Below are 51297 nucleotides of genomic sequence, written 5' to 3'. Positions count from 1 at the left end.
GTGGCGCAGGCCCCTATCTCTGCAGTTGCGTCAATGGCCTTTAAAAATGGCGCCGGTCAGGCACAGACACAGGCAAAGAAGGACTGGAAATAGAGTGAAACACGGGAGAAAGATGAGAACAGGACCATTCGGCCCCGACGCTGCCCCGTTTTGCTGGCGATGATTTGTGACACGCTTAGGTTCTGTGAAAGCTGAAGCAAGCAGTCATTGCGAAAGCAAAATGAAATATCTGCTGATCCAAGCTGTTACCAGTCAAGTGCGTTGCCTCTCCATCTGCCCTGACAGGGGGAATGTGGAGGGGGGTGGAGGGGCTTGACAGGATATGTTCGGAGATGCACTTTTAGTTGACGGAAGCTAGCAGCTGCCTTACTATTTTACCATCTGACGTTTTAGTGGGTAGAGGCAGTGCACAAGGCTGCCAGAGGAATGTGTTTCGGCAGACTTTGCTGCCGTGGGAGTGTGTCTCTGTATTTGCTATAATATTAACTTGGTACATAAGAAATCATATTTTTATAAGTCGCACTCACCAGTCTTATTCCATTCCCCAGCCTTATCTAACTTCTCCTTTTGGGACATGCTTGTGCGTGGGCCGTTTCAAGTGCATTTGTTTTGTGTATTTGTTAGTAACTGTTCGTTTTTTCATGTGTTTTTTCCTTTGTTTATCCTTATGTATTACAAATTATTAAGAGAGCGTTTTATTTATTTAAGCCTAGTCCATGCATTTCTCAAACTTTTTTAAGATCCTTTAAATCCAAAAGGAATTTCCCTAACGCCTATGCTACACAAAGCAGTTCTCATTTGAAAGAAATTGAAATGTTTAATTCCAGTTATTTCTACATTGTCAAATTTGAGAGTAATGTATATGAAATTGAAGCATCTTAGCAGTATACAAACACAGATTGTGCATTAATTTGACTAACCAGCTTGTTTTTTTTTACTAATCAGCTATTGGCTGGCTACATGTAACACAAATGTATGAGATTACATAGTTAATCAACACTGGTTTGTGATTGAAAAAAAATTGACATTTATTTTCTGATTAAGGGCTAACTGGTGATATGGAATAACTTTCCTCCTGATTCAACTTGTATGTATCTTTAACCAGCCACTGATGCGGTTTGTTAACATAGCTAGTCATTGACAGTGTTCTTTCTGCACACTGACCCTATATTGTATCAAATTAGTTGTTTGTAATTTGATTGATTTTAACATAAAAAGCAAAAGGCCTGTAGTTTTGGAAGTGGGTTGCACTTCGTTAGATATTTTTATTTTTTCATTGTGCAATCAAGGATCAATGTCCCCAAAAAATAGTGGTCTAAATTGTTTTGTGAGATTAAGGCTTAATGGTTAATTTTGCAACTGTACTTGTCAAATGGAGGCATAATGACTTGCCAACTTGATTTCTTCTTCTTTTGTTCAAATTTGTAGCAAATATGGCGTCCGACATTGATTTATTGCCACATGGATATGACATATACAGTAGATTGGCGCATGAAGAGAATACATTAGAATAACGTGATTAGTTTGGTTTGATTTTAAATTGAAAATATGCAATTGTGTCTTGTAGAATATTGTTGAGGAGTTGTTTGATTTAGTCATATATGAGTAAACTATTTGTGCATGGGTTGGTTGGTTGATGAAAGTCACACTTTTTGCTTAATATTTGAGTCTTTAAATTTGGCCGAGCCAACACCCCACCTAGTCCACCAACACTGGACCTCATACTAACTAACTAACTTGCACCGTTGTGAAAGCAGTCCAATGCTCAGAGCCCCTCTCTGCAAGTACACCTTGTTATGTGTGTTGAATACATTCAGATAGAGTAAATGGTTGGCTAAATGTTTAGATGAGCATCTGTCAGGACTGTTAGAACATTAGAATGTTCCAGTTTACTTTGGGGTAGACAGAGGAGAGGGAGTGCATTGGTCTTAAATATGAAAGTCTAATTACTGTATTTTGTCATCAATATATTATTAATATTATTTTGTGCCTAGTTAGCTAAGCATGGAGATTTATTTTTTATTTTTGGAATAATAAATGTTATTTTTTCTCAGTTAAAGTTGAATAAATAGAATGAAATGTATTATATTTATAAAAGCGTACATTTTGGTTAACTGTTGACAGGTGTATGAGATGCATTTTCACTGGTTATGGTAACATTTTCATTGCAACAATGCTAAGAGTATGGTATGAGGAGTTGAAGGATGTGTTAGTTGGATGTCAGGGCAGTAACATTGCGATGTTTTACAGAGGTTTGGTCATAGACTGCCACAGAGAGTATGTGAGATGGGAAGAAGAAAGCATCAGAAGGGAAAATGCCTCCAGATATGTTTATCACTACTTCTCTGAATGTAAAGTAATAAAGAACATGTAGAGCATAGCGTTAAAGAGCACAGGCAAAGTTCAAAATTCAAAGTACCACGATGAATGATCAATAATGTATTTTTCTTGTCTAAACTGTATTTGCACACAGCTATGTATAAGGCTATTTTCTACTAATTGTACCTGATGCTCCATACATTTTTTTGCCCAAAATGACGAGCTGTTACTTTTTAAAGGCAAAGTAAGTATTTTTCGGTGTGATTGTATTTTTCTAAAATGTGTTATGGAAAACTAGCCTGTAAACTTTTGGAAAAATGTAACTTACCATTTGATAGATATTTTTAATTAGTGATTTTAATATCAATTCAATATTTATGAACTGTTGCCAGGCTTACATAGAATATCACTGAATACAAAAACAGCATGAAGCTATATTGGATAACGAGTTTTGATATTTATGATCTTCTGACTACAATGATTTTAATGGATTTTGGGGCAGTTGTTCCCCCCATTAAGAATTAAAAGAAAGTTTACATCATTTTTTTGTGTCTGTCCAATTGTGTGGGGGGCAGCTTTCTTTTGTCCATCAGAAGTTGGATCAGTGAAGGCAAGGAGGCTATCTGAAAAGAGACATCATTTGACCATAGATATACAGGTGTTAGTGTTCAATCAGCAACGATGTCCAACTCAGTTGCATGTTAACGTTGTATGTTTTATAATTGTAGTCTAAATAGTTTTGAGATAAAGGCTTACATTTTGCAACTGTACATTGTCAAATGGAGGCATGACTTGCCAACTTGATTTTTTATTTTGTTCAAATTTGTAGCAAATATGGCGTCCGACATTGATTTATTGTCACATGAATATAACATATACAGTAGATTGGCGCATGAAGAGAATACATTAGAATAACGTGATTAGTTTGGTTTCATTTTAATTTGAAAATATGCAATTGTGTCTTGTAGAATATGCAATTGTGTCTTGTAGAAAATCGTTGAGGAGTTATTTGATTTAGTCATATAGGAGTAAACTATTTGTGCATGGGTTGGTTGATGAATGTCACATTTGTTGCTTAATATTTGAGTCTTTAATTTGGCTGAGCCAACACCCCACCAACACTGGACCTCATACTAACTAATTGCACCGTTGTGAAAGCAGTCCAATGCTCAAAGCCCCTCTCTGCAAGTACACCTTGTTATGTGTGTTGAATACATTCAGATAGAGTAAATGGTTGGCCAAATGTCTAGATGAGCATCTGTCAGGACTGTTAGAACATTGGAATGTTCCAACTTACTTTGGGGTAGACAGAGAGGGTCTTACATATGAAAGTCTAATTACTGTATTTTGTCGTCAATATATTATTACTTTGTGCCTAGTTAGCTAAGCATGAAGATTTATTTTTATTTTTGAATAATAAATATGTTCTGTTTTCTCAGCTAAAGTTGAATAAATAGAATGAAATGTATCATATTTATAAAAGCGTACATTTTGGTTAACTGTTGCCAGGTGTATGAGATGCATTTTCACTGGTTATGGTAACATTTTCATTGCAACAATGCTAAGAGTATGGTATGAGGAGTTGAAGGATGTGTTAGTTGGATGTCAGGGCAGTAACATTGGGAAGTTTTACAGAGGTTTGGTCATAGACTGCCACAGAGAGTATGTGAGATGGGAAGAAGAAAGCATCAGAAGGGAAAATGCCTCCAGATATGTTTATCACTACTTCTCTGAATGTAAAGTAATAAAGAACATGTAGAGCATAGCGTTAAAGAGCACAGGCAAAGTTCAAAATTCAAAGTACCACGATGAATGATCAATAATGTATTTTTCTTGTCTAAACTGTATTTGCACACAGCTATGTATAAGGCTATTTTCTACTAATTGTACCTGATGCTCCATAAAAAATGTTACCCAAAATGACGAGCTGTTACTTTTTAAAGGCAAAGTAAGTATTTTTCGGTGTGATTGTATTTTTCTAAAATGTGTTTTGGAAAACTAGTCTGTAAACCTTTGGAAAAAGTAACTTACCATTTGATAGATATTTTTAATTGGTGATTTTAAAATCAATTCAATATTTATGAACTTTTGCCAGGCTTACAAAGAACATCACTGAATACAAAAACAGCATGAAGCTATATTGGATAACGAGTTTTGAAATTTATGATCTTCTGACTACAATGCTTTTAATGGATTTTGGGGCAGTTGTTCCCCCCATTAAGAATTAAAAGAAAGTTTACATCATTTTTTTTGTGTCTGTCCAATTGTGTGTGGGGGGCAGCTTTCTTTTGTCCTTCATCAGAAGTTGGATCAGTGAAGGCAAGGAGGCTATCTGAAAAGAGACATCATTTGACCATAGATATACAGGTGCTAGTGATATCCCACTCAGTTTCATGTTAACGTTGTATGTTTTATTGTTCTCACTCCAAAACCCTGGATGTAGCGCTTTGAATTACGGTCCATTGTTTTTACTCAAGCATACTGATGTAATACTTCAAATTATTTAACTTCTTATTAATGTTGGTGGTGAGAGGATAGGGGGGAATTCCCCTTTGCTTAAGCTGGTCTGCCATAGCAGAAGGGGTACTATTTTATTAGGAGCAGTGTAACACCCCCCCCCCCTGGTCTAAGGGATTGCTGCGGTTATCCTGAGACTAAAATAGTGTACAACAGCTGCTGCTGGGAGAGTGTCACATTTGAAGGCAATGGAAGAGGTTGTGGATTTCTTTCTGTATGTACTCTGCTCGCAGTGTGTATCAGCGAATGGAAGGAAGGTCACTGACAAACTGTTTTTGTTACATTCTCTTTGTGTTTCCAGACAACCACTGTAAGTGACAGCGGTTCAGTGGAAACAGACCCAAATAATGAATGCATTGCAGCCATGGCAACTCCTTATACTGTTCCTCTAGGGGAGAAAGCCTCCTGAGAGTCCAGAAGCTTTGAAGCACTATAACGTTTCACACTGAGTGTTCTATTTTTCTGTCCCCATTGTCCTCAATTTTCTCAACAGTCATTACTCCACGCATAAGCCTGACCGACCATACTGAAATCACAACAGGACATGTCTTTAACAAATCCTGCATGCATGTACACTCCATTCCCTTGCTACACAAGGAACATGTGATGTGAAAAGTATACATGGCAACTGGAAAGAAGCAGCAGGACTCTAGATGATTCTGGCATTGCATCTTTTAACTTATGCCAGAAACATAATTGCACTGACACAGTTGGGACACCTGTTTCAGACAATCCTACGCAGGTGTTATTTTATTTCCAAATGCCCTCCCATCCAACAATCTCTTAACTAATCTACTCCAAGTACTGTCCTTATCTGATCTTTGGTCTCGGCTCAAGTCTCGAACAAAAAGAAAGGGTTCGTAAGCATAGTCTGTGTGCAATTTCAGAGATGTTTTTGTGGGAATAGCCAAGGTCAAACAGCGTAAGTTACAGGCGTATTGCTGGCATGTGAACAGGAGACAGTGACAAACCCCAAACATCTCCAACTATATACACACACACACACACACACACACACAAACACACACACACTTCATCACTTCTTGTGTGGGATACCAGACACATTTACTTTTCACCAAGTCAACGGTGTCAATTCTCATTGTGCTCAAAGTTTAAAGCATTTGTTTATTTATTCAAGGTATAGATACAATAACATCATATTAAAAGTATATCAAATAATAACACACATTTCACATGTATTTATTAGTTGAAGGTGTTGAAAGTCACATCACATTTAAAACTCAACTTCATAAAAAACATCCTCGGGAAAAGTTGCTTCTCCACCCTGGTCAAAATGGCAGCCGTTACAGCTGGTAATACATTCTGGGGGCCTGAGGAGGCTCCTTAATTAACCCTGCCCACTCCAGCCCATTCACCCCCCAACTCGCATGCTTGTTCTGCTCCATTAAACTTCAACCCCCCCTTTTCTCCAATAGAGCGAGATTGATAGGCCCTGGGGGTCAAAACTCTGAGGTCATCCCGTCTGCACAGTGGCACCTGCTCTTCCCTGTCAGGAGCGCAACATTGCACCCACCCACCGGCTGCCTGCGGGGCTGCTAGCTACCACTTCAAATCCACTGTCAAGTTCCTCACAGCCAAGGCACGCTTTATATATAGTACCAGTCAAAAGATTGGACACACTTACTCATTCAAGGGTTTTTATTTTTTACATTGTAGAATAGTAGTGAATACATCAAAAACTATGAAATAACACATATTACTACTTTTGTAGTAATCAAAAGTGTTAAGATTTGAGATTTTTCAAAGTAGCCACCCTTCGCCTTGATGACAGCTTTGCACACTCTTGGCATTCTCTCAACCAGCTTCACCTGGAATGCTTTTCCAACAGTCTTGAAGAGTTCCAACTATGCTGAACACTTGTTGGCTGCTTTTCCTTCACTCTGCGGTCCGACTCATCCCAAACCATCTCAATTGGTTTGGGACTGGCCACCCCTCATAGCCTGGTTCCTCTCTAGGTTTCTTCCTAGGTTTTGGCCTTTCTAGGGAGTTTTTCCTAGCCACCGTGCTTCTACACCTGCATTGCTTGCTGTTTGGGGTTTTAGGCTGGGTTTCTGTACAGCACTTTGAGATATCAGCTGATGTAAGAAGGGCTATATAAACACATTTGATTTGATTTGATTAATTGGGTTGAGGTCGGGTGATTGTGGAGGCCAGGTCATCTGACGCAGCACTCCATCACTCTCCTTATTGGTCAACTAGCCCTTACACAGCCTGGAGGTGTGGTGTTGGGTCATTGTCCTGCTGAAAAATAAATGATAGTCCCACAAAGGAAAAAAACAGATGGGATGGTGTATCGCTACAGAATGCTGTGGTGGCCATGCTGGTTAAGTGTGCCTTGAATTCTAAATTAATCACCAACAGTGTCACCAGCAAAGCACACCCACACCATCACACCTCCACGCTTCAAGGTGGGAACTACACATGTGGAGATCCTCCATTCACCTACTCTGCATCTCACAAAGACATGGCGGTTGAAACCAAAAATCTCAGATTTGGACTCATCAGACCAAAGGACAGATTTACACTGCTCTAATGTCCATTGCTTGTGTTTCTTGGCCCAAGCAAGTCTCAAAGGCCTGATTCACGTAGTCTCCTCTGAACAGTTGATGTTGAGATGTGTCTGTTACTTGAACTCTGAAGCATTTATTTGGGCTGCAATTTCTGAGGCTGGTAACTCTAATGAACGTATCCTCTACAGCAGAGGTAACTGTAAGTCTTCCTTTGCTGTGGCGGTCCTCATGAGAGCCAGTTTCATCATAGTGCTTGATGGTTTTAGCGACTGCACTTGAAGAAACATTCAAAGTTCTTGACATTTTCCGTAATTGACTGACCTTCATGTCTTAAAGTAATGGACTGTTGTTTCTCTTTCCTTATTTGAGCTGTTCTTGCCATAATATGGATTTGGTCTCAAACGCATTAAGAAGGAAAGCAATTCCACAAATTAACAAGGCACACCTGTTAATTGAAATGCATCCCAGGTGACTACCTCATGAAGCTGGTTGAGAGAACACCAAGAGTGTGCATCGTTGTCATCAAGGCAAAGGGTGGCTACTTTGAAGAAACGGAACATTTAAATCGATTTTTTAAACACTTTTTTGGTTACTACATGATTCCATATGTGTTATTTCATAGTTGTGATGTCTTCACTATTATTCCACAATGTTGAAAATAGTAAAATAAAGAAAAACCCTTGAATGAGTAGGTGTCCAAACTTTTGACTGGTACTGTATATATAAACCACATTGTAGGATTGCCCCAACCAAGTTTAACATTTAGTTACATATGTATTCACCTGCCAGGCCAAGGCTCTAGCCCTCCAAAGTAAACTAAACAGAGGCTGAATATCATTATCATTTGTACTAACAAAGGAGCTGTAGCTACTGCTTAGTAAATCATGTCATAACACAAGAGCAGAGATATATTAGCTCTTAAAACAGAAAGGTCACAAACAGTGTGTGCTGGAGTTATATATCTAAGTATTGCTCCTCCTTTGTTTGGTTAGAGCAGCGCATACAGAAATCAAATCTGTATCAGATCAGTTCCTCAATGAATGACACTACTCAGCAGCTGATAATGTGCATCCCCATGAGTCACAGTGGAGGACCAAAATGGCCGGCTGACGGGCTGGGAGTCAGGGAGGGGATAGTGGCTTTCCTTTCTGGCTGATCCACACAGGCTGAACATATTTCCATGTGTTCCTGCCAGTGCCTTCAACTGGCATCATGAAAAGTCCCTTTTGTGGTATTTATTGATTTGTCCAAATAGAAAAATATATTTTTTTAAGGAACAAGATAACATTTTCTGAATGACTTATTCCATAGCTACATACAAGATATGTTGTTTGTTTCATGATTGTGGAATACCACACTGGCTTGTTCCTCTTTTTACTTGACTTACAGTGCACCCTAGTGGATGTAGTCATCACATCCTTTACAGTACATTAGTGACTCAATATCCTGACTTGAATATAGCGTTCGTTGGCATGAAGGAGCTTTCAGAGCTTGAGTTACTTAGTTGTCTTGCATTTGTATTTATTATGGATTCCCATTAGCCAAGGCAGCAGCTACTTTTCCTGGTATCCAGCAACATAAGACAATTACATACAGTTTAAAATACTACAAGACATTACATCTCATAACTTACCTGACACATTCAGTGTGTTCCCTCAGGCCACTACTCCGCTACATATTTACAATACAACATCCATGTGCACGTGTGTGTAGTGTGTCTTATCTTGTCTCTGGCACATCAGGATTAACATTCCATACATTGCAATAAACTAGTACTTGAACAACTTTGCTGGAAGCAAACTATACCTATTTTACATTACGCTACAGTTTGTAACAGTAACACCAATACCTGCAAATCATGAGAATGTCATGCTCCACTCACATGCGTTTCCCCCCATTTCACTTCAGTTGTAACGTTGACGTTCAATTTTTCCAGTTTGGCTGTCGTCTGAGTTCCACAGTTTCGACGAAGACCTCATAATTCCCCTGTAATCAGGCAAATAAAATATACAACACATTATTAAAACTCACATTCTTAATAATAACATATCTCAAAGCCCTTCACATGGAGGTGTACAATGTGAGGGTAAACTAACCATGGAGGCAAAGCCGTGTGTCTTTAAAATATGTATATTTTTAGAAGACATAGAATCTGGTTTTCAACAGTAAGACTTGTACTCACTTTTGGCAACACATCATAGGCCCTGAGATAAAAGAGAACAGTACCATGTAGAGATTCTGCAAAGAGGATGACCATCTGTTAGTCACACCACCCACCAGAAGTGAAATTTAACAACATACCATTTCTGACAGTTGGAATGGTGGGTGAATATGAGTATTTCTGATACATTCCTCCTTTGAGAATGTTACATATTTTCAGATCCGGGCAAAAGCAATCTTTCTGGGATAACTTGTTCTATTTACTTCCAATTGTTATACCAGACACATACCTCGAAACCATTGTGGCTCTATTGAAACACTAAGTTAAAATAAAGCATATTGTGTGTTAGCTATTGGTTTGGTCCTAAACCGTTTTAACTGTCAAGAATGCAACACAACTAAAGAAAGGTGTTTAGCAAAAAACATTAAAAAATTGAAATAGCAACTGAAATTCTCTCTTATCACTGAGGAGTTAACTGTAAATACTGTCATTCCATTGTTTCAGGGTGACATTGACACAGACAAATCCTACATTGCCCCTGCTAAAAGAGTACCAGAGGAAATAAAAGTAATGACATCTCCAGACATCTAGTAGTTCTGGTACTTCATATGTAGTCACAGCGATATACTAGACAGTTATCTAAAACGTTCTGATTAAATTCTGTATAGAAGTTTTACATTCTTCTCTATATGATCACTAGATAAAGTAAATAGAAAGGTCTTACCATGCCAAGTATACCAGGTTTCGACACTCTCTGAACAGCAAAGTTAACTTTTCTGTCCAGAAGCAGCCAAAACACAACAAAATAGTACCCAGAATTTGAAACATCATGGTTAAGTTGATACTCTGCAATGGTTTGACTTACTGCCGGTCTCCTGTTTTCATGCAATTAACACTGTTTGATAGTGCCCAAGCTTTCTCAAAACATCAGAAGTAGCAACTTCTCATTTTGCCCACAGAATACTGGTAGTGTTTTTCTGAAGAGAGGCATGTTTGAAGCAGAAGGAAGGGAAGTTACAATTGCAATCACAGTCATGTGAAAGGTGAATTTAGTGATGAAATGAATCCATAAGCTTTGTTTAAACAAATTTTATTCATATACTCCATGTCTATACATTACCTCTTACTAGTGAAAGGAAGAAACCAACATCTCTCAAAGGTTCTCTTTGATATCATATAATTTATACCCTACATTAACAACTAAGACGTACACACACACACACGTTCCATTCAACAGTTCAGACTGCCATTGGCATTATCTGTAGAAATCCGTTAACTCTTATTTGGTTTACCATTCAAGTCTTCCGTATCAAATGAAAAGGGCTGGTCGTAACCCATGAGGTGGTTATAGTCATGAGGAAGTGGGAACAGCATCGGATTCACAAGCATCGACTTCTTGTCGGCATAGAACGTAGTGAACATTTTGCTGACACCCGGTATCTTGACCTCACTCTGACGGAACACAGTCTTTTTCTCCATCAGAAGGATGTTGTAGGTGACAGCTGTGTACGTGTCAGTGTCATGGTTGTGGTACAGGCGAACCACATAGCCTTTGGTGATGATGTGGAGGAGGATGGGAGTCAGGAATGTAAAAAAACCAATGACACCACAGAAGGCCCCCTTCAGGACAAGACTCTGAACGCTGATGCCAGTCTTCAGAAGAATGTAGGGCATCATACACAGGCTGGCCCCGCTACTGGTGTAAGAGAACATCTTCACACCTGCAACAGACAAAAAATACAATTCATGTTTAGGCCTAGTTATTCAATGATGATAACAATGTTGATGAGAAGACGATCATGAGAGATTGTTTATGGTGATTAAAGTAATACCTCGGACAGCATTGCCGAGGTTCCCTGAATAGATGAGCGTCCCCTCAGAGTGGTTCGTGGAAGATGTAGAGAAGCAGCAGACCATCCGTAGTACAGAGGCTGGCTGTACCTGGGCAGAGACAGACAAATGAGAAACTAGGCCATTTCTTTCCATACAATGCCTTTAACTGCTACAAATAGACCAGAACAAATAATATATCAGTTTAAAAAGAACTTCGTCCAATTCTTAATTACCTTTCAGATGAGATCTTACAAAGTGTGATCAAATATGTCATAATGCGATGTGCCATGGGGGTTGTAGAGATTAATTGAATCTAACGCACTTTCAAAAGTTAATGCACTTGCACAACCAGGCCAGTGCAGATCATGCCTGACCACACCGCTCGCATAATGATTTTGTCCACCCACACCAGACGCGGTCAGGACACGCTGGTTGAAATATCAAAATGAACTCTGAAGCAACTATATTAATTTGGGGACAGGTTGAAAAGCATTAAACATTTATGGCAATTTAGCTAGCTAGCTTGCTGTTGCTAGCTAATTTGTCCTGGGATAGAAACATTGGGTTGTTATTTTACCTGAAATGCACAAGGTCCTCTACTCCCGACAATTCATCCTAATTAAACTAAAAGGGTAAACCTAGTTCATTTCTAGGAATCTCAACTCCTTCAGGATTCTTCTGACTTTATATGGCGGTTGGCAACAAACTTTAAGGTGCATCACCACCACCAACTGGCCTGGAGTGTGGACTTCAGTTCGTCTTTCAATCACCCACGTATATGCTCCTAAAAAACAATGAGGAGATGGGAGAGGCCAGACTTGCAGTTCAGCATCACAAATAGAACCAATGATTGAATAAAATGCTGACCACACCGCTCGCGTCACGTGCGCGTTGCAAAATAAATGTACACATACATGCTATTCAATCATTGCGTGCACACGACAGCGAGCGTCTGCATGGCCAGGTGCTAAAATAAAAATAGGTTCTATTTGGGATGCTAAACTGCAAGTCCGGCCTCTCCCAACTCCTCATTGGTTTTTATGAGCTAATACCCACGTGGGTGATTGAAAGATGAACTGACGTCTACACTCCAGCCAGTTATTGTAAAGCACCTTAAAGTTGGTTGCCAACCGCCATATAAAGTCCAAAGTAAAAATAGAAGCCTGAGGAAGGAGGAGAGATGACGATAAAGGAATTCAGTTGGGTGGGTATAATTTGTGGAACGTTCCAACAGGAATCTATTCCAAAAACTTCGTAAAGCACAAGGTTTCTAACAAACAATGCATACAAAGTAACATGATCAAGTCACCTAGCTAACTAGCTGCCGAATAGGCATCAACTCAACCCGTAGCTTATTATTAATGTTTGTCCATATGCTACCAGAGACATTTTTCAGAATAAACGTGGTGAGTGAAAACTTTATGAAATAGCCCACTCCCTACCCGCTATCTTATTCGGCCGCTATACAACTTTGTATGCGTTGTTTGTTGGCAACCTTGTTATTTACGAAGTTTTTGGAACATATTCCTGTTGGAACGTTCCGCAAATTATACCCACCCATTCAGTTTACCGTTTTATCTGTGGAATAATTGTCAGAGTAGAGGACCTTGTGCATTTCAGGTAAAATAACAACCCAATGTTTATATCCCAGGACAAATTAGCTAGCAAGCTAAATTGCCATCAAAGTTGAATGTTTTTCTACCTGTCCCCAAATTAATATAATTGGTTCAGAGTTTGGTTTGATATTTCAACATGCATGTCCTGATCGTGTCTGGTGTGGGTGTACAAAATCAACATGCGCGCGTCCGGTTGTCAGGAGCATGTAAATCATACATAGTTCTGCACTCGATACATTAGCTATCGAACGCAGAGCCACTAGGCTAGCTAGTTAGCTAACATAGCTTCTTTCAGCTCAAAAAAACCTACGTAACTAGCATAATAGGGCATATATCCCAGGATTGGAAGTAGAACTATCTACCAGACAAGTGAGGACAAAATAAAGCCAAATAACGTTACCTTTTTAGCCGCATCATTGAGAAACGACCTTTTGACAGCGTGATACAAATACTCTTCGGTCTTCATTGGCAGCCTTCTACACGCGTGAGTAGCAGGCCTCCCATTTCGGAGGGCAGCAAATTGTATACTAAACGTTTGAGAAATAGCAGTACGTAATCCACGTGCAAAGTAATGCTGAAACATTATACAATCATAAAGTTAAGCCACTTTAGTAGCTTCTTTGCTAACTGCATGCACAACAGCACTGTTATTAAACCCCGCCCCTTTCTTCTTCTGTGGCAGTGGTACGTACAGGATTCTTCTTTGAGGTTTATTGGCAGACTGCACTCATACGGTGTATTGCTGCCACCTACTGTACGGGTTAGACAAAATACTGCAAAAACAAAATATGTTTTGGATGAACAAATTCATGCTAATTACCAAAAAAAAGAAAACTAAACAAATTCACAATACTACCCTGAATTTAAAAAAAAAAGGTACTATTCAGATCCCTACACAGACTCAACAACCTGGGAGGGGGGAACCTCTTCATTCAGTACTCCCTGTTACGTTTCGCCTGTAAAGTTCTGGAGATCCAGAAATCGATTTGTTGCCTTCACAATGATGTCTAGCTTCTTTGATGTTTTCTAAGTTTAACTAGTGCAATTTATCACTAGCGCTATAAACACAACAAAGTCCACCTTCTTCACTATTAGTGTGTCGGGATCCTTCTCCTGCATGGCATTCACTGCAGACTGTGGGACATCCACTACCATCTCCTCTCTACTCACTCCAGCTATTTTCACTGCCTCCACATAGAAGACCTGCTGGTTGGCCCTGATCCTAGCTACTGCGACCTCCTTCATCCGTACAGGGAACTCCGGGAACTCGGGAATGTGATTCCCATCACAATTACAACAACATGCTTCATCTGACTCTTCAACTACTACATATTTTTTCCTTCGACAAACACTTTCCACATGTCCAAACTTTTTACAATTTTAACACTGCAGCGGCTTCTGTACATACGGTCTCACCGCATAAATCAAATCAAATCAAATTGTATTTGTCACATGCGCCAAATTCAACAGGTGTAGTAGACCTTACAGTGAAATGCTTACTTACAAGCCCTTAACCAACAATGCAGCTTTAAGAAAAATACCTTAAAAAAATAAGAAATAAAAGTAACAAATAATTGAAGAGTAGCAGTAAAATATCAACATCGAGGCTAAATACAGGGGTACTGGTACAGAGTCAATGTGTGGGGGCACCGGTTAGTCGAGGTAATTGAGGTAATATGTACATGTAGGTAGAGCTATTAAAGTGACTATGCATAGATAATAACAGAGAGTAGCAGCAGTGTAAAATAGGGGGGGGGGGGGGGGGGGGGGGCAATGCAAATAATCTGGGTAGCTATTTTATTAGATGTTCAGGAGTCTTATGGCTTGGGGGTAGAAGCTGTTTAGAAGCCTCTTGGACCTAGACTTGGCGCTCCGCTACTGCTTGCCGTGCGGTAGCAGAGAGAACAGTCTATGACTGGGGTGGCTGGAGTCTTTGACAATTATTAAGGCCTTCCTCTGACACCGCCTGGTATAGAGGTCCTGGATGGAAGGAAGCTTGGCCCCAGTGATGTACTGGGCCGTACGTACTACCCTCTGTAGTGCCTTGTGGTCGTAGGCAGAGCAGTTGCCGCAGTTTCCATACCAGGCAGTGATGTAACCCGTCAGGATGCTCTCGATGTTGCAGCTGTAGAACCGTTTGATGATCTGAGGACCCATGCCAAATCATTTCAGTCTCCTGAGGGGGAATAGGTTTTGTCGTGCCCGCCCTCTTCACGACTGTCATGGTGTGCTTGGACCATGTTAGTTTGTTGGTGATGTGGACGCCAAGGAACTTGAAGCTCTCAACCTGCACCACTACAGCCCGTCGAAGAGAATGGTGGCGTGCTCGGTCCTCCTTTTCCTGTAGTCCACAATCATCTCCTTTGTCTTGATCACATTGAGGGAGAGGTTGTTGTTCTTGCACCACACAGTCAGGTCTCTGACCTCCTCCCTATAGGCTGTCTCATCGTTGTCAGTGATCAGGCCTACCACTGTTGTGTCATCGGCAAACTTAATGATGGTGTTGGAATCGTACCTGGCCATTCAGTCATGAGTGAACAGGGAGTACAGGAAGGGACTGAGCACGCACCCCTGAGGGGCCCCCGTGTTGAGGATCAGCATGGCGGATGTGTTGTTACCTACCCTTACCAACTGGGGGTGGCACGTCAGGAAGTACAGGATCCAGTTGCAGAGGGAGGTGTTTAGTCCCAGGCTCCTTAGCTTAGTGATGAGCTTTGAGGGCACTATGGTGTTGAGCGCTGAGCTGTAGTCAATGAATAGCATTCTCACGTTGGTGTTCCTTTTGTCCAGGTGTGAAAGGGCAGTGTGGAGTGCAATAGAGATTGCATCATTTGTGGATCTGTTGGGACGGTATGCGAATTGGAGTGGGTCTAGGGTTTCTGGGATGATGGTGTTGATGTGAGCCATGACCAGCCTTTCAAAGCACTTCATGGCCTCAGACGTGAGTGCTACGGTGCGGTAGTCATTTAGGCAGGTTACCTTCGCTTCCTTTGGCTCAGGGACTATGGTGGTCTGCTTGAAACATGTTGGTATTACAGACTCAATCAGGGACATGTTGAAAATGTCAGTGAAGACACCTGCCAGTTGGTCAGCACATGCCCGGAGCACACGTCCTGGTAATCCGTCTGGCCCCGCAGCCTTGTGTATGTTGACCGGTTTAAAGGTCTTACTCACGACTCAGACAGGGAGAGGTTGAAAATGTCAGTGAAGACACTTGCCAGTTGGTCAGCACATCCATTATCTTTTGTCTCTCTGTGTTTTATAAATTTCCTCTAATTCGCTAGAGCCTGTCAGGAATAAGCATCCGAGCGAGCGAAACAGCGCCCATCTGTCTCTACATGTAGGCCATCTATCTGATGCTGTCTGGTCCCAACGAGTATGACATTGTTGCCGCCTGTAGCATTGAAGGCAAGGGAAGCCAGCGAGCATCTGGCCTCCCTTGACAAAAAAAAAAAAATCGGTGCCAATCAGCGTTGAGCTAAACTGAGCGAGCTCAACTGTGAATGGTCCTGGCGTACCAAAAAATGTGTCAAGGGAAGCCAGCTTGGATTTGGCATCACTCCTATCAAATCCCATTGAGTGCATAAGTCATTGACAGAAAAACTTTAATTGTTGCATCTCATTGTGTCGTTGTCCTCCGGTGGCTAGCTAGCCAGCTTGCTAAAATTGTCCCTTTCCTAAATTAGCCATGGATGGAGATAGGGATTTGGGCTTGTGGTTTTACTTAATTCTCCGTACTGGCCAATGATTATAACGGCGATGCTGATCCAACCATTAATTCATACATTGTTGTGCCCCTGGTCTGAGAGGATGTACGTTTAATATGTAGCTAGATGTAGAAGGCTATTGTTAACTCGCTAACGTTGTTCATGAATGGAGGTTAGGCTAGCGAGCAAGCATTTTAGCCAGGTAGCCTAGGACCACAAAAAATAAAAGCTTGTACTGTATGACAGAGTGATAGACCGTTTCATCAACATGAAAGAGATGAGGATGGCATTGGCGTTTCTCTACAAGTAGAGTGAGTCAACATGTTTTTCAACCTGCACGCACGCACGCAAACACACACACCCACACAAATCAGAACCATGTACAGCCACATCATAGTTATCTTATGTTCATTGGACTAAATTGTTTTGGTGATCTTTTAGTTGTCACTGTATTAGACTAAGCAGAGGTGACTTCATGATGTTGACATTTTGAAGTTGAAATGGTGCTGGAATAGTGGAGGCAGCTCCTGTTTTCTTTGCAACTTTCGGTAACTCTCTGTGATTCTAAATCAATAGTTGTATAGTGGTCCGAAAATGTTGGAAACATTAACTTGCTTGACCATGCTGTAGGTCATGTAACTGTCTCTTACTGTACATGCAATATGCTTTGTGGACTTCACTGGACAATGGAAGCTATCCGGTTTTGTGATGAAAGAAAGGTGTGGTTGATTTTATTCTGCCACTGTGTCTTCTTATTGTCTCGGCCTTTAGGCCGACATATCACGGTCTCAAGACATATGAATTAACTGGTTAGAGAACAAACAACTCAATTATCACAACAAATAGGTTGTAATATGGGGGGGGGGGGGGCTTGGCTTTATTCCTAAACCACACAGCCTTTATGTCCAGCGAGACACCGGAGATGACACCTTTAACTGGTGCCCTACTTTGAAAATCATAGCTTTCCACATCATACGTCAACATCTTGTTGAGGTACAGAGCTTTCTCCTTTTGCACTTTTGACACACACAAAAGCAACCTCATACTGCTCCTGGTCACTCTAACCAATTCCACTTTACCCAATTCCTCCTTCACCATCTTCTTCGAGACCGCAAATGGGTCACCCAAAAAAACATCCTTGCTTATGCACAGGATTTCCTGTATGAAGCAGCAATGTCAGAGATACTGGATATAATGACGAGATGCTTATGACTCCGCCCTAACAATATTCTTCTTCTTTGTGTGCTTTTCCCAACAGACTAGATGATTTGTTGCGTATAGCAAACTGTTCGGGTGACTCTGTACTGGCCTACTACCAACGGGATCCTCTCAGGCTCCCTCACCCTTTTCACACCATCCTCAACTTTCCTCACTGCCTCAGCATATGACACTTTGCTCACTGCTTTCACCCTGTTAACTTCAACCTGTCTCACTCACACAGGACATTTCTGATCCCCAGCAACAAGGGCACCCCCACAATTGAAACACTCCACTTCTTCCACCGAAACTATACACTTCTTTGTCCCATGCCCTCCTGCACACTTCTAACACAACAGAATCTCCCACCTACATACTTCTGCAACATGACGATAAACTTGGCATCTGAAACACGGTAGTGGGTTCGGAAAAAAAGCTCTCATGGGATAACTTATATACCCTAGCATGACTTTATCCCGCAAAACTCAGAAGGACAGACAGGGTCTCCTTAGTCTCCTATGCATCACAGACACCCGGGGATCCTAAACTTCAGTCGATCCACCTCAACTCAACGCCACCCCAGTTATCACTCCTTTCAGTGGCGCTCTGCTCCGGAGAGCAAAGCAGGACATCGCTCTCGGTCCGAGTCGCGAAATGCGTAGTGCCTTCTCCCTCTGGGCAGAAGTCCACTTATGGATACTTTGACAGTAGAACATTCACAGTAGAACAAAGGAACTTCTTCTACATCTTAGAACTTGAGAACTGAACAATGTCCATGTTTTGGAGAAGGCGTAAACGGTCGGTGGAGAATCCAGCTACGACCAGTCCATTTTGTTTTATGATTGTGACCTCAGGAAAGACAATACAGCCACATAACCATAACTCTGTTTATACAGGAGCCTCCGTTCTGAGGCTTGCATCTAATTATTGTATAAAATGAATGAGTAAAGATGAAACTATTTGTGAAATTGTGTAATGTGATTTTAAACCGTTGATGTGAGAGAATTGTATTTCTGTTTAAAGTTTCACTAAGTCATTGGGCCGCCCCCATGAGCACAGACATCGGTCTGGCGTCATGGGACAGCCTTTTCTGCTGTTCTGAATAAAACCCCCACCTAGAGAAGCCCACTTCAGACCATGTGTACCTCGATTACCGAGAGGGCTAAGGTTTGAGTAGAGACCATGCATTCCTCGGTCATCTGAGGGAGCTAAGGTTGTAACGATTGTTGAACCACGTGGAGCATTGGCTACACTGGTGGAAATTGTTCAACTCTGAGATTATCGATACCGACAGAATAAGAGCAAATCTTTGATACTAATTACTAGTCTGCAGCTAGAATTTATGTCGACCTGGAATGCGAAGACCGACAACCGCCGAAACATCTATTCTACAAGAACTTTTCTGAATGGGACTCTGAAGTATCCATTCTAACCACGAAAGACTCCAGGGACGTAAAGAAAAGTTCAGATGAACTTTTCAACAGAAAGATTGATGATTCCAACAGAGATCACGAGGACACACTGAGCGTAAGTATATATATTGATTGCAATTATTCCCAAATGAGTGAGCGTTCATGTGCAAAGGATTAGCATTTCAATTAATATAATTATCAACTGTGTAGTGTCTTTTGTCTTTCGCGCCCTTCTCAGTCCCTTTGTCTACCAAGCCGTCATACCGGTTTAGCCCACTAGGGCACATCCCCTATCATCCCCTACCTTGTAACCATATCTACTTTGTTTGTTTGTTTGTTTGTTATGCATTTCTGTGATTATTTAGTTAGTTAGTAAATAAATGATTAAGACAATTGATGTATGGATGATTTATAGTAAAGACTGGGTTCGTGCAGATAACCAATGATTTACAAAGTTCGGAATGAGACTAACATGAGGTAAAGAATGATTAATTAATTAGAAGACTAATTGATCAGATATGAAAATATCTGAAAAGTTATATTAGGAAAATTCTAACTTTGTAATCTGAAGAATTTCCTTGGTGCCCCGACTTCCTAGTTAATTACATTTACATGATTAGTTTAATCACATAATAATAGTTACAGAGAATTGATTTGATAAAATAAGTCTTCACTTTAATGACGCCAAAGACACGACAACTGGTACTGTATAGTAGTAAAGGCCAAATTCAATATTTTATCCCCAAAAATATGTATTTATTTTTTTATACCTAAAGGGCTGTAATATTCATCATGAAATAGCTAAATTATCCATGGTATGACAATCCATATGTTAGCTTGGTACCATTTATGCAGCAAGACAATGATCCAAAACACACAATCAAGTCTACTGTACATGAAAATGGTTAAAAAGCAACACATTTTAAGTTTTGGAATGGCCTAGTCAAAGTCTAGACCTAATCCTAATTGAGATGTTGTGGCAGGACTTGAAACGAGCAGTTAATGCTCAAAAACCCACAAATGTCGCTGAGTTAAAACAGTTCTACATGCAAGAGTGTTAACATTCAGTATCAAAAATATACAAAAATAGAGAAAATCTGAAAGTGGACAAATACTTTAATACGGCACTGTATGTCACCAATACCTATTCAAAAATTCTTTATTCGTAAAAAAATAAAAATAATCATATCTTTCACCTAATGGTGGTGCTCAAAACATGCGCAAATTCCCATAGGAACCCAGCCCTAAAAGCGCAGGGCTTGTGCAACGTGCCATGCCTTTTATTTTTTTCTTACAGGAATGATATACGTATGAGGAGAAAGCTGAAGCAACTTTTTCACTGATATAATCACATCTCATGTCTGATTCCCAGCGTGTCCACTAGGTAGTACCTCACTGTGCGAAAATGGCTAAACTGATTTTTAATTACTGAAATCTTAACTCGAAAGCTAGGGTCATTTTATTACGTTTTTTGTTTGCCGGGGCATTCTTATGACATCGCCAGCAGTAAGATTTGAGCTCGATTCTCATCATATGTCACTTTCTATTTTCTGACTGAAATTGACGGAGTGGGTACAAGTAAAGCTCTGCGGGCCTGGGCCCAAAACAACCGATCAGAGTTTAATATAAACATAATTACCACTTTTGGGAAGGAAAATTATTTCACTCACATTGTAATTATTTATAGGTCATATTTCATAGAAATTTGCAAACACTGGACAGTTACTTTAAAGGCTGACTTTGGTCAAAATGCTAAAATAATTTAAACTGATCAATGCAACATCATACCAGGTAGTTGGTAGTTTAACCTTGTAGTGTTTTCAGTAGTTACAAACTTTTTACCATGTAGCGGTGTAACTAACTACTAGAACTACACACTTCTTTGCGGAAATAAAATATGGGTGAAGCAGGCATTTTCAGATCTGCCCAATTCTCACTTGAAACATAATTTTTGTGTTTAAAGGTGCTACATGTAGAATGTTTCACCCATGTGGAAGCTAGGTGAATTGCAACAACACTTAAAGCCGATTTATGGTAATTCTGGCGTCTGCATTGGCCATACAGCTTTTAGATGCGGCCTCTGCAGAAGTCAGGGCATTCATACTTGCGCTTCGTGGAGCTGTTGTAAATGAAGTTGTCAAGGAAGTGAGTTTGTGTTTATACAGGACGTACAGCCCCCACCTACCATCAACCAATCATGTAAATGCGGAGCTATACGGAGCTATAAAGAGCCCCTCCGCATTGTTACAACATTTATGAGGTACACAGCGATGTGGTACAGAGTTCAATATAGCCTCTGAAGGCTCCGCTATTGCATTACACCCTCCGTACGGAGCCCCCGGAAACACTGTGGAGAGGTTAGTGCTATTCGACGTCCCAAGGTTTCCAGATAGCATGGACTAATGGTGGTTACGTCCCAAGGATCCCGGAAATCATGGTGGAGACTATTTTACTTTCAGTTTCATCCACCAACTTCAAACAGCTGGAAAAATGATATTTCTTTCACAGTAATTTAGATAGTACAATGATACCTTACACTATTCACCGGTCTGGCTTTTGTTGTCAAATAGAAAGGATGCATTTTAGACTGCGGTTTTGTATTGGCCCAAAATACATTTTCTGTGAAAAAATATTGTGAACCAGTATCATTCCATTATTACTGCAGATATGTTATGGACATTTTCTGCAAATACAGTGCACAATTTCTAAATGTAGCTCCTTTAATAAGCTAAATTAGACATTCTGTTAACATATGACCCCAAAGTGATCTGTTCTTGCAATTTGTAGCCTAGGACATTTCAGATTTACATATGATAATTTTTCACAAAGTAGTTTGGATGTAGTTACTTTTTCAAAGTAACTTTAGTTAAGTAAACTATATTTTTCTTAAGGGTAGTTTAGTTTAGCTTAACTTCTCCCAATGTGAAGTAATTGGTAGCTTGGTAAACTATATTTTCTGTTCACTATTCAATCATCACCAAAGGATCTCCCCTTAAACATATCCTTGGTTCATTGCTGTTTTATTGAAGTGAATTTGATAACAGCCAGTGGTTGATTGATTATCACTGAATTGAGCGCTCCCCATGATGAACTTGGTTGTACAGTTCCTAGTTAGAGCCTACTACACAGTATCATTCAATAGGGAATGTAACACATTTTCCCCCAAAAAAATGTTTTCTGTCCTCTCATACTGTATATGTCTAGTTTATTCACCTTATTATTGAAAATGTCCATGACATGTAAAGAGAGAATCTTGAGGACCACTCTGCAAGCAGACACATTACAAAGGGTCACATGAACAAATTTTATTTGTCTTGCATATGGTAATAAACTTATTGTAAAACAATAAGTTACTATTCATTCACTATCAAGTTATGTTGACTAACAATTAAAGATGACTATGGTCACATACCGTTAAAACAACCAAAGTATATTGGGATGGAGGGAACATCAAAAAAAGCAGGCAGAAGAAAAATAACTGAGGAATTGACCCTAGAGTTACCTACAGTATATTGTGGTTGTAAGTATTGATTTGAGGATGTGAGTATGATCAAGCTAACTGTACAAAAGAATGTAAGATAATTACAACAAAAATACAAATCGTTTTACAGACGACTTGGTGGATAAGAGGTGGTGTCATACCAGCGTGTGTCAGTGCAGTAACTTTTCCTGTTTTTCCTGACATCTCAATTATGATCTAACATAAGCCTACTGCACCGTACTGTAGTGTACTGTACATTACTGACAGCAAATGGTACTTTGAAAGGAGGAAGTAAGCCATGATATGACAAAGCTTTCAAGTTATACAAAACCCGAGAACTTGGTACAATAGCTATTTGCTTATCATCCCCTCATATGTATCCCTACTAGAAATACATTATTTATAGATCTCTATGAACCAGCCAAATTATGTAGGTTTTTCGCCTTCTCATAAATGTCTATTTATGAAAAGGCACACAATTCAAAAATGTACCAGGACATATTACAATCCTGATCTATTTTATCTCAGAAAAATAGAATCAATCATACGAGTGAACCAACAAAACATAATATGGTAGCATAATCTACTTTAAATATAATATAAGCACAGTAGTTGATATAGTTAATACACTGTAGTATTTCGATTGTCCGCAGTAACCCTCCTGATTCAGTTCAGACTTGTCAGCATAATTTTTTAAAAGCTGTAACAGTTGAGATGTCTACCATTTACTGAGTAGGTCAGCCATGCAAAACTTAAAATGCACAATGAATCAATAAAGATGTTACTTTGTTCAATATTAAGAGGAATTCCAACTAGAGATATGCATGAATTCTTGGATTAGTGCCTTAAAATCCTACGTCTGTAGAGGGCAGTGTTATACTTTCTACCTGAGTACTGTACTGTATTGAACCTAGCAATCATCCCCATACAATATAAATTCAACTTGACACATCAAACATCACATAAACAGTATTTGTTCCAACTAGCATACATACATACCCAACACATTTTCTGCACTTCTCTAAGGCAGCATTATAACAACATAAATACAGTGTGGAATGTAACAACAGATTTCCTTTGATCAGAATGGATCTGGTACTCAGCAATAATGCATGTCCATTTTAGTGAAGAACTTGAATAACCATTCAGTTGATATGATCTGTATCTAAGTGAATGAAGTGCTTCTGTATGATACTTTCTTCCCTTAAGTATAATGGTTGTCATTATCTAATCACTTTTGCCATAGTGTAAATCCTTGAGGTTGCCTTGAGGATGAAGGGTTGCACAACAACAGAGCTAAACACAGAAATTAGGGACGTAAGCTCATTCACGAACAGAATATAAAATAGTAGAATAGAAAGTATTAGAAAGCAATCATAGATAGTCATGTATAGGCTATTATTAAAACTGTCTTATTGGTCTATTTCCATATAGAATTGCTATATAATATGCTGCACTTTATTTTTGCTTCCCTGAACTAAGAGACTGTTGCTTGTTCCATATACAGTATATCTCTTGGTTGACTTGATTGAGAACAATGCAAAATCTAAACAGACACAATAACATGAGAAGTAAATTAAACTTAGCAAATGAATGCAAGTCATATCAAGTAACAGAATATGATATGACATTGATACTGTTCCACAAATGATGAGCCCTTATATAAAAATCCCAAAGCCTTTCCTCATTTCTCTCTTCAGATGATGTCCTTGTCCCAACACACTAGCAAGCTAAAACAAAGAAACTTGCAATGGATAACTTTCTACGTAAAAAGTCCTGGACCATAATGTACAATTTGTTCATAAATGTCCTCAGTCATACTAGGTTGTTTTTTTGCTCACATTGGAGCCTTATAGTAAAATCCACTGTTATAAGTTCCACGTCTGCAGCAAACAGCAGTTCTCATAGGTCTTCAGAAACAGTGATGTTATCAGAAATAATACTTGTCAAGCCATGCAGACAACTTATTATTCACTACATTAGTGTGCTTCTTTTTCTTCTTCATACACAAACAGAGCGTCTGTTTCCTCTTTCCTTGACCTTCCACCTATACTAGTCACATGCTTGTTTCACAAGGTGGAGATAGACTTCCATCCAGAACTATGTGGTTTTCCTTTTGGCTGTTGCCTGTCTCTCTTTCCCCGTTGCCGGCCACTTCCTGAGTAGTGCAGTTGAGGGATTTAGGTGACAAAGGGCTGAAGACGGCGGCCCTGTCCATGTGATTCCCGCTGTGGCTTAAAATGGAAGGTGGACCTTCTCCCTCTAAGCCCTGGGCTCCATCCTCTCCTTGGCCTGACTGTCCTGGAGACCATGGGCTGGTCACCGGGCCCTGTCCTGGGGGTGGGGAGGGCTGGTATCCTGGTGGAGACAGAGTTGCACTGAGAGACTGAGGGGACTTAGTGCTGGGAGGTGTTAATGGCACCTCTCCCTGAGATTCATTGAAATTGACTTTGAGAGATTTTGTCTTCTGTGGGTTGTTGCCTCTGAGAGAACTGCGGATGCTTTCGATGCTCATGTCAAAGCTTTGATTATCCTCCCCCTGTGACGCCCCCTCTGGATTGCTTGAGACAAACTCATAAAGACCCTCCTTGATGATGGTGGCAGGCTGAACTTTGCCTGTGGTTTTTGGTTCCACAGAGGTGATCTGGCTAAGGTCGAGGGGAGGAGGAGCCCTCCGTCCTGCTACGTTGGGGAGGAGGGAACTGCTCTCTGCCACACTGAACTCCGTAGTGCAGCTGGCGAAGCTGTCCACACTGGATGGGCTCCTGAGGTCACCCATGGCTCGTTCCTTGAGTGGGGGGGGCTTTAGTCCGGAAGACACTACCTTCATTTCCATTACTTCCTCAAGCTTCTGTCCTTGTTCATGTGGAGCTCCAGAGCCAATGTTGGCAGTGGTCGTCATCTTGTTGTACATCTCCTCCAATATCTGGACGTTCAGGTGCTGTGGGCTGGTTCTTGGTGGATTGACCCTATCTGGAGATCCCAGTTGAGCAACCTCTTTATACCTCGCCTGGGATTTTGGACTAACCTCAGAGTTGCCGTGCCTACTGCTCCACCTACTAGGCGAGAGATGGTTATCCATCGGCCGTTTCTCGTCACCTTTCTCCACCATAACATCCGTCAGCTCCATACTGCGAGCAAACGCATCCTTCAGATTCATAGAAACAATACTGCCATTCCTCTTGGCCCGCTCCAAGGCCTCTCTCCTCTTGATGGCTTTCTCCTGTCTCTTCTGCTCCCTGTAAAACTCTGAGAAGTTGTTCACAATGATGGGGATGGGCAATGCAATGACCAATACACCTGCAATACAGCAGAGCCCGCCGACTATTTTACCAAGAAGAGTTTGTGGATATATGTCCCCATAACCTACAGTTGTCATGGTAATGGTAGCCCACCAGAATGAAGCAGGAATACTAGTGAATTTTGTGGCATCTTCATCTTTTTCGGCAAAGAATACCAGGCTGGAGAAGATCATAATACCCATAGCCAGAAACAATATCAACAGACCCAATTCATTGTAACTGCGCCGAAGGGTGAACCCAAGGGACTGCAGTCCAGTGGAATGTCTGGCCAGTTTTAGAATTCTTAAGATTCTCATGATACGAAATATCTGGACCACTCGTCTGACATTCTGGAACTGCAGAACACTCTTGTTGGATTCGGTCAGGAAGAGAGTTACATAGTAGGGCAGGATAGCTAGTAAATCAATGACGTTCAGTGGGCCTTTGCTGAACTGCCACTTGTCAGGAGAAGAGAGGAAGCGGAGGAGGTACTCCATCGTGAACCAGGCGATGCACACAGCTTCAACATGCGCTAGGCTGGGATTGTCATTGAACTGTCCAAACTCATCAACGACTTGTAGCTCCGGCAAGGTATTGAGTGATAATGAGATTGTTGATAGAACGATGAAGAATACGGAGACAAAGGCCAGGAACTGAAAGACAAAGAAACAATTTAATATTAGTCATGATGAGAGAGTTGAAACAACTCCTTTTACGTGTGTGCTTGTGTGTGTGTGTGTGTGTGTGTGTGTGTGGTGCACATGTATGTGTCATGCGACTAGAAAATGCCATAGTATGTGGTTGGATTGATTTCATCATCTCTTGTGTTTCATCCACTAAACAAGGGGGTACACAAAAGGTCCACTGAACATAGAAGAGATTAATGTTAACATCTGGAACAGGAATTTGAAATAAACAAGGTTCATATCAGCATGTCACATTAGCATTGCTTGATATAAAGGATTTCCAACTTTGGGAGGTGAAGCTACAATAACAATAAAATCATGTCTTCTACATACATAGACAATCCACAAAGTGATGTCATATTTGTCTGAGGTTAACAGTTTTGATTAAGTAAACAAATAACTTAAGCATTTTGCAAGTGGTTCTTTCATGTTTCAATGTGTTCTCTTGATGAAAGAAAATATCCTCCATTCATTGAAAACAAATCATTGCGAAATTTCAAGGACCATGAATCAAACTGATTCGAGATTTCCTGTCTCTAAATCTCTGAAGACTTGATTTGGTATCAACATATATACAAATGCATTATTTCCACCTGACATCGTCTTGCAAGCCTAAAAGAACATACTGGTTACTATTCTAGTTAACTTGTTTCTTAGAACTAAGCCTTCCTTACTGAGGTACCTGGAAAACCTTCATTATGCCTTCAAGTGAACAGATAGTGAGTGACATCGATCATTTTTCACATTTAGCTTTGCCAGGAGGATCAATAAGAGCAGGTATAAGCAGCTAAAAATCAACCAGTAAGTTGACTGCTGACTTTGCTTAAGGTCTAGTGATTTTCTACAAGTAAATCAACTACCACACCTCAGCTATCACTGTCTTCACAGGGTTTAGGATTGTTCTCCCCATGCAACCCCTTAACCCTACAGTGGGGTGGTCATATTGGTCTGACAGAGGCAGAGCAGCCTCGTAAGGTGCCCTGACCTCGAGGGAGAGATTTGTTAGTGCATCCATCTAACTATAAAGTCATTTTTAGTTTTACTATGATATTACTGGTACGTTACTTAGCGACAGTATAGCGACCTAATTTTTCTTATTTATTACACAACATACTTTGATTAGATGGAGCTGCAACTTAAACTTGTATATACTGTATAATCCAATGGGTATGATGATGTGAGCAATACCAGAAATGGTTGTGTAAGGCACAGATGACAGAGCAGAAGGCAATATTTCCTCCCATCCAGCTAAATGTGGCCGGTAGCAGAGGCTCGCTTATGGATTGATAATCAATGCTTAAAGTAGATATCCTGTCAACTCTCTGCAGCACATTGGCCACTCTTTCCTTACCCCAAGAAACACTTAAATCAGGGATATCTGACTGATGGAGGAAACAAACAAATCACCACATCAGTTAACGCTAATTAACAGTATATAGATTTTTGTCTGCCCTTTATTGTGTCACGGTTCTAAGAAGTCTTTGTCAACGGCCATCTTGCTCAGATTAAATAAGCACTAACATAAGCACATACCAAAGGTTAACAAAGGTCAAACCTGTGAGTTGTGTGTATGTTCACTTTGTCATCAAGACAAGGGCACAGGTTTAGTGCCCTGTGGAAATAGACGCTTATTATATCCCTCTTAGCTATACCTGGTCGGTCCAGCCTCCCTCCCTCCTTCCCTCCCCCTTGGCTTGGGTTCCCAAGGCCTGTGACACTGTCATCACATGGGCTTTACCTCCCTGAAACACTCTCTTAATCACAGCTTTAGAGGAGAATTAACCTCAGGTTACAAAGGACTCCGACACCGAAATAGATCTGCATCTCCAACGCCTCTGTAGAAAAAAAGTCAATTGTGATTAGCAGACAGAAACAACAAAAAACTATGGCATGAAAGTATAGTTAGGGTTGCAAAGGGAGGGGATATTACTCGAAACTTTCAAAGTGTACCAGTAAACTACCAGAATGTTGGTATCTTTCAAGGATTTTATGTAATCTATGACAAGACATCTAGTGGCCCTTTTGGGTATTTCAGATTATCACAGGTGTCTATAATTATCTCTAGCCCTCTGGGGATTTATCAAATGTAAAATATATGAAATAATTAAATAACACGATATTAAATAATAAAAAATGGAATGTCAAAGCTCTGAAACATTATCCTAAATATAAGCCATCAAATTAGTGAATACCAGGGTTTCAGCATGAAATATCCTTTTAACACACTTTTACAGTGCCTTCAGAAAGTATTTATAACCCTTGACTTATTACACATTTACAGCCTGAATTCAAAATTGATGAAATATTTTTTTTTCTCACCCATCTACACACAATACTTCTTAATGATTTGTTTTATTTATTGAAAATGAAGTACAGAAATATATAATTTGCATATGTATTCACATCCCTGAGTCAATACTTTGTAAAAACACCTTTGGCGGCGATTTCAGCTGTGAGTCTTTTTGGGTAAGTCTCTAAGAGTTTGCACACCTGGATTGCACAATATTTGCCCATTATTCTTGTGGTAAAACTTTTTTCAAGGTCATTGGTTGTTGACCATTACTATTCATCCATTTTCAAGTCTTGCCATAGATCTTCAGGCCGATTTAAGTCAAAACTGTAACTAGGCCATTCAGGAGCATTCAATGTTTTCTTGGTAAGCAACTCCAGTGTAGATTTGGCTCTGTGTTTTAGGTTATTGTCCTGCTGAAAGGTGAATTCGTCTCCCAGTGTCTGTTTTAAAGCCGACTGAAGCAGGTTCTCCTCTAGGATTTTGCCTGTGCTTATAGCTGTATTCAGTTTATTTGTATCCCCCCAAAAACTCCATAGTCCTTGCCGATGACAAGCATACCCATAACATGATGCAGCCACCAGCATGCTTGAAATATGAAGAGTGGTACTGATATGTTGTGTTGGATTTGGCCCAAACATAACGCTTTGTATTCAGAACATATTTTGTGCAGTAATACTTAAGTGCCTTCGTGCAAACAGCATGCATGTTTTGGAGTATTTGTATTCTGTAGAGGTTTCCTTCTTTTCATTTAGGTTAGTATTGTGGAGTGACTGGGTGTTTTGATACACCATCCAAATGCAAATGAATAACTTCACCATGTTCAAAGGGACATTCTGTGTCTGCTTTTTTATTTTTACACATCTACCAATCGCTGCCCTTCTTTGCAAGGCATTGAAAAACCTTCCTGGTCTTTGTGGTTCAATCTCTGCTTGAAATTCACTACTCGATTGAGGGACCTTACAGATAATTGTATGTGTGGGGTAAAGATATGGGGTAGCACATTTTTACTCCTGAATGTATTTAGGCATGACATAACATAGGGGTTGAATACTTATTGATTCAAGACATTTCAGCTTTTAATGTTTTATTAATTCTTGTTCTACAAACAACATTCTACTTTGACATTATGGAGTATTGTGTGTAGATCAGTGACACAAAATCTTAATTTCATCCATATTAAATTCAGGCTGTAACACAACAAAATGTGGAAAAAGTCAAGAGTGTGACTACTTTCACAATGGCACTGTATATATTTCACAATGTCAATATGTATTTGTTCTCAATGTTTTGGTGTCAAACTGGTGGCAGTTGAGAAGAAAAGTCAATAGTTGCAGAGTTAATAGAAAATAATACCATTATTGATTAGATGCTATTTTCTCTTAAACCATATGGTCTATCTACTAGAAACTCATGGACACAGACATATTTTTTATACTATATATGAATACATCTTTTTAAAAGTTATTCAAGTATAAATTACCAAATTACGATAGATTGCCATAGATTTTCTGTTAATTACCAAAATTACTGAAGATTCCAGTAACTTTGGTAAATTACCGGAGCTTAGCAACCCTAAATACAGTATTGTCTGTTGGAGATTCAGTCACACAGACAGTTGCCAATTTAATTTCAACTCATCTAAAAGATGCACAGGTGTTTGAATGGGAGAAGTAATGACGTAAAAAGACAGATCCCTCATTGCAGATAATGCAGTTAGCAGTAACATTTCCTAGCAGAACACCCCCCCCCCCCCTTTTCCCTCAAGGTGTCAAAGGAATTCCACAGGGATGCTGGCCCATGTTGACTCGAATGCTTCCCACAGTTGTGTCAAGTTGGCTGAATGTCCTTTGGGTGGTGGACCATTGTTGATGCACACGGGAAACTGTTGAGCGTGAAAAACCCAGCAGCATTGCAGTTCTTGACACAAACCGGTGCACCTGGGCCTGGCATCTACTACCATACCCTGTTCAAAGGCAATATTTTGTCTTGCCCATTCACCCTCTGAATGGCACTCATGCACAATCCATGTCTCAATTGTCTCAAGGCTTAAAAATGTATTTTTAACCTGTCTCCTCCCCTTCATCTACACTGATTGAAGTGGATTTAACAAGAGCCATCAATAAGGGATCATAGCTTTCACCTGGATTCACCTGGTCAGTCTATGTCATGGAAAGAGCTTAATGTTCTTAATGTTTTGTATAGTCAGTGTATATTGGTATATCCCAAACAGGCCAGGCCATAATGTAGTATTTAGCACAGAAAGATTTTGGGGGGAGAGCTATTGACTGGCTATTGAGAGCTAATGATGGAACTCTTGGCCTTGTGAGAGATGGTTACACAGAGAAATCCCTTTCTGGAAGGGTTTCCCTCATCCCATGAAGCAAATGCAATTATAGACTTTATTAACTGTCATGTATTCTTTGTTATTTGAAACATAAATATTATATGTATAGGCTAATACATGCTAACTTTGAGTCTCTACTCATAGCCCATAGCCATACAACCATACTGTATGGATCACAATGAGTTTCATTAATAAATTATTATACACAATCAGCTTTCTATACACAATATACTGTCTGGCTGGCATTTTTCAATGAAAGTTTCCATGGGGGTGTTTAGAATTACAATGTTGACTGAAGAAGAAGTTTCAGATTATTGGTTGATTCTTCCTGTTGAGGAAAGAATGAGTAACCACTTCTAACCTCTCTCTATCCTTACTATAGATAGCCACCAAATCCTATTATAATTATCCTGAAATGTCCTCCTCACAGAGACAAGACAACGCAAGCACATGCAGAAGCTCCTATACTTATGGTCCTCTGGAGGACAGGGGGTTGGGGGTTATATTGACTTATTATACCTGCATCTACATATAGTGATACAAAAATTATAATAATAATCAAAAATGTCCAGGAGAGCACATAAGGTGATTTACAGTGGAGAGTGGCCATAGCTGTGACAGCCTGTCGTTGCCACGTGAGTTGCTGACAACCGCCTGCATCTGCTGCCAGCTACTTCTGAGAAAGCCTCCTGCCAAGAAGAGGCAAAAAATAAATGAGCCACAACTGGTGGTAAAACATAATATATATGTTGGTTCCACTTATAAAGTACCATAATCCATACAAGTATTGGTAATGTTTATTTTTATTTTACAGTGCTGTTTTAGATGGTATTTGACAGATTCTTACTACGAAATGATGTGGTAAGTAGAAATGGGTTGGCCTACTGTACTTCCAGGTGTTTACCTGTTATTTACTTAATGAAAATAATGTATAATTCAACACAATGAGTAGCTACCTACAATTAGTATCAATGATAATTGTACTTGGTTTTAATATTAATAAGGTGGAAAAAGTTAATATGCCAGAACTATGTAACAACTATGTTACTACATTATTAAATCCCAAATAACCCAAATCATTGGAAAGATATCAGATGTAAGAACATTTCAAAACTTAAAAAAAAAATACAAATGTTCAACTGAGAACACATTAAAGAAAGGTGGCTTGCTTATAGAGCTTTACGGAGAGAGACGTAGAGAGAGTCTGTCATTATGTGATGCAGAGGTACACTCTTAGAAAAAAGGGTTCCATAAGGGTTCTTCGGCTGTCCCCATAGGAGAACCCTTTTTGGTTCCAGGTAGAACCCTTTTGGGTTCCATGTAGAACCCTCTGTAGAAACGGTTCTAAATGGAACCCTGCAATCAAAACCTGAAACCAAAAAGGGTTCTTCAAGGGGTTCTCCTATGGGGACAGGCAAATAACCCTTCAATTTTACTGCAGTGGGCTAAATCAGGGTCACAGAGTGTTTCTTGGTAGTCTTAAACACATCTACTTTGAAACTAAAGTATACACCTCACACACATGGTTCTGGGTTCAAAAAAAAGAAGGCACCTGTAACATGTCAGATATAGAGTTGAAATGTATTCAATTTTGAGTTTGCATCCCAATATTACACTTTATATACATCACAGAAGACTGAAAAATAACAAAACTGTTTGACATAGAAACATTTAATTTTCAGCGTTTATAAAAAAAAGTGTATTAATTACGAATTTATGACAAATGAATTCCAAATATCTCTAACAAGCTCACCACACCGACAGTGTTGCATGTGCGAGCATTGAAAAATAAATGTACACATACACGTTATTCAATAATTTCAACCAAACTGCTCGCGAGCATCTGCATAGCCAAGCGCTATAATAGAACTTGATTCTATTTTAGATGCTTCATGCGCTGGAAGTCCTGCCTCTCCCATCTCCTCATTGGTTTTTAGGAGCATATACCCAAGTGGGTGATTGAAAGATGAAGGAAGTCCACACTCCAGTCCAGTTGGTTGCAGAAATGCATCTTAAAGTTTGTTGCCAACGCCATATAAAATCCACAGAAGAAGAATGAACTAGGACAGATTACTAGATTTAATTGTGGATTAATTGTCGGAGTAGAGCTAAATGTCCATGAATGTTTCATATGTGTTTCGACCTGTCCCCAAATGAATCACTTGGCTCAGAGTTCTTTTTGCTATTTCAACCTGCGTGTCCTGATCGCATCTGGTGTGGACGGACAAAATCAACCTGCGTGTCCTGATCGCATCTGGTGTGGACGGACAAAATCAACCTGCGTGTCCTGATCGCATCTGGTGTGGACGGACAAAATCAACCTGCGTGTCCTGATCGCATCTGGTGTGGACGGACAAAATCAACCTGCGTGTCCTGATCGCATCTGGTGTGGACGGACAAAATCAACCTGGTGTCCTGATCACGTCTGGTGTGGACGGACAAAATCAACCTGCGTGTCCTGATCGCATCTGGTGTGGACGGACAAAATCAACCTGCGTGTCCTGATCGCATCTGGTGTGGACGGACAAAATCAACCTGCGTGTCCTGATCGCATCTGGTGTGGACGGACAAAATCAACCTGGTGTCCTGATCACGTCTGGTGTGGACGGACAAAATCAACCTGGTGTCCTGATCACGTCTGGTGTGGACGGACAAAATCAACCTGGTGTCCTGATCACGTCTGGTGTGGACGGACAAAATCAACCTGGTGTCCTGATCACGTCTGGTGTGGACGGACAAAATCAACCTGCGTGTCCTGATCGCATCTGGTGTGGACGGACAAAATCAAGAAGCCCACGCAGAGTTTTTTTTTAATGCAGGTGATGTCAGAATCCACTCACTGTTTCAAAATGTGATTGTTAAGCAACAGGACAGTTAACCCGCGCTGCCCTCAAACCAAGGCACGCTGCCTGCTAATTATCTATAGGCTGTTTCAATTTGGTAACAAGTTTTATTTTGCAACAACAGTTTGAATTGAGGTGTGTTCAGCCTCCTCGTTAATTCACATAAGAATTAATGAGGAGTCACCCATGCCCCTGTTGCGGACAATTTATGTTTGAGGCTTTACTGAGCCGGACAAACTTCTCTCTTTAAAGAGTGCCCAAGTACTTCTCTCGTGTTTCCCGAGATCAAGTATGCAGACATTTGCACATCTCTAGTCAGAACAGGCCTTACACAAACTTTTTCCCCCTGGCACATTTTCTGACTGGTGCCCGCATTGCCTCCATTCTTATTTTCCTTACAAATAATAACTTTGGACATGCGTGTGCATTCCTATCAAAGTAAGTGCCTTATTTTCTGTAAATTGTTTTGTCGTTTCTACTGCAGCATACCACATGTATGTATGGAGCATAATGTATTTACTGTTTTATTCATGTTTTCAAGTACTGGTGACAGAGCATGTACAGTATTCCAATTCTTGCATAGATTGTAATGCTGTGTGTAAAATACCTTTATGAAAGTTGTACTGATTATGATGAGCTACTGCTGAGCTATTTGCCAGCTCAAATCAAATCAAATTTTATTGCTCACATACACATGGTTAGCAGATGTTATTCCGAGTGTAGCGAAATGCTTATGCTTCTAGATCTGACAGTGCAGCAGTATCTAAAAGGGTAATATCTAACAATTCCACAACAAATCCTAATACACACAATATAGTAAAGGAATGGAATGAGAATATATAAGTATAAAATATATGGATGAGCAGTGATAGAGCAGGTAAGTTGCAAAAGATAGTAAAGAATAGATAGTAAAGTATACAGTATACAGTATATACATATAAGATGAGTAATGCGAGCTATGTAAACATTATTAAAGTGCCATTATTTAAAGTGACTAGTGATCCATTTTTTAAAGTGGCCAATGATTTGAGTCTGTATGTAGACAGCAGCCTCTCTGTGTTAATGATGGCTGTTTAACAATCTGATGGCCTTGAGATAGAAGCTGTTTTTCAATCTCTCTGTCCCAGCTTTGATGCACCTGTACTGACCTCACCTTCTGGATGGAAGCGGGGTGAACTGGTAGTGGCTTGGGTGGTTATTGTCCTTGATGATCTTTTTTGCCTTCCTGTGACATCAGGTGTTGTAGGTGTCCTGGAGGGCAGGTAGTTTGCCCCCGATGATGCGTTGTACAGACCGCACCACCCTCTGGAGAGCCCTGCGGTTGTGGGCAGTGCAGTTGCCGTACCAGGCGGTGATACAGACCGACAGGATGCTCTCAATTGTGCACCTGTAAAAGTTAGTGAGGGTTTTCGGTGACAAGCCAACATTTTATAGCCTCCTGAGATTGAAGAGGCACTGTTGCACCTTATTCACTTAAAAAAGGTATTCATAGAAAGTGTTGGTGCTACATACTGTCTCGGCTGTTGAAATAACATTGACCGTCTTCCGGGTAACGCCCTCAAAACAAAAAAGAGGCGCTGTTGCACCTTCTTCACCACACTGTTTGTGTGCATGGACCATTTCAGTTTGTCGGAGATATGTACAGAGGAACTTTCCACATTTTCCACTGCTGTCCCGTCGATGTGGTGTCACGATCGTCTTGCGAAGAGAGTGAGGACCAAAATGCAGCGTGTGGAAAGTACATCTTCTTTATTTAAGGAAGAAGACGAAAACGAAATGAACACTATACAAAACAACAAAACAGACGACCGTGAAGCTATACAAACATAAGTGCTGACACTAAACACTTAGACATAGACAATTACCCACAAATGCATGATGCCCATGGCTGCCTTAAATATGGCTCCCAATCAGAGACAAATGAAAGACATCTGTGTCTGATTGAGAACCACTCAGGCAACCATAGACATACCTAGACACATTCACTCAACCATAGACATACCTAGAAACATTAACTCAACCATAGACATACCTAGAAACATTCACTCAACACAAACTCATACACTACACCCAACACCCCCTTTACCATATAACCACCCAAAACGACAAAACACAAACATTCCCCATGTCACACCCTGACCTAACTAAAATAATAAAGAAAACAAAGAATACTAAGGCCAGGGCGTGACATGTGGATAGGGTGCAACAGCTCCCGTTGCTGTTTCCTGAAGTCTACAATCATCTCTTTTGTTTTGCTGACATTGAGTGAGCGGTTATTTTCCTGACACCACACTCCGAGAGCCCTAACCTCCCTGTAGGCCGTCTCGTCGTTGTTGGTAATCAAGCCTACCACTGGAGTGTCGTTTGCAAACTTGATGATTGAGTTGGAGGCGTGCATGGCCACGTAGTCATTGGTGAACAGGGAGTACAGGAGAGGGCTGAGAACGCACCCTTGTAGGGCCCCAGTGTTGAGGATCAGCGGAGTGGCGATGTTGTTTCCTACCTTCACCACCTGGGGGTGGCCCGTCAGGAAGTCCAGGAACCAGTTGCACAGGGTGCATCGTCTGTGGACCTATTGGGGCGGTAAGCAAATTGGTAGTGGGTCTAGGGTGACAGGTAGGGTGGAGGTGATATGATCCTTGACTAGTCTCTCAAAGCACTTCACGATGACAGAAGTGAGTGCTACAGGGCGATAGTCATTTACGTCAATTACCTTAGCTTTCTTGGGAACAGAAACAATGGTGGCCATCTTGAAGCATGTGGGGACAGCAGACTGGGAAAGGGATTGATTGAATATGTCAGTAAACACACTAGCCAGCTGGTCTGCGCATGCTCTGAGGACGTGGCAAGGGATGCCGTCTGGGCCGGTAGCCTTACGAGGGTTAACACGTTGAAATGTTTTACTCACATCGGCCACAGAGAAGGAGAGCCCACAGTCTCTGGCAGTGGGCCGTGTCGGTGGTATTGTAATGTCCTCAAAGCGCGCAAAGAAGTTGTTTAATTTGTCTGGGAGCAAGACGTCAGTGTCCGCAACGGGGCTGGTTTTCTTTTTGTAATCCATGATTGTCTGTAGACCCTGCCACATATGTCTCGTGTTTGAGCCATTGAATTGCGACTCCACTTTGTCTCTATACTGACGCTTTGCTTGTTTGATTGCCTTACGGAGGGAATAACTACACTGTTTGTATTTGGGCATGTTTCCAGTCGCCCTGCCATGATTAAATGCAGTGGTAAGTGCTTTCAGTTTTGCGCGAATGCTGCCATCAATCCACAGTTTCTGGTTAGGGAAGGTTTTAATAGTCACAGTGGATACAACATCTCCTATACACTTCCTTATAAACTCGCTCACCGAGTCAGCGTATTCTGTACGTCAATGTTATTGTCTGAGGCTACCAGAAACATAGCTATGTGTAGCACCATGTTTTTGACATCATACAACGCACCTGTCAGACCAAAGATGTTATAACACAACAAGGTGAAGAGATGGTTCAATTGACTGACTTATGGTGCTTTCAAGACAACTGCGAACTCTGAAAAATATGAGGTCAAATCATGACGTCAGTGATCTTCAGGTCGGAATGTCAGAGCACTAAAAAGAGGCCAGAGTTCCCGCGTTGGAATTCTGAGTTGGATGACCGTTCAAAAAGTGGCCAAACTAAGTTCATATATTTCGGGCAATGGGTGAAGCCATCTTTGACTTTAACTTAGTTTATTTGCGTCTTATAGTGAATGGCATTCTGGGATTAGGGAGTTTTCTCTTGTCAAACATGGCTGCCATCATAAAGAATTTAGCTGCTGTTAGCTTCGCTGATACGTGTCTCTTTTCTAAACAATATTACATTTCTCCCTTGTGCTCACCAGATATGTGGTACATTGTTAACAAGTCTAACTGTTAGGTCGCTAACTTATGTTTTGTTTTTTTGTCAACGCAACCTGTTATTTAGATTGGTTTATGGAATGAGTTTGGCTGTGGATGTGTTCCGTATGATGCTTGGATGATGTTTGCATTTATCTTTTACAATAAATGGTAAAATTGAGGAATAGAGTTGTGAAGACACAAATATGTGACCATACGCATCCAAGGGTTAATAACATTCCACCCATGAGGCCACTAGATGGAGATTTGGTCATTTGACTGCAGGAAAGGGTACGGTTCTATATAGCACCTTTTATTCTAAGAGTGTAGGGAGGGATAAGACAAAGCCTCTGAAAAGCCTTGGCTGTAGGAATCGCGTGATGCAGGGATTGTCTCGGGCATGTCAGGATGAACAACCCATTAGGCTACAGTCATGGTTGCTGAGGTCAAGTCAATGGTCATCCAGCATTATGCCTATTGGCTGTGATGGTGTGACCTGAACTATCACCCATCAGGTGGATCAAAGTGCAAGTACAACAATTTGGATCAAAGTGGTGTAATAGTTGCCAAATGGTTTGACCTTTGCAACTTTCCACTTTGGTCTAATCTAAATTCATGCTGCTTCACGTAGAAATTTCACAGGGAAATTATTGATGTCTATGACACTCTGTACATGAAGAAACAACACAATGGCAAAGACTATGCTGAAAAGTTGGACTATTTCACAGGCAGGACACTGAAGTCAGTATTCAACATTATACACTTACACAACTTTTCTGTGAAAACCACACTAGTGGGCCACCACCATGTGTCTTTGTCTTGTCTATGACACCACATGGCATTTACACCATTCATTGAGACCACTGTGCCTTGTTCAGCAAACGCTCTATAGATTCTACCCTCACATTGCTATGTGATATACTACCCAAGCACTTAATACAGAGTAATTCACTCATGGGCCTTGTGCGCGTGTGGTGCATTTAGATATAGTCCAGGCAGACAGACATCACTGGTGAGGGTGTGGGGGTGGAATGAGCAGGATTAGCTTCTTCCTGACCTTATCTTTAGATCTGCACAAACTTAATTACATGAACAGTGATCTGGATACAGAGAAATAGCTAGCCTACGTCTTGAGATCATTCCAGGACAGGGCATGCGTGTACACACAGGGAGGGACCGCCAAAGGATCATCAGACACTCAGCCACAAGAATGCACCTTCATGGCTAAGGTGTAAGAGTCTTCTTTGATACGCTGTGCAATAGTCATAAAACACCCGTATTGTTCTTCTCCTGCAAAACATTCTGGGTGGTTTTATCCCCCAACAGTCCTGACAGACAATCTTTACCCACTAAAAGAGCACAGTCTGTCAAAGCTCTCATTAATTAAATAAATGCAAATGACAGAGCTTTCTCTTTGGCCATGGAGCTCTCAGTGGAGTGGAGGAATTACCATTGAGGCACATTTGTTGTATTTTTATTGAATATGTAAAAAGGAAATAATAAGGTGAATCAATAGACAATGTACAGTATGTCACCTTCATTACTTTCTCAAGACAAATATCGCTATGGGTATCTACAACAGTTATTGTAGAATATTTCAGGATTCATCTGTAGTCTACAGGAAATATATTTTTCACAGCAATAACAATTGACTATTTTCCATATAGATCACATATATTTTCATATAAAACTACAGATTTAAAAAAATAAGTTCCCTCTCTGGGACAAAAAAGTCATTTGAATTTGACATCAAATACAGTACCAGTCAAAAGTTTGAACACGCCTAGTCAATCCATGGTGTTTCTTTATTTTTACTATTTTTTACATTGTAGAATAATAGTGAAGACATCAACACTATGAAATAACACATATGGAATCATGTAGTAAGCGAAAAAGTGTTAAACATCCTTTGCCTTGACAGCTTTGCACACTATTGGCATTCTCTCAACCAGCTTCATGAGGTAGTCACCTGGAATGCATTTCAATTAACAGGTGTGCTTTGTTAAAAGTTAATATGTGGAATTTCTTTCCTTAAAGCGTATGAGCCAATCATTTGTGTTGGGACAAGGTAGGGGTAGTATACAAAAGATAGACCTATTTGGTAAAACACAAAGTCCATATTATGGCAAGAACAGCTCAAATAAGCAAAGAGAAATGACAGTCCATCCTTACTTTAAGACATGATGGTCAGTCAATGAGGAAAATGTCAAGAACTTTGAACGTTTCTTCCTGTGCAGTCTGATGAGTCCAAATTTGAGATTTTTGATTCCAACCGCTGTGTCTTTGTGAGACGCAGAGTGAACGGATTATATCTGTATATGTGGTTCCCACTGTGAAGCATGGAGGAGGTGTGATGGTGTGGGAATACTTTGCTGGTGACACTGTCTGATTTATTTAGAATTCAAGGCACACTTAACCAGAATGGCTCCACAGCATTTTGCAGCGATACACCATCCCATCTGATTTGCACTTAGTAGGACTATCATTTCTTTTTCAACAGGAAAATGACCCAACACTCTTCCAGGCTGTGTAAGGGCTATTTGACCAAGAAGGAGAGCGATGGAGTGCTGCATCAGATGACCTGGCCTCCACAATCACCCGACCTCAACCCAATTGAGCTGGTTTGGGATGAGTTGGAAAAGGAAAAGCAGCCAAAAAGTGCTCAGCATATGTGGGAACTCCTTCAAGACTGTTGGAAAAGCATTCCAGGTGAAGCTGGTTGAGAGAATGCCAAGAGTGGGCAAAGTTGTCATCAAGGCAAAATGGTGGCTACTTTGAAGAATCTAAAATATTTTTTTATTTTTAACACTTTTTTGGTTACTAAATGATTCCATATATGTTATTTCATAGGTTTGATGTCTTCACTATTATTCTACAATGTAGAAAATAGTAAAAATAAAGAAAAACTCTTGAATGAGTAGGTGTGTCCAAACTTTTGACTGGTATTGCAGATATAGGTATGTTCTGTATTTAGAAAATGCCCTTTGGCGATTTTAAGATCCAACAAGGGAATCCATTCGGGAGACCCAGTCTAAGAGCTTTGAGTATTATACCCTGCTAATCCACATTTTAATTATAATATGCTTTGACAATAAAGCCCTTTATTCATACACAGAAATCCCTCAAAACATAACCCTGAGTGTGATGATTGATCATGGCTCAATCTGAGCATGATGCTCTATGGTTATGAGTGGCGGAGATATCCAATACAGTACGTGAGAGGTGGGACCGCTGGACAATGGGGCTAGTACGCTGGATGAGCTGCCTCAGCTGTGTTTCTCTCTGTCCCCACCAGGCTGCATGCATGTGTGACCTGGACCGGCATGGTGCAGTCCTTGGGAACATCTGGCTACTGAGGGTTAAGCAGATTAATTGAAAGATCTGGATTTCCCTCATTAAGCCCTGGCCAGTGCCTTCCTCCCACTCAGTTACGTTTAGCTCTTGGGTTGCTGCTAAACTTAAAACAAAGGCTCCCAGTTTGTAGAGGTTCAATCTCGCAGAACACAGGGATTTGTTCCAGCTATAATCTGCGACAGGAGTTTGGATTTACAGCGACATCGAAGAGGAAATGAAGACGTGTGGAAGGCAGAGAACTGTGGCTTAACACAGCTGTTAGAGGGGAATCTTCATCAAAATAATGACTGTATCACAAGTGTTATGGTTATGACATAAAAGAGAAACACCACTTGTAAAATTTCATGTAAAAATGATGTGCAAATAACAGTAAATCTATCAGTCAAACAGTATTACAGTTCCACATTCACCTCAAACCAACTTCACCTCAAGTCCAGTAGCAATATTGTGATCATAACTGCCAAAGGCAAAATGTAATTTACTGAAATAATTAATTGAGATGAAAGTATGCCCGTAAAATGTATGCCAGTACACAGCCAGCAAAAATGAATCCTACAGTATATAAAATATCTATTCTGAGCCAATAACAAAATGGCTGACATACAGAGCCTACTTCCTCTGGGGTATACTTGTCATACAGCAAAGAGCTCACAGTTTATAAATCTGATAAACAACAAGACAAAAAGCAGCAAGACAAACAACATGCTTTAAACCCCCCCCCCCCCCCCCCCAATACCATCTCAGTGCAAAGGATATAAGGACTGAAGGTTAGATTTCCTCTGACAAAAGTCTCAGAGGGGAAACAAACTGAGCACGGAAACTCAAGAACATCTTGATCAATGTCAGGGGGTATTTATGGAAAAGTGACGTAGGATATATTGGATTAGCAGTGTTTTATAGGTGAGATGTAGCTGGAGCCAACCCACCACATTTGTCACGGAGATTCTGCTGAGTAAGGGGCACAGCGGAGGAGTGGCATTTCAGGACATTGTACAACAATAGCAACTGGAAAATGGTTATATAGCCTACATAAGACCATAACTTAACATAACCAATATCAAGCCTTGTGTGTTTGTGTATATATGTGTGTGTACATGTTCACTATTGATGAGGGATGTACCACTTGATTGGAAACCAAAAATATTAGTGTTTCTTAGCAATACAATGACTCAATTATAAATATACAGTGAATATGCATATAGACACTCAAATCTATCAATATAACATTGCAGTATGAAGGGAATTTGCATAGATTTCACAGTTCATTACTATGGTCAAAGACACCATGCTATTACCCCACAAAATAGGTTTTATTTAGACCATGTTGGCTCAGGCGATGGTCCCTGACTGTGATCTATGTAGACCAAAGCCCACTGGATTGTGTTCAGTTAGTTGGTGAGGGTGTGATGGTGTCTCTTTGTGTAAGGGGAGAAGGGAGAAGGCCATGATTATAGTAATTAGTCAAATACATGTGTCTTATTGGTCATCACGATATACAGGCCAACCAAAAGCTTGGTTATTTAGGTGACATGAACATGTGACATAGATTCAGACGACGTGATGAGTGGCAACCTGTACTTCAACACAGCATGTAAACTGAACTGATATTTATGTCCAAGGTATTCTGTTTTAGGGACAAACATTGGATGTTGCAATGGCCATGTGCTCACCACACAGTATTGCATTGAATGGAGAAGAGCAGACTGCCACAGCATACTTATACATCACAACAAAAAAACAACATGCGTATGTTATCTGCTAATGCAGAACTAATTTGCATATTACTACGTATTCGATTGCTACCCACTCCATAAATAGACTACTCAACTCAGGGCAATGATTTCCAACTATAGTAGAGTGCCCAGTTCCTTTCATGCGCCATTGTGCTGTAGGCCTACAGCCTGCCAACTGCAGTCAAATAAATCATATCACACTCACCACCCTCAAGCCACGCAATCAACTGTATGATTTCTCAAATAAGAATGAAAAATAAGCAAAAAAAAGTATATTTAAAGTACGTTTATCAAATCGCCTGATCTTGACTTTCAAGTGTTTATTGAAGAGGATCAACCGACTCATTCAATCTGTACACCTCCAAAAATGAGGAAAAACGAATTTACAGTAGGTCAAACTACAAACATTTCACCTTTAAGACTAACCTGAGAGAGAATACACTGTTTGGCATCTGAGTAATGTTGAACAACCTCAGTGTCACTGATGATTAAGTCTAGCTCTAAAAAGGTCCAGATATCTGCCATAATGGAATGAAATTCTCTCAAAGTTGATGTAAATCTAAGATAAAAATGGGAGTAATTATTTGAAAGGTTTAACCAGCAGTTTCTAAAAAGTAAAAGGACGGCTCATGCTTTGAATTTTAACAACTGGCTACTATAGTGGAATGTGAAGGGCATTTTTAATTAAATTACTTAGCAACACAATGCATATATGAAGTCAGGGCCGTGCAAAGATCTTTTGGGGGGCAGGTGCAACATTTGTTTAATAATGTTTAAGACTTGTTGAGCAGTTATGACTTTCATCATTAAGTTACATAAAAGCAATAGATGGCCACATCTTAATGGCTAATTAAATGTCATATATTTAACACACATATTTACGACAACTTGCAGTTAGTGGGTTCAGAACAACAGCAACAAAAGGACACTTCAGAGACAGGAAGGGAAAAAGTGCTGTGCTCTGCACAGGTAGAGCCCGATCTGTGCGCGTGCCTGTATAAAGTGACACAGGATGAGAATTGATGGGCTTATTTTTTCCTGGTTATAGCTTTTAATATTGAGGTAGTTGCAGATAGAGGAGAGGGGAGGAGGGATGAGACAAATAGTTATATAAAGGGTGGCACATTACCACACAGATGCAATTGACGTTTTCCTGCGCCTTGCACTGCCATGCTTATACGAACTGAACTGCCATGCTTATACGAACTGAACTGCCATGCTTATACGAACTGAAGGCAAAATGGATTATGCTGAGCGGTGCAGTTTACTTGCCAAGACTCAAAATCCCTCATCCCATATATCAATAATAGGATAACATCCTTGGTATAAAAATGATTCAACTTTGCCTGTGTGAATATACTCCCATGGCTGCCGAATATATAAAGAGCACTTAATTAAATGCTCTGAGTTGATCAGGTCCCCATGTCAAAAGTGTGACCTTTCTATCCAGTGGGTAAATTGAGGTGGATTGAAAGACATCTCTCAAAAAAGCTAAAACGTTGGGATACAGATTTACCATGCACAAAATTCCAATCTAGCCAAGGCTAAGATAACCCTGTACTACTATAGTACATGTTCCAGGCCACAGCAATTGAGCCACATGAGCTAGTGAAAAACCGGTACCTTTCTTTGAGAACAATGCCCTATGACCCATATGACATTATCAGCTCCAATTGAAGGTCAATCGATGTAAATGGGTGAAAGAATTTTAAAAAGGATACGCATCAACAACACAATTGGGAAAAACAATTCTGCTATCCAAGCATTCTGTCTAACCTGCCAAATGGACAAATTTAACTAACTCAAGCTTTTTAAGCATTCTTCAAGAGTAAATTGAGTGTGATAAGGAAAAAAGCTCCTGCCATCTGCACAATCTCACAGTCATTAACTCAAATTAACCAGGGGACCCTCAACCTGTATCTATTCAACAAGTACTGAAGGAACTCATCATGAAGCGAGAAGGAGACTACCTGTACTTCATTTGTTAATCTTATAGCAGCAGCAAACCCAACTCCAGTAATTGATTAACAGCTCTACCGCACACGTGACCCCTGCCCGGGCCGACCGGCATATTGCAAACCTAGCTCACTGTGAGCCAGACGGTGTGCAGCCTTCGCAATAGTCTATTTGCAGAAGCAGCCAGGGTAAAACCCCCAAAGGAGATTAAGTCTCACTTCCATCACTCCCTACAGTACTGAGCCGTACAACCAGGCCTCAGCAAAACTAGGAACACATACCATTATGTAGTAGGCCTACCTGAATGAGTTCCTGATGGCTTTTATAGCATATAAAAGTATGTTAAAACTGACAGATATTTAAGAACGGTGTGTAGAATGAAGGAGTTGATGACCAGTATGCCCAGGACACAGCAAGCTGTAAGCACTCACATGGAAGTTTCACATGTTCTGTGTCAAGAAGTTACTCATATTCACAAAAGTTTCTAATGTTTGGTTGTATCATTGAAAATCACACAATACATTTTTGACACCCGTTGTAAAGTTGTTTCCAATAATTCCATAATACAAATGTAGATTTGATATATATACCAAATCAAATACTGTACTATAAGTAATAAACTGGAATAACATTTTACAGTAATGAACATCCATTGAAGCCTGACAAAATTATGACATCTAGAGTAGTCCGTGAGGTAACTTGATATGGTCAATGCAGGACCCCTTTCCATTCCTGTCAGCAGTTGTGGGTGATGTAATAACAAGCGCTTGAGTGGATACTGTGTCATTGTGCTGACTCACAAAATATGATTGACTGGGAGCCAACCATAACATACTGCACTATTGTGACAGGCCAGGTACAACCCATTGCCGCTCATCCAGTATATCACACCTAGAAGGAGTTGGCGGTGCACACAGCCACTGTCCTTCCCTGTGCCTTTTGCTTTTCCATGTCTTTCTCAGGTCAAAGGGGGCAGCACACCCTGGGATCACCTCTGTGCTTTAAGCACTCCCTAATCCCCATGTGCTAGCTAGTGCTACCCCCATGCTTCCTTCTGCAAGCCAAGTGTCCGTCAGGGGGGGGGGTAAGGGATGCCCTTTCTTACTTCACTGTTCACTCTATCATTACAAATCACCAAGCTAATTTCACAAACACATTTGGTTTGGTGCTACTATACCCATCTCTGGACAGTCAGGTTTCAATGTAAATATAGTACAGGTATGTGAAGGAGGACATGTTTCAGGGTTTGGAGCCCATCAGCTTGAATTACATGATGTTCATAGTGGCTCAAATATTGCACAGGGTGAAATCAAAAGGATTGCCCAATTGGCAGTCTGTTGAGTGTCCTGACAGTTTAGTGAGGCAGGATAATGGGGACTGACCAGTACTTGTGTGAGCCAACAGTGGGTTCCCCTGAATATCTGTCCTCTTACCTCCACCACCTCCTCCTAAAACGCTTTCCTATCAGGCCTACTCCTAAAACTCCTATAAGACACTGCACCTCCTCCAGAATTAGGTTAAGAAATTAAAAACTTGCACACTGCGCTTGACGGTATCACTTGTGTTTTATAGCAAAACTAAATGTTCTGCTTATCCCTCCCAACTACTCTCCATAAAACTCCAGCATGGTCCTTCAGAAAACCTCCTGTACTGTATATACCATTTGAGGTTAGCATCTGTGTGAACCATTAGATGTTTTAGATTCTGCCCATAGAGAGGACAAATGTGCAATTGTGGGAATACAATGCATTATACTTCCCCACTCTAGAAAAAAAAATAAAAGCATGCACATTAAAGCTGTTACTAATGGGTTGACTACTTTCCTCTTTCCTTGGCCTGAATTCTGGGAAGCCCAGTACACATGGTATACCATTGGGATTGTGTACGCAAGACAAGAAATTAAGTTGCTGTCTGCAAAATAATATTCCACATTAGACAGATTCATATAAGAGCCTAGTCCTGGAGACATAGTTATTTGATTTAACTTGAACATGAATACCAAACCATAATACCTAACCTAACACTAGGCATTTAGTGCCCTAGTTCATATTCATCCCTTATTAAGCAACTGATCACCCTATACTGAAATGAACTAAATGTATTTAAGGATGCAAAATACTGTGTATCAATATGTGTGATATTATTAATATATATTTTGAAGTGTATCATATCATCTGTACAATACACAGAGCAGTATGCACTAATCACACATGCACCATAATCTTCTGGGTTCTTTCTTATCTGATTACTTCATAGGTTAAAGGAGGATTAAGCTGCTGGGGGCCCAATACTCTCCTCCTGAGTTGGAAGCAAGGAGGTATCTAGAGAAAAACTCAATGTGGAACACAAGATCTGTGAATAAAACTAACTGATCAAATTCCATATATCAAATTCCTGATATATTGAGATCTACTTCATTCAGAGTTTTTCCAGCAGCTGAGCTGGAATTGAAAAGGGGTTAGGAGCATAGGCTCTATAGTACTCCACTACTTCACAGCAGCCACTTTAGGATGTTTGCCATGAGGCAAATCCAAGATCATAAATTATGTTTAAATCGATAAATTAGAGAGATTCCTGCATCAGCTATGACACCATGGGATTGGATGGATTTGGACTGACCCACAGTCAGTAGGCCTAAACTTAACCCAGGTCAATGCTTTGGTCTTACCTTAGCAGCAAGAGAAGAGCTAGGCTTCTCAAGGAGGTCCCACAGCTTCTGTCTCTTGTCTGGACAGCAGCCTTCTTCCGGCTCCTCCCCATCCTTTTCTCTGAGAGACTCAGCCTCCCTCCTCAACTCCTCGTTCATTTGCTCCTTCTTCTGGTGGTACCGGGCCTGGCAGCAGGATTCCAGGTAGATCTCGTCTATACCCCAGTAGTCGAGCTCCTGGCCGAAGGACAGGGCGCACATCTCCTCCATCATGTGCAGCTTCCCTGTTCTGTAAAAGTTCAGAATGGAGGAGAACGCCCCTGGGTGCCTATCGAAGAAGTACTCGTTATCAGTCAAGCTGTAATCATCGCAGATCTCCATTAAGGTTTCGTGGGTATTGCAGTCTCTGAGTTTACCCAGCCTGGTCCTGGGAAGACGGTCCAGTGTCCTCCATAAGACCTCGTGGACAAGACCCCCAACATTGATACGGACTCTTCTGGATCGGGCCTTGGTGCGGATGATATCGATAGGCTCTGGTGGGAGTGAGCCTACAGGACGTAAGTTGCTTTTGGGGATCCCAAAGCCTGCTCTCTCCGCCATGATGGTCACAGTTCAGGTGTTCTGATAGGTCAGGAGAAGGTCAGGTCAAATCCACTGACCCCTCAGTTAGGAATGGGCACACCAACTTTGAATGTGAGATAAACTTCAAACCGGTTGCCCCATGGCTTCAACTGAGAGAAAAAAAACCACAAAAAACAGGGACACTAATTTACCCATTAGTTGATGACAAATGTGCATCTGCATGCATTATCCTGATCGTGGGGACCCACAGGGTGTGCAGGCTTGTAATCATCACGCCCTTGACTATTTCTATCAGGTCTCTTAGTATAGCAAGAAAATCCAGACTGAATTCAACTCCTTAGTGGGCTACTAGAACAAAATCCTACACACCCTGTGGTCCAAGACCAGGATTGAAGAACAATATAGCCAATCCAATAAATGGGATGTGAGCTCAAGGTATTGCAGAACTACCCTAAAAAGTTATTCTTTATAAAATAAAAAAGGATTCAGTTGCTCTATAGCATTGAAGGTTATAGGCCTACGCTTTAATGTGATTGTGTAGGCTAAAGACAACCACAAATCCCACTGCAAGTATGCTAGCCTATTACACTTAGCTAGGCTACTGTACATGACTTGATAATAGCCTCCAGGCTATTTATACAGGAAGCTCTATGGCACTAACTTACAGTAGATGTATCACATGGAGGGTAAATGGTACCCAACTCCATCTTGATACTGTAGGTCTTGATAAGGCTGTGGTTGTGATTGATGATCATAGCCTAGGGTACATTCTGATAGAGGTCACATAGTTGTACTTTATCACCCCAAGGTTACTTATGTAATACACTGCTTTGAAGATCAAATGGAACCAATATATGATTGGTTATATTACACAATATACCATATTAATTCAGTAAGCTTAACTTTTCAAGCATCTTATCAATAATCACATCCTGACTGATCCTGTATTTCACTGTAATCAAACAATCTATTTCACATTTAGGCTATTATTAACATGTTTTCTTTTGATTTTACACAATCTATCATTAAATAACAGACCTGTAGATAGGCTAAATATATATATATTTTTTTTAAACAACATTTCATAAAAACGTGAAAGGTGAACATTTCAGATTTTTTTTCAAACATTATAATATAGGCTAATAACAATACGTGTCCTACCTTTTTGTATCACTTTACCTTTCAAACCAAACTCCTCTCCCCCGAAAAGAATTGAAGAGGCAGGTTATTCGTGATTAGGCTACCCTCCCATCAGACTAGTACCGCAAGCCGTCTGTAACTGGAGTCTTCCACATATCTTGATCAATTTTTGAAATAAACAGAGAAATATCGTCCTCGTAGTGAGGAAATACTACTACCAGTAGTAAAACTACAGATCACACACTCCATGGGGATATGGTAAAAGAGGTTGCCCTCGGATATCGAACATGTAAAAATAAACGGATGAGCGCACCATTGGGCTATCTGCATAGCAAGACACACATGATCGACTAAAAGGAGTGAGCGTTCTTTCCACCCGCTGGCTGCAACACAGCCCAGAGGTGAAAGCTAATTGGATTGAGTTGTACATCACCAAGGACAGCTCCAGATCAACGAGAACAAGCCCTCTATGAACTCTACACAGTGCGAGACATTTGTCAACGAGGAAGACTGCATGTTGTAATGCTCTAGTCTAGTGTCTAGTCACATCTGCTAGTCAAGCATGCAACGTTTTTCTGAAAAGACTTCGATAGAAAAAAGAAAGGAACACTGTTGTGGTTGAATGAAAATATGCGTGTCTGTGTTAGAAATGCCGACTTTTTGAATAGAATACAACAGAAAATAATATCTTTCCGTCCCCATGTAGTTAATTAAGCAATACGGGCCGAGGGGGTGTGGTAAAAGGCCAATAATACAATACCAAGTCTAACGGCTGTTCTTACGCACGACGACGACGCAACTTGTGCTTGGTGTTTTGTGCCTGGATACAGCCCGTAGCCTTGGTATATTGGCAATATACCACAAAACCCCGAGGTGCCTTATTGCTATTTTAAACCAGTGGTGGAAAAAGTACCCAATTGTTATACTTCAGTAAAAGTATAGATAGAAAGTTACAAAAGTAAAAGTTACCCAGTAAAATACTACTTGAGTAAAAGTCTAAAAGTAGTTGGTTATAAATATACTTAAGTATCAAAAGTAAAAGTATAAATCATTTCAAAGTTCTTATATTAAGCAAAGCAGATGGCACCACTCCAACACTTAGCACGGGGCACACTCCAACACTTTAATTTACAAACGATGCATTTGTGTTTAGTGAGTCCGCCAGATCAGAGGCAGTAGAGATGACCACGTTTTCTCTTGATAAGTGCGTGAATCGGAACCATTTTCATGTCCTGCAAAGCCTTCAAAATGTAACGAGTACTTTTGGGTGTCAAGGAAAACGTAGGGAGTAAAAATAAATACTTTTATTTGGATATGTAGTGAAGTAAAAGTTGTCAGAAATATAAATAGTATAGTAAAGTACAGATACCCCAAAAAACTACTTAAGTACATTACGCCATTGTTTTAAACTATTTACCTAGCAGTGTACACACCCACTCCACCAGGGGTGAAGACACACATAAAGCATAAAGTATTAGGCTATTGATAAATCAGAAAAAAATATACAGTATGTCAAAAGTTTGGACACACCTACTCATTCCAAGGTGTTTCTTTATTTTTACTATTTTTTACATTGTAGGATAATAGTGAAGACATCAAAACTATGAAATAACACATATGGAATCATGTAGTAAGCAAAAAAGTGTTAAACACCCTTTGCCTTGACAGCTTTGCACTCTCTTGGCATTCTCTCAACCAGCTTCATGAGGTAGTCACCTGGAATGCATTTCAATTAACAGGTGTGCCTTGTTAAAAGTTAATTTGTGGAATTTATTTCCTTTATGTGTTTGAGCCAATCATTTATGTTG

At 40.4% G+C, this 51297-nt stretch overlaps 2 protein-coding genes across 2 annotated transcripts; both read right to left on the bottom strand.

The window, feature by feature from the left end:
- Window positions 1-10602: 10602 nt before the first annotated feature.
- Window positions 10603-13639, bottom strand: LOC120055545 (transmembrane protein 70, mitochondrial-like). Its single transcript, XM_039003410.1, has 3 exons — window positions 13378-13639; window positions 11361-11469; window positions 10603-11249 (listed from the first exon to the last, which is right to left on the bottom strand). The coding sequence occupies exons 1-3, from the start codon at window positions 13558-13560 to the stop codon at window positions 10801-10803; spliced, it is 741 nt and encodes a 246-aa protein (XP_038859338.1). The 5' UTR covers window positions 13561-13639; the 3' UTR covers window positions 10603-10800.
- An 11191-nt stretch (window positions 13640-24830) lies between these two features.
- Window positions 24831-48367, bottom strand: LOC120055267 (potassium voltage-gated channel subfamily B member 2-like). The gene is made up of 2 exons (XM_039003152.1): window positions 47789-48367; window positions 24831-26708 (listed from the first exon to the last, which is right to left on the bottom strand). The coding sequence occupies exons 1-2, from the start codon at window positions 48365-48367 to the stop codon at window positions 24831-24833; spliced, it is 2457 nt and encodes an 818-aa protein (XP_038859080.1).
- Between the last annotated feature and the right edge of the window lie 2930 nt (window positions 48368-51297).

Source organism: Salvelinus namaycush, chromosome 11 (genome assembly GCF_016432855.1).
Source record: "Salvelinus namaycush isolate Seneca chromosome 11, SaNama_1.0, whole genome shotgun sequence".
NCBI lineage: Eukaryota > Metazoa > Chordata > Actinopteri > Salmoniformes > Salmonidae > Salvelinus > Salvelinus namaycush.
Note: the sequence above shows the minus strand (reverse complement) of the source record. Positions and strands in the feature narration are given on the sequence as shown.

Coding starts and splice junctions, on each gene's coding strand:
- LOC120055267 (XM_039003152.1), bottom strand. CDS start 48,367: ATGGCGGAGAGAGCAGGCTTTGGGATCCCCAAAAGCAACTTACGTCCT. Junction 26,709..47,788: donor GCTCTTCTCTTGCTGCTAAG/GTAAGACCAAAG, acceptor TTTGTCTTTCAG/TTCCTGGCCTTTGTCTCCGT.
- LOC120055545 (XM_039003410.1), bottom strand. CDS start 13,560: ATGTTTCAGCATTACTTTGCACGTGGATTACGTACTGCTATTTCTCAA. Junction 11,470..13,377: donor TCAATGATGCGGCTAAAAAG/GTAACGTTATTT, acceptor GTCTCTGCCCAG/GTACAGCCAGCCTCTGTACT. Junction 11,250..11,360: donor CCTCGGCAATGCTGTCCGAG/GTATTACTTTAA, acceptor TGTCTGTTGCAG/GTGTGAAGATGTTCTCTTAC.